This window comes from Balaenoptera acutorostrata, chromosome 12 (genome assembly GCF_949987535.1).
Source record: "Balaenoptera acutorostrata chromosome 12, mBalAcu1.1, whole genome shotgun sequence".
In the NCBI taxonomy this organism is placed as follows: Eukaryota; Metazoa; Chordata; class Mammalia; order Artiodactyla; family Balaenopteridae; genus Balaenoptera; species Balaenoptera acutorostrata.
This window is the reverse complement of record NC_080075.1, coordinates 36,210,927-36,283,015: the sequence shown is the minus strand read 5'-3', so window position 1 is coordinate 36,283,015 and position 72,089 is coordinate 36,210,927. Positions and strand designations below refer to the sequence as shown.

At 35.7% G+C, this 72,089-nt stretch overlaps 1 protein-coding gene and 1 non-coding gene across 8 annotated transcripts; both read left to right on the top strand.

Moving 5' to 3' along the window:
* Positions 1-13,359: 13,359 nt before the first annotated feature.
* TRNAG-UCC (transfer RNA glycine (anticodon UCC)) lies at positions 13,360-13,432 on the top strand. Its single transcript has one exon. It is a non-coding gene; the product is annotated as a tRNA-Gly (tRNA).
* A 14,747-nt stretch (positions 13,433-28,179) lies between these two features.
* Positions 28,180-60,111, top strand: ETAA1 (ETAA1 activator of ATR kinase). Of its 7 annotated transcripts, XR_009009882.1 has the most exons (8): positions 28,180-28,595; positions 29,676-29,804; positions 30,077-30,153; positions 33,250-33,362; positions 33,625-35,675; positions 41,128-41,282; positions 42,373-42,404; positions 43,235-60,111. XR_009009882.1 is itself a non-coding variant. In XM_057557986.1 (7 exons), the coding sequence occupies exons 1-6, from the start codon at positions 28,289-28,291 to the stop codon at positions 41,253-41,255; spliced, it is 2,805 nt and encodes a 934-aa protein (XP_057413969.1). In that variant the 5' UTR covers positions 28,180-28,288; the 3' UTR covers positions 41,256-41,282; positions 43,235-60,111. The 7 variants fall into 7 exon arrangements, 5 of the variants coding, with proteins under 5 accessions (XP_057413969.1, XP_057413971.1, XP_057413970.1 ...); XR_009009881.1 differs by having other exon boundaries at positions 41,128-42,404; XM_057557986.1 differs by lacking the exon at positions 42,373-42,404.
* The last annotated feature ends 11,978 nt before the right edge of the window (positions 60,112-72,089 follow it).

The following is a 72,089-nucleotide window of genomic DNA, read 5'->3' as shown; positions in this document are numbered from 1 at the left end:
TCAGGGTGATGGTGGCCTCATAGAATGAGTTTGGGAGTGTTCCTCCCTCTGCTATATTTTGGAAGAGTTTGAGAAGGATAGGTGTCAGCTCTTCTATAAATGTTTGATAGAATTCGCCAGTGAAGCCATCTGGTCCTGGGTTTTTGTTTGTTGGAAGATTTTTAATCACAGTTTCCATTTCAGTGCTTGTGATTGGTCTGTTCATATTTTCTATTTCTTCCTGGTTCAGTCTCGGAATGTTGTGCATTTCTAAGAATTTGTCCATTTCTTCCAGGTTGTCCATTTTATTGCCATATACTTGCTTGTAGTAATCTCTCATGATCCTTTGTATTTCTGCAGTGTCAGTCGTTACTTCTCCTTTTTCATTTCTAATTCTATTGGTTTGAGTCTTCTCCCTTTTTTTCTTGATGAGTGTGGCTAATGGTTTATCAATTTTGTTTATCTTCTCAAAGAACCAGCTTTTAGTTTTATTGATCTTTGCTATTGTTTCCTTCATTTCTTTTTCATTTATTTCTGCTCTGATCTTTATGATTTCTTTCCTTCTGCTAACTTTGGGGTATTTTTCTTCTGCTTTCTCTAATTGCTTTAGGTGTAAGGTTAGGTTGTTTATTTGAGATGTTTCTTGTTTCTTAAGGTAGGATTGTATTGCTATAAACTTCCCTCTTAGAACTGCTTTTGCTGTATCCCATAGGTTTTGGGTCGTCGTGTTTTCACCGTCATTTGTTTCTAGATATTTTTTGATTTCCTCTTTGATTTCTTCAGTGATATCTTGGTTATTAAGTAGTGTATTGTTTCGCCTCCATGTGTTTGTAATTTTTACTGATTTTTTTCCTGTAATTGATATCTAGTCTCATAGCGTTGTGGTCAGAAAAGATACTTGATATGATTTCAATTTTCTTAAATTTACCAAGGCTTGCTTTGTGTCCCAAGATATGATCTATCCTTGAGAATGTTCCATGAGCACTTGAGAAGAAAGTGTATTCTGTTGGTTTTGGATGGAATGTCCTATAAATATCAATTAAGTCCATCTTGTTTAATGTATCATTTAAAGCTTGTGTTTCCTTATTTATTTTCATTTTGGATGATCTGTCCATTGGTGAAAGTGGGGTGTTAAAGTCCCCTAGTATGATTGTGTTACTGTCGATTTCCCCTTTTATGGCTGTTAGTATTTGCCTTATGTATTGAGGTGCTCCTATGTTGGGTGCATAAATATTTACAATTGTTATATATTCTTCTTGGATTGATCCCTTGATCATTATGTGGTGTCCATCTTTGTCTCTTGTAACAGTCTTTGTTTTAAAGTCTATTTTGTCTGATATGAGAATTGCTACTCCAGCTTTCTTTTGATTTCCATTTGCATGGAATATCTTTTTCCATCCCCTCACTTTCATTTTTTATGTGTCCCTAGGTCTGAAGTGGGTCTCTTGTAGACAGCATATATACGGGTCTTGTTTTTGTATTCATTCAGCCAGTCTATGTCTTTTGGTTGGAGCATTTAATCCATTTACAATTAAGGTGATTATCGATATGTATATTCCTATTAGCATTTTCTTAATTGTTTTGGGTTTGTTATTGTATGTCTTTTCCTTCTCTTGTTTTTCCTGCCAAGAGAAATTCCTTTATCATTTGTTGTAAAGCTGGTTTGGTGGTGCTGAATTCTTTTAGCTTTTGCTTGTCTGTAAAAGTTTTAATTTCTCTGTCAAATCTGAATGAGTTCCTTGCTCGGTAGAGTAATCTTGGTTGTAGGTTTTTCTCCTTCATCACTTTAAATATGTCCTGCCACTCCCTTCTGGCTTGCAGAGTTTCTGCTGAAAGATCAGCTATTAACCTTATGGGGATTCCCTTGTGTGTTATTTGTTGGTTTTCCCTTGCTGTTTTTTTTTTTTTTTTTAAAGTATTATTTCTTTCACTTTTTTTTTTTTTTAAAGTTTTACTTGATTTTATTTATTTATTTATTTATTTTTGGCTGTGTTGGGTCTTCGGTTCGTGCGAGGGCTTTCTCCAGTTGCGGCAAGCGGGGGCCACTCTTCATCGCGGTGCGGGGACCGCTCTTCATCGCGGTGCGCGGGCCTTTCTCTATCGCGGCCCCTCCCGTCGCGGGGCACAGGCTCCAGACGCGTAGGCTCAGCAATTGTGGCTCACGGGCCCAGCTGCTCCGTGGCATGTGGGATCTTCCCAGACCAGGGCTTGAACCCGTGTCCCCTGCATTAGCAGGCAGATTCTCAACCACTGCGCCACCAGGGAAGCCCCTCCCTTGCTGTTTTTAATATTTTTTCTTTGTATTTAATTTTTGATAGTTTGATTAATATGTGTTTTGGCATGTTTCTCCTTGGATTTATCCTGTATGTGACTCTCTGTGCTTCCTGGACTTGATTGACTATTTCCTTTCCCATATTAGGGAAGTTTTCAAATATAATCTCTTCAAATATTTTCTCAGTCTCTTTCTTTTTCTCTTCTTCTTCTGGGACCCCTATATTTCGAATGTTGGTGTGTTTAATGTTGCCCCAGAGGTCTCTGAGATGGCCCTCAATTCTTTTCATTCTGTTTTCTTTATTCTGCTCTGCAGTAGTTATTTCCACTATTTTATCTTCCAGGTCACTTATCCATTCTTCTGCCTCAATTATTTTGCTATTGATCCCTTCTAGTGAAATTTTAATTTCATTTATTGTGTTGTTCTTCACTGTTTGTTTGGTCTTTAGTTCTTCTTTGTCCTTGTTAAAGTTTTTTTTATTTTCTCCATTCTATTTGCAAGATTTTGGATTATCTTTACTATCATAACTCTGAATTCTTGTTCAGGTAGACTGCCTATTTCCTCTTCATTTGTTAGGTCTGGTGGCTTTTTGCCTTGCTCCTTCATCTGCTGTGCGTTTCTCTGTCTTCTCATTTTGCTTAACTTACTGTGTTTGGGGAATTCTTTTCGCAGGCTGCAGGTTCGTAGTTCCCATTGTTTTTCGTGTCTGTCCCCAGTGGCTAAGGTTGGTTCAGTGGGTTGTGTAGGCTTCCTGGTGGAGGGGACTAATGCCTGTGTTCTGGTGGATGAGGCTGGATCGTGTCTTTCTGGTGGGCAGGTCCACGTCTGGTGGTGTGTTTGGGGGTGTCTGTGGCCTTATTATGATTTTATGCAGCCTCTCTGCTAATGGGTGGGTTTGTGTTCCTTTCTTGCTAGTTGTTTGGCATAGGGTGTCCAGCACTGTAACTTGCTGGTCATTGAGTGGAGCTGGGTGTTGGTGTTGGGATGGAGATCTCTGGGAGATTTTCACCATTTGATATTATGTGGAGCTGAGATGTCTCTTGTGGACCCATGTCCTGAACTTGGCTTTCCCAGTTCAGAGGCACAGCCCTGACACCAGGCTGGAGCACCAAGAGCCTGTCATCCACATGGCTCAAAATAAAAGGGAAAAAAGAAAGAAAGAAAGAAGATAAAATAAAATAAAGTAAAATAAAATAAAGTTATTAAAATAAAAACTAAAAAATAATTATTAAAAAAAATTTTTAAGTAATAAAAAATAAACGAAAGAAAGAAAGAAGAGAGCAACTAAACCAAAAAAACAAATCCACCAATGATAACAAGTGCTAAAAACTACACTAAAAAAACAAACAAACAAAAAAAAAACGGGACAGATAGAACCCTAGGACAAATGGTAAAATCAAAGCTATACAGACGAAATCACACACAGAAGCATACACATACACACTCACAAAAAGAGAAAAAGGGAAAAAAATATATATATATCGTTGCTCCCAAAGTCCACCTCCTCAATTTGGGATTCTTCAGTCTATTCAGGTATTCCACAGATGCAGGGTACATCAAGTTGATTGTGGAGCTTTAATCCACTGCTCCTGAGGCTGCTGGGAGAGATTTCCCTTTCTCTTCTTTGTTCGCACAGCTCCCAGGGTTCAGCTTTGGCTTTGGACCCGCCTCTGCATGTAGGTCACCTGAGGGCCTCTGTTCCTGCCCAGACAGAACGGGGTTAAAGGAGCAGCTGCTTCAGGGGCTCTGGCTCACTCGGGTTGGGGGGAGGGAGGGGTACGGATGCGGGGCGAGCCTGCGGCGGCAGAGGCCTGTGTGACGTTGCACCAGCCTGAGGCGCACCGTGCGTTCTCCCGGGGAAGTTGTCCCTGGATCACGGGAGCCTGGCAGTGGTGGCTGCACAGGCTCCCGGGAGGGGCGGTGTGGAGAGTGACCTGGGCTTGCTCACAGGCTTCTTGGTGGCGGCAGCAGCAGCCTTAGCGTCTCATGCCCGTCTCTGGGGTCCGTGCTGGTAGCCGCGGCTCGCACCCGTCTCTGGAGCTCCTTTAAGCGGCGCTCTGAATCCCCTCTCCTTGCGCACCAGAGAACAAAGAGGCAAGAAAAAGTCTCTTGTCTCTTCGGCAGGTCCAGACTTTTTCCCGTACTCCCTCCCGGCTAGCTGTGGTGCACTAGCTCCCTTCAGGCTGTGTTCATGCCTCCAACCCCAGTCCTCTCCCTGGGATCCGACCTCCGAAGCCCAAGCCTCAGCTCCCAGCCCCCGCCCGCCCTGGCGGGTGAGCAGACAAGCCTCTCGGGCTGGTGAGTGCTGGTCAGCACCAATCCTCTGTGCGGGAATCTCTCCGCTTTGCCCTCCGCACCCGTGTGGCTGCGCTCTCCTCCGTGGCTCCAAAGCTCCCCCCCTCCACCACCCGATGTTTCCGCCCACGAAGGGGCTTCCTAGTGTGTGTAAACCTTTCCTCCTTCACAGTTCCCTCCCACTGGCGCAGGTCCTGTCCCTATTCCTTTGTCTCTGTTTTTTCTTTTTTCTTTTGCCCTACCCAGGTACGTGGGGAGTTTCTTGCCTTTTGGAAAGTCTGAGGTCTTCTGCCAGCGTTCAGTAGTTGTTCTGTAGGAGCTGTTCCACATGTAGATGTATTTCTAACGTATTTGTGGGGAGGAATGTGATCTCCACTTCTTACTCTTCTGACATCTTGAAGCTCCCTAGCTCATTTTTTTGATGCTAGCTTTTATGGGCTAGTATGATTAGATTGGGACCACCCAGGTAATCTAGCATAATATCCCTGTATTATAGTCCGTAACCTTAGTTACATCAGCAAAATCCCTTATACCAAGTACTATAACATATTCACAAATTTCAGGGATTGGAGCATGGATATAGTGGGGAGGGGTGTTGCCTAAATCATCCACTTTTAAATGGCTTGTTAGTCTTATTAATGAGTTGTAAAAGTGCTTATATATTCTGGATTCAAGTCTGTTAGCAGAAATTCACAAACTTTTTTTTGTACATGGAAAGATAGTAAATATTTTATGTTTTGTATGTCATATAGGATCGCTTTTGCATATTCTTCTTTTTTAAACAACCCTTTAAAAATATAAAAACCATGCTTAGCTCATGGGTCTTACAAAAACAGGCTGCAGGCCATAGTTTGCCAACCCCCGAGATGTGATTTGCAGATATTTTCTCCAAGTTGGTGGCTTGTCTTTTTAAATTTTCTTACTGTTGTCTTTGGAAGAGTGTAATAGACAGACTTAAAATGGCCCTCATAATCCCTGCCTCCTGTTATTGGTGCTTTGGTTAAATCCCTCCCCTTGAAAATGGTGGGACCTGTGACTTGCTTCTCACCAATGAGATGTGGCAAAGGTGGTTCCATGTACACAATTGAAGAGTATAGCACCTATTGTGCCAGACCTTTCTTTCTCCTGCTAGAGCCCCCCCCCCTCTCTCTCTCCCCACCCCCCCCCCCCCCCCCCCCCCCCGTTCTCTCTCTCCTTCCTGGCTTTGAAGGAGCAAGATGCCATGAATCCTTTAGTCCTCAGGTACTGGATACTGTCAACAGTCCTCCAAGTTGGGAAAGAGACCTTCCCTAGTTGACTTTCAGATGCAACCTCAGCCTTGGCTGACACCTTGATCCCAGTCTTGTAAGACCCTAAGCAAAAGACCCAACTGAACTATGTCCTGATTTCTGACTTAGAGATGTTGTGCCCTAATAAGTATATGTTTTAAGCCACTAATGTTGCAGTAATTTGTTACACAGTATGGAATACTAATACAAAAAATAAATGTCCTTAAGTCTACTGTATCACTTTTTTTCTCTTGATAGCATACCTAAGAGATCTTTGCCTAACTTGAAGTCACAAAGATTTCCTACAGTGTTTTCTTCTAGGTGTTTTAGAGTTTTAGTTCCTACATTTAGATGTATCAACTATTTAGAGTTAACTTATATGTATGCTGTGAGATAAGGGTATAAGATCATTTCTTTAAACATTTGGGTAACTAGTTCTCCAAGCATCATTTGTTGCAAAGAATCTCCTTTCCTTCATTAAACTGCTTTGGAACCCTTGCTGAAAGTCAATTAATTATAAATGTAAGGGTTTATTTCTGAACTCTCATTCTGTTTTGTTGATCCATATGTTTATCCTTACCCAAATACTCCATTGTCTTGATTACCATAGATTTATAGTGGGTTTCATAATCAGGTATTCCAACGCCTCCAAATTTAGTCTTCCTTTTCAAAATTTCATTGGTTAGTTCTTTGTGTTTCCATATAATTTTAGAAGCACCTTGTCAATTTCTACCAAAATAAGTAAATAAATAAAGCCTCGTGGGATTTTTTTTTTTAATTTTATTTATTTATTTATTTATGGCTGTGTTGGGTCTTCGTTTCTGTGCGAGGGCTTTCTCCAGTTGCGGCAATAGGGGGCCACTCTTCATCGTGGTGCGCGGACCCCTCACTGTCGCGGCCTCTCTTGTTGCGGAGCACAGGCTCCAGACACGCAGGCTCAGCAATTGTGGCCCACAGGCCCAGTCGCTCCGCAGCATGTGGGATCCTCCCAGACCAGGGCTCGAACCCGTGTCCCCTGCATTGGCAGGCAGACTCTCAACCACTGCGCCACCAGGGAAGCCCTCGTGGGATTTTGATAAAGATTTTCTTGAATCTAAGAATTGCCATCTTAACAATATTGAGTCATTCAGTCTAGAACATAAAATGTCTCTCAATTTTCATTTCTGTCAGCATTTATTTCAATCTTCATTTCTGTCAGCAGTGCCTTGTGATTTTCTGTGAATAAGACTTGTTCTTTTGTTGCATTTATTCTAAATGTTTTATTCTTTTTGATGTTATCAGGAATGAAATTTCATGTTCCAATTCTTCATTACCAGAATATATTTTAAAAATTCATCTTTGCCTATTTTCTTGTATCCTGTGACCTTGAACTCATTTACTAGTCCTAATATTTTATTTTAATATTCCTTAGGAGTTTCTACATTCAGGATCATGTTGTCTTCAAAAAAGGCAGTTTTACTTCTTCCTTTTGCTTTTCTATATGCTTTCAATTTCTTTGTCTTGTCTTATTGTACTGCCTAGAGTCTGCAGCACAATGTTGTATAGAACAGGTGAGAGTGGATATCTTTGCCTTTGCCCTAATCTTAGAGACAAAGCACTAAGTCTTTCACAATTTAGTATAATGTTAGCCAAAGGTTTTTGTACATGTCTTTTTTCACATTGAGAAAGTTCCCTGCTATTCCCAATTTGTTGAATATAGATGAAAAATTCTCAAAAAACCCCACAAAAACCTAGCAAATGAAATCCAACAACATATAAAAAAGGAATACCATGACTAACTGGGATTTATTTATCACAGAAATAACCTTATATTTTCATCTATATTCAAGTTAGATATTGATCTGTAGTTTTCTTTTCCTGAGATATCTTTATGTGTCTTTGGTATAAGGATAAAACTAGCCTCATAGCATTGGGAAATATCCCTTTTTCCTCTACTTTCTGGATATCTATTTTCTGGCAGAATTTGTGAAGTGTTGGTATTATTTCTTATTTAAATGTTTAACACATTTCACCAGAGAAGATATCTGGGCCTGGGCTTTTCTTTGTGGATTTTTGATTACTAATTCAATTTCTTTACCTGTTGTTCTGTTCAGATTTTCTACAACTTCTTAAGTTTGTTTCAGTAGTTTGTGTCTTTCTAGGAAATTATCTGCTTCATCTAAGTTTCCTTACAATTCTTTTAATTTGTGTGATCTCTATTTATCTTGGTCAAACTGGCTCAGGGGTCAACATAGTATGTATAGCTTAGTGGTCAGCCAGTGATTGGCCTCAAACACCTTGAGTCAATCAGGCTCACACCCTGCTCAGTGACCTGTTTTTGGGTTAGGAGGAAATCCACATTTCAGGCAGTTGGAATCTTTGATCTTGACATTACACTCTGTCATTCACTTTCAGGTCTTCTCTGTATAGGCACATGGCCTCAGAGTCAGCCATTGATGTCTGAGGACCTTCACTAGCTCTTCTAGAGCTGTCTAATTTTTTGGAATCCACCTGCTAAATTTCTGGTTAGATTATAGGTCTGCCACTCACTCCAACCAGGATTACAACCTCAGGCTTACATTGCAGGGTTGTGGCCCACATCATTCTCTTCCTATCAAGGTTGCTACTATTGCTGGCAATACTACTTTGTGTGAGTCTTTTTGCCCTCCCCTCCAAATCAAGTCAGCCCCTTTAGCAGTCCCTTCTGGTTTTATAGCTAGCCTCACCCTGTACAAATACCATGCCAAATGAGCTGAAGGACTGGATCGAATAGCTCCAGGAAAGGATGGCACAGACTTCTACTGCTCTTACCTGAAATTCAGCAATTTTTTTTTTACTAATAAATATTATACTTCTCAATTTATTGTTTGCCTTTGTTTGATTCCCAGAGCCCTGAATTTTTTTTTTTTTTGAAAAAAAAAAATTTGTAAGTTTTATACTTATTTTGGGGAAGATAGGATTTACCAACCTTATTATTTTGCCATAATTGGACATTCCTGCCCAGGCCACCTGGCATCCCAGATACCTCTCTGTTTTCATTTCTTTAGTTTTTCCTTATATATATTGCTAATTGTCCATACATTGCCAATAGTTGGAATAATTTTTCACCAGAAAGCAATCTCTCTCTTTTAATGTTTTATTTTTGGAGTCTTCCATTCTGAGCATTTCCATTCTACTTTTATCTACAGAAAAAATTAATTGCACCATTAATATCACTTTTTAATTATCTTAGGAATTCCCTATACTCATCTCCTGATTTAGATTGCTCCTGAACCTTAAGACTTTCTCTTTTTTGGTTTATTCTCTTGTTTTGGTGGAACACAATGTCCAATAGAGCTTTTTTTTTTTCCTGTTAAAAATAAATGGTGATGACAATCCTCAACATGCCATCTTTTGTAATCACTCTGCTCTAAGCTATGACTTCCTCAGACTGTTGTTTGGCTGGGTGGAATTTTTGTTGCTGTTTTGCTAAGTGGGCAATGCAATTTGAAATAAATAGCCTAACTGTTAGTGAAAATAGAGTGAGGAGAGAGAAGAAAAAGACCCAGAAATAAAGTCTTTCTTTGTCAGTGATTTTTAAAATTAGAGTTGCATTCTTTTGTATATATATTTTTTAAAAATTGCTGATTCCGGCCTCGAGTGGTTTCAAGACCAAAGCACAGAGTACCCAAGGAAACACATACATTCTCATTAGAGAAACGTGAGGATTATAAGATTGAAGCAAAAATTTACAACAGTCCATCATAACAACACATCAGTATATCTTTGCCTAAAAAGGAAGTTCAAGATACCAAGAGTAGAACGTTACCAAGACTTAGATTAGTTCTAACACATCATGCTTGTCAGCAGCATTCTCCAAATTTGCCTAACTCAAATCCAGACAAAGGAAAAGAAGATTCTCATAGCTATGGAGGCCATAAGTAGAGCCATGTGCCCTGAAAATGATGGGACTGGTTATGTCTTGGAGAAGGGGGAAAAGATGAGACAGTGCCTTTGGCAAATAATTTTATCCACTCCAGAATTGCTGGAGAATGCTTCAGAATTGCTTCTAACATTTCAAAGCAGGACAGGGATGAATTGACAGTTATTCTCTTTATATTCAGGATGTAATTTGAACCTGAAATGTCTCGGCAGCCATCTCCTGGTTTTTATCCAGAATATCCACACTGATGTCACTCAAGAAAAATTCCTAGTTTATGAACATCTTTTGAAAACTCTAACAGCTACCAGCAGCTTTGAAATGGTAAAAGAGTTTATTTGCTGAACAAAACTTCAATTGGATGGACCATCTGGGTACCTAAGGTGCAGATGGAGTTCCTGCAATGATTAACCACACATTTATTTTTACTTCTACAGTGAAGATGGAAGTTGTACACACAGTACTGAGGATCATTATGTGCTCCGCTGGACTACATTGGCACCAAGGTGCTGTCTACATCCTATATGAAGATTGTCTTCTGCAATGAAAATCATTTTATCAGTGCCAGGGATAAATTTACTACCTTTTCAAGAGGTTTAGTCAAGAACTGAAGGTATAATATTAAGTTCTTAATTACACAAAAGTTCATTAGATTTCACAGAAAAGTCTTAAAATGCTTTCTTTGAAGTCTGGACACATTTTTGGTGTTGATAATGGAGTATCTGCCTTTGTTTACATTTTAATTTATTTTATTTATTTTATTTATTTATTTATTTTTGGCTGTGCTGGGTCTTCGGTTCATGCGAGGGCTTTCTCTAGTTGCGGCAAGTGGGGGCCACTCTTAATCGCGGTGCGGGGACCGCTCTTCATCGCGGTGCGCGGGCCTTTCACTATTGCGGCCCCTCCCGTTGCGGGGCACAGGCTCCAGACGCGCAGGCTCAGCAGCTGTGGCTCACGGGCCCAGCTGCTCCGTGGCATGTGGGATCTTCCCAGACCAGGGCTCGAACCCGTGTCTCCTGCATTAGCAGGCAGATTCTCAACCACTGCGCCACCAGGGAAGCCCTTTGTTTACATTTTAAGGCAAAGAACATTCTCAGAACCATCTAAAGGGAGATTTATTTTGGCCTGGCTCACTTCAAAGATGACTTGGGTCCATATAAATGAGGTAAACCCTTCCCTTTAAGACAGTTGTCAGCATGTTCAGCTATAAAGTCTTAACCAACCTGCAAAGTCAACAGGGCCCATAACACCCAAATGTTTACAAAGTCTTGGACTAAGCAACAAGATAGACAATGAAGGGGCCAAGGCCTACTTGGTCTCCATGTGTAAGTCAACTTTTTCCATTTTATTCACTCTTTTAATACTATGTGCCTCTTCTTCATAATACTTGCCATGATTGTAACTTTACATTTTTAATGGTCCTTTTGATGGGCCAACTTAGCTATAGTCTCCAGTTATTCAATGTCAGTGCTGTTGTGGATATATTTTGTAGATGTGATTCAAGTTCATAATCAGTTGACTTGAAGTAGGGAGATTATCCTAGATGATCTGGGTGGATCTGATTCACGGAGCTGAAAGGCCTGAAAAGCAAAGCTGAGGTTTCCCTAAAGAAGAAAAAATTTCTGTGTGTGGATAGCAGCTTCAGCCCATGCCTGAGACTGTCCAGCCTGTCCTTTCTGATAGCCTGCCCTATAAATTTCAGACTCGCCTAACTAGCCCACACAATCAAGTAAGCCAACTCCTTGCAAGAAACTTCTTAATATATATCTTCTACTGGTTCTCTCTCTCTGGTCAAACCCTGACTCTTACAACACTGTTGTGTGATTCTTTGGTAAATACATGTTTTACTTTCTGGACTGTAAAATTCAAGAAGGCAGAGACAGTACTATTTTTATTTACGTATTTATTATTTGCCAACTATGGTATTCCATGGTATGGAATAATGCCCAAGTTACAAAATTCACTCAAAAAAAAATGTTTGCTGAATGAGTAATTACAGATTGATAGATTTCTGTATTTTTAACTAAACTATAACCCTTAAATAGAACTGAAAACAGGATTATATCTTCCAAATCTCTGGAACAAATACAAATGAAAAAGTACATAGTTCATCCAGTAAAAGGTAGATAATAAGAAAAAGAACAAGAAGCATAACCTTAGAAAAATATAAAAATTTCAAAAGTAAATAAAAAAAGATTAATTATAACAATTAATGGATATTGATTTAAAAATCCTTATTAAGAAAAAGGAAATGCTGGGACTTCCCTGGTGGCACAGTGGTTAAGAATCCTCCTGCCAATGCAGGTGACACAGGTTTGATCCCTGGTCTGGGAAGATCCCACATGCCACAGAGCAACTAAGCCCGCGAGCCACAACTACTGAGCCTGCATGCCACAACTACTGAAGCCCGCGTGCCTAGAGCCCGTGCTCCACAAGAGAAGCCACTGCAATGAGAAGCCCGCACAATGCAACAAAGAGTAGCCCTCATTTGCTGCAGCTAGAGAAAGCCTGTATGCAGCAACGAAGACCAAACACAGCCAAAAATAAATAAATTTTTAATAAAAAGAGAAAGAAAAAAATGCTTAGATTTAGTTTTATAAAAATCCAACTGTTGCTTGTAAGAAAGATATCTAAAACCAAAATTTTAAGAGTTTTAAAAGAACGAGATGGTCAGCAATATTTCCAAAAAAATGTTAAAAAAGCAGAAGCAGTGATATTAATATTGACAAGGAAATACCCAGAAAGAAAAAGAAAAGCATATATGGGATAAAGAGAATGCATTTATAAGATTAAAAAGAGATATAAGAATTAGGAATTATGTGTCAGTTTATAAAAATATTAAAAGTTCATATTGATAAAAATAGAAGACATAGACAGAAATATGACTTTAGTTGAGATCCTTTATAAACCATTATTATAAGTTTATAAAACATCAAATAAATTTAATGATGAAAAATTAATTAAGAAAGATAGATTATATGACATATATTTTGATCTATGACAAACATACAATACTTTCTTTAAAGTGTCTGAAAAATATAATTTCTTCATTTTCTAGAAATAAAGAATATCTCAGTAAACTTCAAAAAATGGATACTTTACTGGCCACTTTCTTTGATCATAATGAAATAAAATAAAGCATAACAAAAAAAACCACTAAAAATTAATAGTAAAAAATCAGACAAATATTTCTAATCCTTTGGGAATTAAAATAATTTCTCCCAAATAACCACTGGCTAAAAATAAAGTGAAATGCAAAATGAAATAGCATATAAAAAGGTAAGGCATTAAACCAAAATCTATATTTAAAAATAGAATCAAAAGTTTGCATTAATTTTTTCAATTAGCAAAATAAATAGAGAAAATGCACTAATCATTGACCTTAAGATATTAGAAAAGGAACAACTACAATAATATTCTGAGGAAAATAGAGGGTAGAAAGTAATGATGGCTATGTTAAGATAGTAAATTAGAAAACAGGAAAAACAAGATAGATAAAGCCATGGTCTACTTCTCTGAGAAAAAACTAATGCAATTATAATTCTTTAATAAATCTAATAAAAAGAGATTGTGAAGAATATGGAGATAATTTTCATCTGTGTAATTGTGTTCAATTCTACATAAATAAAATTAACGATCTTGGGACTTCCCTGGTGGTCCAGTGGTTAAGACTCTGCACTTCCAATGCAGGGGGCCCAGGTTCAATCCCTGGTCGGGGAACTAGATCCCACATGCCGCAACTAAGAGTTCGCCTGCTGCAACTAAAGATCTCGCATGCTGCAATGAAGATCCTGCATGCCCCCGCAACTAAGACCCGATGCAGCCAAATAAATAAATAAATATATTTTTTAAAATAAATAAATAAATAAAATTAGCAATCTCGATGACAAGGAGGAAATCGAAAATCTAAGCTTTAAGGAAAATTTTAAGTTATCATTAAATAACTTCCCCCAAAGACTATAGACTCAGATAATGGAAATCTCAGTTTACTTTATGGATAAATTCTTTTAATCTTCTAAGAAATTAATAATTCCCACACAATGTAAATTATTCTACAACATAACAAAATATGGAAGGATTCCCCGTGTACCAAATAAATTAGGAATTAGTCTGGGGAATAAGAGGCTTAGAATTTCCTAGATAGGTGACATTTGATGACGCTCTCAAACCCAGGCTCCTATAAAATGAGAACAGTAACAGTACAAACTTCATAAAATGTCTGTGCAATTTAAATTGGATAATTCTTGTAAACCACAACTTAGTAGATTCCCAGGGACACAGTGTAAACTCTATAATGTTTTTTCAGCTAGAATAACCCTGATATAAAAACTTGTTAAATATAATGCTGAAGTCAACAACACACCAATTTAGTTAATGAGAAATGATGGACAAATCTAAATAAAATATACGCAATCAAATTTAATAGCCTATTAGAGAATAATCAAGCATAAATGCAATGACAATTTAGTATTAGGCCATGTGCTCATGCAATGAGTTCAGCTACATTGATGTACCAAATAAGGAAACCATTATCACATAAAGAGCCTATGCCTGATAGCATCTTATAAGTGAGGAAGGAAAGTAAGATATCTCTCTAATATGATAAGTCAACAACTTCTTAATGATGAAACACTAGAAACATGGCCACTGAAATTACAAGGAACACACTAATGGCTGCCATATCCAGTTTCATTCAGGATAAAAGTGTAGCTAGTCAAAAAAAATCTACATGTCCAAATTGCTATTACAGGTAAAGGTGGCCACGTGACACAGTTCTAGCTGGTAACCTGTAAACAGAAATCCCTAGGTGAAGCTTGAGGGAAGGGGGTGAAGAGCGAGTAGTGGAGGGGAGATATAGGTGGAGCCTATTCCTCCTCCTCCCAGGGAACATGGAACAGTCATAGGAATATGAAGCCCCAGTCTAAGGACTGAGGAGCAAAAAAATTCAAGGAGCCTGAGTTCCCAAGGTATTACACAACCAAGGTGCTAGGCCTGGGTGGTTTAGCTCTAGACAGGCCTTCAGTTCCTTATCCATCAATATTCATCAAACCTTTACTCCTTTAAACCAGTCATTCTGAGTGTGGTTCCTAGACCAGCAGCATCAGTATCATCTGTGAACCTGTTAGAAATCCAAATTCTTGGACACTACCCCAGACCTACTGAATCAAAAACTCTGGAGGAGAAGCCCAACAATCTAGGTTTTAATAAGCCCTCCAGGGGATTTAAGCCACTATCCTTCAGGGCTCTCCAAAAGCCAAATTCAATTCTACCTAAAAATATATTCTGCTGATGAACATGATGAGAAAATTCACTAGTCTCTCAGGAAAAAAAAAATTAAGTTAGATATTTACTTTATACAGAAAATTGAATTTCACATGGATTCAAGATTATATACATATGCAGATATGTGTATATACACATTATATATATATATATATATACCTGAAAGGTAATTTTTGTGGTTCTTTTTTTGTCTTTGAGTTGTGGAAAGATTTTATAAGCATAAAGGAAAGAAAGCAAATCTGAATAAAAGTATCAATAAATTTAACCAACTAAACTTTTAGAATAAATTTTAAAGCAAGAACACACATTCATACACAGCTTTTGGCAGGAAAGAGCTCTCTGCAGGAGGCCCTTTTTTCTAGACACTAACCTTAAATCAGGCACCCCCATGATCTACTTTTCTCTGCCCCAAGCACACCCTTCAAATCTTCTAATCACACAATACCTTGCCTAATGTGTTGGTTCTTTCCATAGATCAAAGTAGTAGAAATGAAGAGTAAGTAATTAACAGACGACCAGATCTCTTCCCTAGCTTCCCCTTCAGTAATCTCCTGAACAAACTGTGTGAACAAGATAACATCTAAAGAAAAATCAGAAGTCCACAAGCCTGCACACAGTGGCAGATGGCGACAACTCTGACCCCCTTATCTCAGAGATTAACTGAGATTACTTCCCTTTTTCCCTTTAAAAGCTTTCATGGCTGAGCAGAATCTTCAGAGATGGTTTTTGGGGGACCCTGAGTCCATTATCTCCCCAGATTGCTGGCATTCTGATGAAAAGCAACTTTCCTTTCTACCAACATTTCTCTCTCTCTCTCATTTATTTTTGAGCAGAAAGCAGTGGGACCTAAGTTCAGTAACGCAAACACAGTCATCTTTAAAAGGCAACTGGCACACATAAATTTTTTTAGAAAATACAACAAAGGACTGCCATTCTTTCTATACAAACAATAACATAAACAAGTAAAAAATTTAAGAATAAATGAAAAGGCCCATAATGTAGTATCAAATGAAAGCAATCCATATATGCTAATATATACTATGCACATATGTGAGTATATGTATTTATATCAGTATATCTATTACACATATACACCTATATCCACAAGGAAATAGTCCAATATTAACAGTAGTTATCTCTGAATTATGACATTAACTAAATTTTTAGTTTTTCTATAACTTCCAAGTTTTCTACAATGAACATGAATTGCCTTTAATATCAGAAAAATATATGCATGAAACATTGTATGTCATGAATGTGAACAACAGGCTTGAGAATAGATAGCATGTTAGGACTGAAGGGCCTAATTGCTAAGAATGGGTCTCCAAGACATCTTACATAAAATTGCAGAATGGAATAAGAGATTTGCTATGTTTTTAATAATTACTGTACTTAAAAAATTACATCCTGAAATGGCAATTTTTTCTCCCCAATTTCCTCGAGTTGGAAGCTTACCTAACCAAATTTCACTCTTGACCTCACCAAAGCTCCTAAACTCACTGGCCCCTCCTCCACTGTGTAGCTTGGTACCTTTAGGAATGTATCCAGAACAATGAGTAGTCTGGGGTCTCCTTTTCTGAGTGAAATCAGGAACGATCTCATCCCTTATCTCATTCTCTCTGGCTGTCGAGTTTCCCATCCTGCCTTGTTCTCTGTCCCTTTTCAAGTGTCTGCCACCTGTTTAAGTCACTGTTCATTCTACCCCCTTGTCTTTCAGTCTTCAAGCTTCACTTCTCTGGCTTTAATCCCTACTGATTTGGCATTTCCATGGACTAACAGTGCAACAGTGGCCAAGCCCTGAACTTTCCATGCAAGTGGTGTTCTGGTAAATGGTTAACAACTAGCTCCCTCTGAAAAAAAAAAGAAAAATTGATACAGATACAGCCAGAAGGCACACACACACATTTATTATAAATTACTACTGATATGAAGGATACTTCATATCACATAATTTCCAAATAATAATAAAATATACAATACTCTTTATCATGAATTCAATATAGTTAATTAAATCTCACAGAATGCTTTTGTAGATTTTTGTTAAACTCTTGTATTCATAGCCAGCCTAAGGCTTTGATTGAGGAGCAAGAGGGTAGTTCTGCCATGAATAATGGTTGATATATTCCTTTAAGTTAATGAGAAAATAGAACACTGAAGATCTATGTAGGAAGTTCAATAGTTTCTCAATGATCTGAGTGACTTATTTACTCAATCAGAGAATTTTCTTTGAATTCTGGGAGAATATTCCCTCAATTTTTTGTGCTATTCACACCTTACTTGTTATTGTCAAAGCATGCTTTGAAGTGTAATCTGCGTTTTTCTCCATCACTTTCTAAGATCTAGACAATCAACAAACAGTAAATCAAGCCTTGATCTGTAGTGTTTTATCAGTTTCTATGGGGTGAGTTTTCCCATCATGGCTGATTTCATGCTGCTGAGGCAGCATCACTGAATGCGGAGTTGAAAAGAGAGGAGTAATGACAGTAATGACCATGGTGTTTCCACCGTATAGACACAATGGGTACAGATAAGCTCAAAAGCATAGATTATAGCTAAATAATTACCGATGGTGAGTTCTGAATATTTATTAACTTTGTTTTTAATATAATTTAGTAGATGTTTACATAAATTAATTTTTAATAATGGCTTTCAAAATTCCTGAAATGTTGTTTTCAACATTTCAGGGCCCCAGCTCCCCTGTGTTTCCCCAGAAAAGTGCTTTTCATCATTTGTATATTAATAAAGGGGACTGTGGAATATATACATTCATAAGTAGCCTGAATATCTTCCATCTTGCTAATGTGTTCTTCCAAGAAGAAGACAAATACTGCAGAGCATCTGGGAAACGTATTGGAAATTTGGATCATTGGCTGCATAAGCCTTAATCTATTCAAGCAGTAGGCTCATTTGAGAAGCTCAGGCCCTGGCCCTCATATTCAGCCTACACATTTGTAAGAGGATAGCGCTCATGAAGGGGGTCCATGGCAGGAGGTTACTGAAGGGTCACTGAAATTCAAGCTGGGTTGTCTTGGAAAGCCAATGGATGTGTGGAGTAAGAAGCCAAAAAGACTCCTTTCTACTTTGACTGTGGCTGTACTGTTATTCTTACACATAGGTTTAGATTCTGGTCAAGTAGGGACAATAAGAAAGAATAAAAATTATTTAGAGAGTACTTGTTCTGTGCTAAACACCATGCTAAATGCTATACATACATCATTTTTATAGTTCTTAAAATGACCTTGGATGGTAAGGATTATTATTCCCACTTACAGCCAGAAAACTGAGAGACAGAGCAATTAGGGGATTTGCCCAGGATCTGCCCAGGATCACCCATAGAGCAAGCAATAAACTAGGATGTGAAACTGCTGGGTACCTCCAAAGCCAATGCTTTGCTATACCACCTCCTTCTCAGTCTGGAGATGCAGGGCTTTTGAGGCCCATTAATAAAAACGTGGATGGTGTCCATTCATTCTTCAACATTCGTCATTAATCCATTAACCAAATATCCTTAGTATACGCCTGTTTTCAGCTGAAATTGTTCATAGTATCCCTTTTCACTATCAGAGGTGTCGTAGTTTGAGTGTTAAATTAAACGGTCCCTCTATATTTAGAAGGACATGTTCTGTGTGTAAGCAGAAACAGAGGCAAGTTGTGTCTCTGCCGTGATTGCAGTGGGTCCAAGATGGCAGCAGCACAAAACCAGCCTCTGCTCTGTTCTTCTCCACCTTACTAGATCAAGTCTGCACAGCTTGCAAGTCTGCACCTCTCCAGGGGCCCTACACTTTCATGTGCATGGGTAAAGGGGAAGAACGAAATGTTCCAAACACAATTTCAGTAGTAATTAGAATGTGTGGGTATGACCTTTGACCTCTGAGATCACCTTCACTGAATCCCACTACCTACTACTACATCATCCTACTACTACATCATCCTACTACTACTTCCTCAACTTGAATGAGTGATTCCTCCCCACCCCACCTGACTTCCTGTGGAGATCTAGTCCTGACAGTCACAAGCAACTTTCTCTATGTCACACTGGAAAAGCACAAGTTTTCCCTCCTACAAAACCCAGGGGATACCTGTAAAAGGGGAAGCCCCTCAAAAAGATCAAGATTATCTAATGCTTCTGAGATATGAAGTCAACCATGCTCATTTTACAGTAGTATTCTTAGATTATTAAATATAACTCCAGAGAAGAGAAAAGATGAAGTAAAATTTGCAAAACTTTCCATGGAAACATTAAAAAAAAAATATTGTGGAGAACTAGAAAAAAATAAAGGTGCCTTAACTGATTATTTGTAGATTAGCTGTTAGCTATTCTTAAAGCCTGTGTAAATTGAAGGCTTTCTTCTTGTGACTGTATCAAGTGAACCCTAAGCTTAAAAAGATATCAACACAAATAATCCACTTTTAAATCTTGAAAATTATACAATCTCTTTCTCTGTAGATGAACATTATATTAAGAAAAATTATTTATCATATTAATAGCAAATGTTTTCACAACTTGAAATATGTTCTGTGTAGTCTTAATTAAATTAAGATTTTCAAACACAGCCTAGTTCTTTTGATTTGAATGAAAGAAACAATCTATGGGCTATATACAGTAATAATTTTTTGGCCTTTACCACCAGGAAAACATCTGGTTTTCTGGTCTTAAAATAAACTTATTACTGCTTTTCTTATAAGGGTCAAAAAAAATCCAGAAAACATCAGCCTAAACAGAAAAACCATCTCTCCCGACATTGCCTAGAGCAGTAACACAAGTAAACATGCGTGTGCATGCACGTGTGTGTAATATATGTGTGATGTTGCTGCTTTTCCTGGAATGTTTTCTCATTCCTCTCTTGCTAATACAGTTTTAATTCTTAAATATTAATGCAATCAAGGAACTAATCCCTATGGATTATACCTTAAACACAAGGGATGGCTCATAGTGATATTAAGTTGAAATCTAACACTTAGAGACTAAAGAATAATACTGTGGTCAAGTCACAAAATAGATATTGCCATAAAAATGTTTAAACTAACTACCATGGCATATTACATTTATTCTTTTCTGCTATTGATAGCTACTTGTATTGGGCTGGAATAAATGACCACATTTCTTTACCAGTATGGTCTTAATGAAAAATTATAGATTATGATTATATTCTTTTGCCAAGTGAGGACTCATGGTTTACTTTTTATGTCTTGACATCAATAAGAAAAGAAAAACTAGGTTTTTCAAACAAAAAGGTTTATTTGAAATCTCCTATTCTTATTAATAGCTTCTTTCTAAAGTATGAAATATATCTTTTTATTGATATTAGGATAATTCTTCATAACTTTTCCTAAACCTTACCTCAAAATGTTTTAGAACATGAGGCAGACTGGAATATGAAATAACTTTAACAAATCGCTGAATAATAGAGACTGATTGCAAAACACCATAAGAGTTAGCACCGTACCAAGAGCCCAGGATACAATTCTGGCTCTGCCATCTAGGACAGAGGTGGGCAAGCTGCTGTCCATGGACCAAATACAGCCTGGGGCTTGTTTTTGCAGGGCTCTCTACCTAGAATGGTTTTCAAAGAGTAAACAAGTCCCAAAAGAATATACAACTAAGATAGTATACGGCCTGCAAAGCCTAAAATATTTACCATGTGACCTTTTACAGGATTTCCCCTGGTCTAGAAGGTCACAATTTTGTCAGGGAAATGATATTTGCCTATGTCCAATAATTAGTGAGAAACAGAAATTATATAGAATAAACTGAAGGTAAGGTGGGAATTTAGAGAAGAGACATTAATCATTGTGGACCAAAATTACTAGGGAAATTACTAGGTGCAGAGAGTCACCTCTCAAACTTTCTTGTGATCATGAATGACCTGGGGATCTTGTAACCATGCAGATTCTGATTCAGCAAGTCTGGGACAGATTCTGCATTTCTAACAAGCTCCCTGGTGATACCCCGGTTGCTCTTCCACATACTACATTTTAAATAATGAGCATTTAGAGGACAGTGAGGGTTTGGAAATGCCAAGAGTAGCAGGTAAAAGGTCCTGCCTGTTGCTGCACTTAGAAGCCATGGTAACAGCCTTAAGAAAATAGTTCAACAGCAGAATAAATGTACCTGTGTTTTCCATATGTTTCTTGCCAATGAGATGACAACCTCCAGGGCCCACTTTTCCCCAACACTGTTACCCGGATTATTGATACTAGACCAAAGCCACATTCATATGAAATATACCAATCATTTTTTCCAGAAGTCTGAAAGACAGGAAAAACCCTGTTGAAAGGAAAAATTTCTTACCCTGGGAACTGAATTGACATGAGTAGAGTTAGTTTTGTAATATAGACTTTGCAATTTAACTACCTTCTTGTCTATCCTTTTACATTCAAACTGATCTAAAATGTTATTTATAACTTTAATATGTTTTCAATGCTGTAATTTCATTCCTAAACAATCAAAAGCCATTTTCGGCTCTGACCAGAAGATTCTGTATAAATAACCATTCACAAAAGGAAACATTTGCATGTAGGACACTTCAAGCACCCCTAAGCATGCATTTGGCTAGGCTAACTAAAACACTATTAACAGTAGTAAAAATATTAAGAAGACTTTATTTTTACAGTAAATAAAGAAATTTGTAATAGTCTCAGATACAGTTTAGGAGTGTTTTAAAATTATGGTGGCAGAGTGAATGATGTGAATCCTGTTGCTTGAAGAAGAGTCAAGGGCAGTCTTTAAAATCAGGCCATCTTCCTGGTGTTCATAACCGCAAAGACACATGGATGATGACCGAATTCCATTACAGCCAGGGAAAAGAAAGTTATTAACTTTGAATAAGACATTTTGGAGCTGTTCAGATTATTTTCCCCCAAGGTTTCACTTAAAGCAGTAGAGAAAAGTATCTTTTTAAATTACCTCCATGACACCCACAGACATTATTCCTGGGTAGATACAGGCCCAATGGGGGTTGGTGCCTGAAATGATCAGTGGGGTTGAATTCAGTTAGTGGCACTGCTAAGTGGTGCTTGCGGAAACCACAGTGTGCAAAATATATGCCCCACTCCAGAATCTGAGTAACTTGCTCTGCTTTCTCCTAACAACATCCCCAGACTGAACTCCCGATTGTCACTCAGTTAGAAAGGGTCCCTTCCTCCAGTGAAGCTCCCTTTCCCAGAAACTTTCTGATTTCTCAGCCTTAGTAAGTTGCCCCAGGCTTTCTTTTCTTGTAACATTTACAGCTTGGCTTCATTTTTAAACCTGTAACCTGTATATAGTGTAGGACACTCTGAGTCCAATTCTGAGTGCAATCACTGAATTGGGAGGCTTAAAATTGATGAAAGGTTTGAAAAATAGGTAAGATGAGGAAATGCTGAAGGATATGAGGTTACTTAAACTGGAGAAAGGAGCATGAGACATAAGAAAATCAGTGGTATGCTATAGCCAACTCATCCTAGCTATTGAATTTTTAGGAATTTTCTGAGCTGATTGTTAAACACAACCATTAATCACAGGTAAATTATATAAACATATATTACAAACAAAAGTAATACAAAGGAGCACAGGAAATTTTGGGGGGTGATGGTTATGTGTATTATCTTGATTGTGGTGAAGATTTCAGGAAGTATGTTGAGTACTGTAGAGTGATTGCTAGAATGTTGTAAATCTTATTTATTCCATTGTAAAATTTTATGTAAGATTTATCATAAGCCCATTGTTAGTAATTAAACCCTCCATTTCTCTTATGGTATCTATTCTTTCATAGAAAGTGGTAGAAATTTGGAATCTCTATTTTGGAGTGGGGAAGCATGCATTCTCCTAATCAAGGAGATTTGTCACTTTATCATGTGACATTGAAAGCTCCTGGCGACCACAGGTTCATGGTGGCACAGATGGGAACCTCTTCAACAAACTCAATAACTCAGGGGTAGGAGCTAAGAAAGTTAGTGGCATGACTGATCCAAAGTTTGAGGCCAGCAAGGAAAACGTACTGGCAGGTTGAGAGGTGAGGAAATTGAGGAAACATAAAACAGGTTATTCTGGAGAACGGGCTGGAAAGACAAACAAATACGGTCCATAGTTTCTAAACTTTTAGGTATTTATAAAATAGTGAGCTGTAAAAAAATAAATAAATAAAATAAAATACAATAGTGAGCCAAGAAAAGTTTTTAAAAAATGATTTGAAACAACAGCTGGTGCCCACTATAATTTGTCTCAGGTTCAAATGAATCACTAAAATATTTTAGCTCCCAACTCCATCTTTCAATGGGATTCTGTTACATTCTATTTTGAACTTTTTGAAATAATATTCCTTTAACTTATTATTTTTAAAAAACTGCTCAAATCATTTATAATTAAGCATGATTTTGCCACAGTTCATAGCAACCTTCTTGTCCTTAAGAATGGTTTTGGTATCACGCTTTGCAAACAGCAATTAAAATAAAAGCATTCTGCAGCGGGTATTTCTCTGTTCCCAATTTGTGCCTTCTAATAAAAATTGAGAAACAATTAGACCATAACCCTTAAGGCAAAGCTTTGTTTTAGTTCAGCTTTTGTGGCTATAAGGAATACAGACTCACTGGCATTAGCTAGTTCAAGGAAAGGAAGTTTACTGTAAGGGCTCTCATTGAAGAAGAAAAGGAAATGATTGGAATTACAATAGCACCTGGTCTTAGGGACCCTGGAGCTGAATGGTTGTTCAGTTTCCAGTATCTGAAATCTACAAATATTCATCCCAATGATCCTGACACTGCTTCTTTTGGTTCCACTACTAGAAGGTTTCCTCAGAATTTCTGCCTCCCCCCACCCTCCATGTTTTTGCGCAGGGCCCTCTAGCAAATTCTTACTTCAAACCTCCGAGAGGAAATATGATTGTCTCAGTGTATCTTTTTGTAACAGTCAGAGGTGGAGAGTCAACCTATGGATTGGCTCCCAAAGTCAAGAGCCCATCTCTACTCCAATCAGGGATCACCTGGGCAGCAGAGGCTCTCCATGGAGTAGCTCCCCCAGAAGAGGGATAGACATGGTAGGTGATTTTAATTACAATTGCCAGCAGCAAGGAACTACCATATAGCACAGGGAGCTATATTCAATATCTTGTGATAACCTATAATGGAAAAGAATCTAAAAACTGAAACTAACACATTGTAAATCAACTATACTTCAATGAAAAAATTAACTAGTTAGTTAATTAATTTTAAAAAGTTGCCAGTAGGTCAGGGCTGAGGAAAAATGGGCCCAGTGCTTACCCAAGTGCATTCTGGGGTATATTTAAGAAACACAGTAACAACACTATTAAAAAAATTCTCTAGTCATTTTGTTGCCTATTCAGATTCTGTCAATTGTATTCTGATAGATTTGGAGCTGGGGTAGAGCTCTGTATACAAAGTGTGCTATGTAATAGGACATTATGATTTTAATTATTTTTTTCTTGAAACAAAGACCTCTTACAATTGGCTATTGATCCGGAAGATAATATCATTATAATATAAGTGACAAGGCAATCACTCCCCAAAAAGCTCCTTAGAAAGGCTCTCAATGTCTCAAATTTTTGCTTAATAATCACTGTTAAACTTATGGATAATTTCTGCAGGTAAAACAAGTCAGAGTTTAACTCTGGTTTATTAAAAAGTTTTTAGTTGTACTAAAACTTACTTATATGTACATGTTGTTCAAATGCCTAGAGACGTTATTTTGGCATTTTGAATCATATTGCATTCAGATGTCTACAAGACTTATCTTTTGTTTATTAAAACATTTTATCCAGAAGTTAAGTGTACTGTATTCATTTCAGGAGTTATATTCAGGAAGCACATTTAATTTGAACTATGTTTAGAACTGTAACAGATTGTGTGAATTCAGTAACTTTAAAACTAAAACTTATGATAGTTTCCTACCACATAATTATTATAGATTACAGCCACCCTGGGGGTGCTAAGGTAACAACACGTCTGTTTTTTGAGCTCGAGTTGTTCCTTTTTACAAGGGTTACCTGAGCACTATAGAATTTGGACAGTTAGGGGAAATTATTCATTGCTATTTTATTTGCAATATTAATATGCTTTAAAGGATTACTACACGGTTATTACTCCTATAAGCATTATTAAATTCTTCAAACTCTTTAACTATTTTATAAGTGTGAGTTAGATGTTTTTAGGATAAATTCGGTCTTAGATAGCTATGATGCCATTTATTTAAGAAAGTGTTGTAGTAGACATTTGAGGTTTTTTATTCTGCTTCTGGAATTCTCGGTCAGTTGAGAGGTAGGAGAGATCCCAGAGAAAAATTACAGTATTCCTATTAATTTAGACAATTAGAGGCTCAAGAAGTTAATTTGAATTTTAAGAGATGTGACCTCCCAAGCAGTCATATCCAGTTATAAATGTATAAAACCAAATAATGGTTTTAAAATATGTAGATTAAAAACAATCAGACAGAAAGGAAGGGGATAGGGCACAACCATTAAAAGAATGACATAGGATACTACAAAAACTGGTTAGACCCAACTAGGCCCAAGGTGGCAGAAGATTTGACTTCCTGTAGACCTTGAACCTCACTGTAATACATTAGTTAAAGGACACACCCACCAGCACCATGACAGGTGCCATGACAGTTCCAAGGCCGACCATAAAAGGCCAAAAAGTGGGCTGTGGCCCAATTCCTGGAAATCCCTGCTCCTTCCCCAAAATAGTTAGAATATTCTTCCCATTCATTAGCCTGTGAAATTACCTAGCCCATAAAAACTAACCACCTCCACACCTTGGGGCACTCCCACTTTCTGAGATAGTCTGCATTCTGCCTAGGGAATATGTATCTCTCTAAATAAACTTGCTTTCATTTTACTTTGGCTCTTGAATGTTTTCCTGCGCAAAGGACCCTCAGTTGGTGGCCCAACCCAGGAACTTGCTTGAGACCTGAGACATGACCTTTCTCTCCCTCCCTCTTCTCCTGCAACAATGGCAAGAGAAATATTAGTAGAAAGTCAAGTGCTGAGGAAAAAGAAAATAATTATTTGATCATGATGTTTTACATAATTGCTAGAACCTCAAATTTAGGTCTAGGATTCCTGTCAGCCAGACTAAAGAATAAAAACAGAGTAAATTACAAAAAAGCAATATAAATCAGTTCTTCAGTAGAAACAAAGATTTTTCCTTACATTAAAATTTTAAAACATTTTTATTGATAAATATAACATGTATACAGGAAAGTAAACAAAATGACATGTTCAGCTCAATAAATTATCACAAAACCAGCAACTAAAACAAGACAAGGAACAAAACCAACACATCAAATACTTCCCCTCCCTCTTGGCTTCTAATCATTGCCTCTTCTCCCTTCCCCAAAGTAACCATTATCCTGACTTTTATGTTAATCACTTTCTTGATTGTTCTTTATAATTTTATCATTTAAGCTTACATCCCTATACAATATAGCTTAATTTTGCCTATTGGAATTTATGTAAATGGAGTTATATAGTATTCTTGCAGAGGAAGGAGTAGGGGAGTCTGGCTTCTTTTGCTTAAGTTTATGTTTATGAGATTTTTTTCCTTATTGTTGAAAGGAGCTGTAGTTTTTCATTTTCATTACTATGTAGCATTTTGTTGAGCAAATATAGCTCAATATATTTACCCACTCTACTGCTGAAGGGTATTGGGTTGGCTTCCAGTTTAGGGTAATTTTGAATTTACCTGCTAAAACCATTTTTATAAAATGTATCTTTATGCACAAGTCCATGAATTTCCATTGGTTATAGCCCTAGGAATGGAACTGCTAGATCAAAACCCGTTTTCCAAATTGTTGGACCAAGTCATACCCTCACCAGCAGTTCCGTGACAGTTCCCATTGATTGGGGCCTCTGGCTCTGTGTTAGCTGTGGCTGTGCTTTCATCACTGTTTTACTTACTTGATACCCACCCCTATTGTCAGTCTTCTTAATTTTAGCTACTCTGATGGGTGTAAAAGAGTATCATATTGTGGTTTTAATTTTCATTTTCCTCATTACAAATGAGGTTGAGCAAGTTTTGAGCAAACAAACTTTAGACAAGTTTGTTGATCACTTTGATTTTCTTTTGCAGAAACTGCTAAAGCATTATATCTGACCCATTTTTATTAACAGTGGTCAACCATTTCCTTAGTGATTTACATCTGTTCTTCATATATTTTATATATGGGCCCTTAATTTTGCATATTGTAAATATCTTCTCCCAATTTGTGCCTTGCCTTTCATTCTCTTTAATGTCTTTGGACAGACAGAAGTTCTTAAGTTATGAATTTAATGTAGTCACATTTATAATTATTTTCCTTATAGTTGGTGACTTTTTGTTCCATTTAAAATTCATTTTCTGTAATGAAGACAATTTATGCCACACTGTCTTAACTAACTGGTAGAGATCCAACTTTATTGTTTTTCAGGAGATCTTCAAGAGTTCCTTGGATATTTTTAGCCTTTTGCATTTCCATGTTCATTTTAAAATAAACTTGCCATATTACACACATAGATACACACACCTACTGCCATTTTGAATGGATTTGCATTGAATCTATAAATAAATTTGGGAAGAACATCATAACAATATTGAGTTTGCAACCTATGAACATAGTATAATTCTCCATTTATCAGGTCTTCAATTTCTTTCAAAAATATTTCATAATTCTCTCTGTAGGGGTGTTGCAATCTGGTTAAATCTATTCCTAGTTAATTGATACCTTGTATGCTACTATGTCATATTTTTTTAAAAAGTCAATGTTACATTTATTATTAATCTATTGAAACATGATTGATCTTCGAATACTGACTTCATATCAGCAACTCTGTTAATGTATGAATTTAATAACTTTTCCTACATGTTTTGATTTTCTATGCACATATCCTCCATGAAAGAAGTTTCATGCCTTCCTTCCTAATCTATACCTTGTATTTCCTCTCCTTCGAAATATTAAACCCCACAAGAACCTGAATCCGAGTAAACTCAATACAAAGATGCCAGTGGATTCTTTCCACATCGCATGCTCTCACTCTCAGCTATGGTGGCCAGACGGCTGTCCCTTAACAACCAGTTCCTATCCTGACGAATCCGAGCAGAGTAGAGCAGGTTCGCGATGCGGGCTTCCGAAGCGCCCGCTCGCACCCTGGCCGCCCCGCCCCTCGTCCGGACGCAGCCAATCAGAACCCGCCTCTTACGAGCGTCCCACCGGCCAAAATGGCGGCGGCCGTTGGTGCGGGGTGTCGCTTGTAGTTCCGTTGCTCTACTCCTCCCGTTGCAAAATGTGAAAGGAGAAGCGGCTGGTGGAGGGCGTCCTACGCAATGAGTCGGCGAAGGAAATATGGGGACAGCCCTGGCTTGAAGAACACGCCGCGCAAAGCGGCGGCGACTGAGGAATGCAGCTCGGTGGTCGAAACGGGGAAGAGGCGGCTGAGGTCGGCCCGCGGTTCAGGGCCCTGTGGCGCTGGAGAGAGGCCTCCCCGGCCCCTGCCGCAGCAACAGCAGCCTCCAGTAGCCGCTTCGTGCAGTAAAAGTAACCCCGAGGGTGAGACGTGGGCAGCGGGGCCTCCCTGGGCTTCGGCGCCGCAGCTTCAGAAGCCAGCTCGTGACCGGGAAACCCCGGGTGCAGGTGGGAGTGGAGTCTGAAGTTGTGTTTTCTTTCCCTGGGCTTCTCCCTCGTGAGTCCAAACTTAACGCGACACCACTCCCCCAGGGCTTTCATCCCCGAGTGTGAGCACTGCCCCGTTAGGCGTGACAACCCACTTGTCGCTCCTGCCACAGGAATAGATTGGGGGGTTTACCTGTTGGAGGGAGGAAGGCTAATTCGTAGGCTCTCCTCCAGGCATCAACAGTGGCAGAGCGAGGAGATATAATATCTTGTGCCTTCTGCTTATTCCTACGGCACTTATTTCCCCTTAAACTTTTTGCCCTGATCTGACTTAGAGAAGGGGCCGTGTGGAATATATAGCTGTCTCTATCCTCAAAGCCTTGGTGATGTCTCAACTCGTTATAAATAAACCGGAAGTTCCTTTGTATAATGTCCCTCATAGTAGGAAACCCAGGGCCCCTGAGTATTTCATTCTGATCACTTTTTGGTGTTCAATTTTTTTCTAATAAATCCTGGTAGGAATTGAAACGCATATAAGAGCTCTTTCCTAGAGCATGTTCTTAAAATACAGCTTTTTTTACCTTGTTTTTAGTTTGACAAAGCAGTTGCAGAATAAACAAAAACAAAAAGTGATACTAGGCAAAACTTAACCAAGAAATGGCTTACTGAAGCTTTTTAAAGTAATTAGTGTAGTTGGATAGAGTTGGCAAAAGGAAGCTAAACATAGACTTTTTCTGAAGTTTCTGTTGAAATGCTTTTGATTTTTGAACTGTGTCTGTAAATTACGGGTGGTTCCCAAAACCTCCTAGTTCCAGGGGTAATGAATGGAATGACTAAGTTATACAGTATTGTACATTTATAGAGCTATTAGATTGTCTTAAAATACTTGCTATTTACAATGTCAAACTTATGAAGTACTACAGGGATTTTATGTGAAACATTTCAATTCTGGCTAACGTAATATAATCATCTCTGAGAAAGAAATTTATAATTGGACTCCAAAAAAAATTTAGTCTAAGCTGGTATTTAACATCAGGGTATTATGAAGTAAAGTAATGCTTTAAAATGCAACAATTGTTATTTTAATCTTTTTTTATGTAGAAATGTATGAAACACCAAAGAGAATGCTGCAAATGGATTTATTGTCATCTACCTTCAGTTCTCCTAATGATCCAGATGGACAGAATGATATCTTTTGGGATCAGAATTCTCCAATGACAAAACAGTTAGGTAAGTTGTTAAAACATTTTTATCTGGGTGAATATTTGATTAATGATTAGGATTTAACTGTAGAATCTCAGTCGGGTATCCACATAAGAAACTTTTATACAGCAAATGTTTTTCGAGAATATTAAGTGATCATGTTGCTGTGATATGCGTGTGATGTCAGAATGCATAGTGATCTAAGCCATGCTAATTAAAATTGTGTTCTAAGACGTGACCACTATTTTTAAAAATTAGTTTTTTGTTTTTAATTTATAGAAATGTCTTTGTTTCTTTAGGTAAAGGAAGAAAAAAGCAGATTTACACCACAGATAGTGATGAAATCTCACATATTGTTAAGCGTATTGCTCCTCAGGTAAATATCAGTATTTTATAGTTTATTTTAAAACAGTGAAAATATGCCACTAAGTTTTTTTTTATAGTTCATTTATGTGAAAAATATTTCATCTTGTTCAATTCTCTTTTCTAAAAACAGAGCAGCAAAGATTATTTTTACCTTTTCTACCACTGGAATGCATGTTTTGAAAAAAGGACCATAATTTAAAATTGGTAATATATATTTTCCTAAGCATATATATATATATACTTTCTTAGAATGATGATTTTTAACTAGAGCTTTGTGTTTATTTTGTTTTTAATGTTATTTAACAATATATGGTATCATTTTTCAAGTTACTAAAAGAGTAGAATCACACAATAAAAGTTTAAACTTCTAAGTTTTTTGTGATGGGTATTTTTTTTCTCCGTCTATAGCACACCTTTTCCTCATTGAAACTGCTTTTCTTAATACTTGTTGGCTTATAATATCATCAAGAAACATAAAAATGGAAAAAACATTGGATTTGGAGTTAGTTCTCAGTCTGCCTCCTATGCTGGATGACCCTAAGCAAGTCGCTTAAACTCTCAGAACTTTAGTTCATTCAGCCATTAAAATAGAATTATTACTTGTATTGCTCTCTTTCTTGGATTATTATGATGACTGAATTGGATAAAAATTCTATGTAAACTACAGAGCACTACAAATGCTAGGTTAAAGTTAATTATGATAGTTGAATTATTTGCTATAACAGAACTGTATTCAAAAATTTCTTCTTTATTTCAGCTCTTGTAATGCTTGAGTGTAAGAGAAGTATAAGTTTAGGTCAACCTCTGTTCTGGACCTCTTTCCTTTCTCTTTTTCTTATTTAGCAACATTTAAATCCAGAAAACATCCAGTTTTTGCTTAGTGTCTTCTCCATAGGAAGTTTAGTATTTTTCCTTGACATGCCCTTGGATAGTGACTATATGTTGACCATAAACAAGAGATGACACTGGCCCAAACTGTGGTTGCAAGGATCACCATCATCCAGGTGGAGGAGACAGGAAATAAAGTTTTTCTTAGCAACTATAAAACATCCAGAATTACAACTAACACAGTCAAAACAACTCTTGCTACTAGCTCTACATTCCACGTTTGGCATGTCATAGAAATGCATTTTACATACAGTTCATTAGTTAAATAGCCTTTATACCATACACTGCTTGCTTCATAAGTTAACAATAGATCTTCATTAATTGTGGGTTTCACATGAAAGAAGCATAATAAAATGTGTTTGGGCTGGCCAGCCTCAATAGTGATAAAAAGAGAGTTGAGTAAATTATTGGACTCTTTACCTAAGTGGGCTGGAAATAATAGCTCACATAAAGAAATGGCAACATTATGCAAGTGGTAACTTGTGTATAAGAAAAAGTACAGTGAAATTAGTTGCTTTTAAATATTACCATTTTCACCTGAGCACTTTTAAAGCACATAAATCTTTGGTAATATCAAGGTCTTTTTAAGAACTTGTCATTTTCTTAGAATGACATATTCATGTTGTTTATTTTTAGGTGAGTTACCCTCCTCAAATAATTATTTAAGTCACCTTAATAGTTCCAGAGATGACATTTTTTAAAATTTGTACTTTTAATTGGTCAGTCATTTTGCTTTCTTCAGGGATACTTTTTGTACAATGTTGTTCTTTGAAGATGGTGTATATTTTTCCATCATTTTTACAGCTCTGCACAGTATACTCTAGGATGTGTGCTTAGATACCTTTTACAGTACCTGGATTGTAATTATTGTAATTATGTAAGTATTGATGTGGAAATTTTAAAAATATTTACAAATACTATAAAAAATACATAGGACCCATGTATATATATAACTAGATGTATAAAGTTATCGTACTTTTATATTCTAAAAATGGAATGAATTTAAAATTACTTGGTAAATGGACCAAAAAAAATCCATAATTAAATCATTAAGAATGTTATTTTTCCCTAAATTCAAGATTGTTGAAACAAAAGGGAAAATATGTATTGCGTCTAAAATCAAAATTATTGCTTTCCTTGGGTATTTTGCAAAGCTAAAATCTACTAGGTTCAACTGAACATCTAAGAAAACTGCTTGTTGATTGAGGATTTTGAAGTACCAAGTTGTAGGTATCTTTTCACCTAACTTTCTAGTGAATAAACATGAACTGGCATCTTTATGCTCAGCATTTTGCTAGATGCTGAACTATCAGGAATAGTCCTTGCCTTCAAGTAATCTATAATCTAGTGATAAGATTATTTTAATTTGTGTGATAGTTGCTTGTTTATGCTCATTCTAGGTACTATAAAAATAGAGTAGAAAATGATTAACTTGTTTAATTTATTGGTTTAGTTTGTAACTAATACACAAATTTATTATCTAATTTTATGCATGATCAAGTGACTGAAGGGTATAGCAGAAAGATCCAGGACTAAAATGGCTTTTTTCTAGCCTTAATACTGGTTAAACTTCTTTACCTGCTTTCTCTACTTGCTTTTTGTTCTTATCCCTCATTCACAGCATCAGTTCTAACCTTGCACTTATCTCTAACTTGGTCCTGATTTAATTCTAAGTTGTCTTAATTCTACCTAAGTGTTGTCAGTTAAGGTCAACATGGATTGTCCCAACTTTAGATAAGCATTATAATGGGGATAGGGAAAATTTGGAGAATCAGGTGATACAGAAAATACTCCATATGGATCTCTCTTTATTCAAAATTCTAATGATTCCTGCTACATGGTTTATTTCTGATGCTAATGTTTATTTTATGAATATCTTATGACAACTGAAATAAGTTGTTCAGTTTTCTTTTGATAAAAACGTGCTTTTACTATTGAATATGCATTTCCTAATTAATTAAATTCTTAAAAACAAAATTTTTTTGAAAATAAGGAATTCCCAATTCTGAGTGTTTTCATTCCCAGAAACATAAATAGATCACTTCTTGCAGCTTGTTAGTGCTGTCCTCCATCTTCTCATTGTTTTGGAGTTTGTTTAGTAGCTATCACCTTACCAGAAATTATTGCTTTAAGAAAATAATTCAGCATAATTAAAGTGGATTTTTGTTTGGTTGGTTTTGGTACTTTTACACCTCTTTTTTTTCCCCTTCTGCCAAAGGATGAGAAACCAACAACAGACTCCATGCTGGGCGTGTGGATTGGTGCAACTGCTATTCCTTGCACTCCTAGTGTAGCAAAAGGAAAATCAAGAGCAAAACTCAGCTGTGCAAAGTAAGTTCAAACGTTGCAGTTTTTCTAACATTCAGTGAAGTAAATATTTTTAATATTCTGTTTTGGTTTTGTGAATATGTCAAAATGGTTATAAATTATTTTCCTAAATTTTGACATGTAAAATTTTGACTTAAAATAATTATAATATCAGTATGTGTTAAAACTTTTGAGTTTTAACATTAAAATATGTTAAATAACAACTGAATATTTATGACTTTTAGAACTTTACTTAGTTGTAATTTTTAAAATGTTTGTTTAATAGGTTAAAATCACAAAATCAGGAGGAGGAACTTATGAAATTGGCTAAGCAATTTGATAAAAATATGGAAGAGCTAGATGTGATTCAAGAGCAAAACAAGAGAAATCATGATCTTATCCAGATGATTTCAGAAGCAGAGACTTTAAATAATTACAGAGATAGTGTACAGACGCAGTTGCTACATGATATAGTTCCTGAAATCGATAATGCTATGATAAAGAAGCCAGTGAAAGAAAACAGGATATTTGTAGTAAATGATCAAAATAGCAGTCAGAAGCCATTTGACCAAAACGCTGAAGCAGCCTTTATCGCCATTTTTGATGGTTCTACTCAGAAATGTAGTGGACGGTTAAGCCAAGATCTGTCAGATGCTTTCTTGAACACCAGTAATACTACCTTTGGAAAGAAAAACGCTTTGAAAGAGGAGAACATCATTACTAATGAAACTCTGGTCACTGAAAAACTGCCAAATAAAACCAAAGGATCACTTTCTCGTCAAGTAGATAATCCTGGAATGACAAAATCACATGTGACTGCCTGTACTAAGGAACCAGGAGCTTTTAATAAGCACATTGATACATTTACTACCAGTGACTTTGAGGATGATTGGGAAAACTTACTAAATAATGAACCTTTTGTTATGCAAAATATTGAAATGTCTGAACTTTTCGCTGCCCCTGAAACAGCCCAGATTACTGATCAAAAGGAAATTTGTACCTTTAACAGTAAAAATGGTAAAAGTAAGTCAGGAATGAATACAAGTCTAGATACCAGGTTAAGAGATTCAAAAATTTTACAAGATCTTCCTTCAAAGACATGGAACAGTGAATTAACGGATGCTGCAAAATACAGATTTTCACCACAGCCGAATGATAAACCAAATAAATTATCATCCACTGGAAATAAAATGAAATTGGAGAAATCTTTTAATACAATTGTTGTTCAAGACAAAATTCAAGACTGTGCAGTTGCATCTAATCTGGCAAAAGTAAATGAAGATACCCATATTAAATTTACTTCTAATGTAAATGCTTCTGAAAAAAAGTCTACTTTGAACCCAGGATGTTCTAATGAACAAAAAAATAAGTCCATTTTTAATCAGTCTTTGAAGGCACCTACTAATGTTGAGCCTTTAGGCTCTGCAACTTTGGGCAATAAAACTAGTGTTTGTAACCCAAATCAGACTAATGCATCAAAGCTTAGTTCTTTCTTTGATGATTGGAATGATACATCATTTACCAATGAAATTGTTAAAGCCTGTCATCACTTAGAGAATACCTGGGAAGCAGATGATGTAGATGATGATTTATTATACCAAGCATGTGATGATATTGAAAGACTAACTCAGGAACAAGACATTAGAGTGGACAGCAAGACATCAGAAAGTGTACTTGGGATCAATAATAGTTCTAAACATGGAGCCAAAAATGTGTTTACTACACCTAAACAAGGAAGTCAGTTGGTGCAATCAAAGCATTTGAATCTGAACAGCGATTCAGTGCAAACATCTTCATTGACAGATAGCTTACAAATAAATAAATCAATGAAGATGGAGAAAAGGGAAATTTGTGGAAATTCTCCCGGGTTTTTAGGTGCCACGACAAATTTGACTATATATTCTAAGAACTCAAATTGTCAGATCAATAATCTGCATGTCTCTTGGAATAACACTGATGTTCCAAAACAAGTGAATAGTTCCAAATCGGTTCTTACAGGAAGTTCAAGTTTGAATGTGAGTTCAGATCATATGAGTACAGAAATTGCTGCTAATAAGAAGAAATTGAGTACTCCACATCTATCGCATAGCACCGTAACAGATGAAGCTCAGAGTGACCTTAACAGAACAGTGAGATTTTCTAAGTACACGTTTATAAAGATGAAAAATTCTCAAATTCTTTCTCAGTTTAATAACAATTGTATAACAGGAAGTATTTCTGGTACCAAAATCACACAGGGTTTGCAGAAAAATAAAACTGTCAACCCATTATGTGGGAAGGCTGTTCAACAGCAGTCTTTGGTGAAATTTTCTGAATCTTTGAAACAAACTTCAAAAGGTATGTATGAAATAATTTTCTTTGAAAAGTAACCAAACTAGTTATTTGTTGTATTGAATTTGCATAACATACAAGTTAAAAACTATGATGTTTAACTAGAAGTCTTAAAGTGATTCTTAAAAATAATGCTGGAAAAAAAATAATGCTGGAATATACAAACACTGGGTGATTTATGTTTTTAAAAGACTGCATCGAATTCTTTGCCAACATTTAATACAGTGAGTAGTGTATAGTAGGCACTCGATAAGTATGTGTTGAATGTTTTCTGAATCATTTCCTGGAAAATTTTACCTATAGATTCTTGTATTATTGTGTGAAGATTCCTTGTGTTCACTAAATATCTCATTGTTTTAAAATTTGAATAATCTTACTCCTATGTTTAGCAGAATATTGAGGTGAACAATATTTGAAGATTTAGAGCATTCTAATTAAATGCCTTTGCTAGAATACCATCTTATATAAAACTGTTAGTTATGATGGTTAGAATTGTTATTTACTTACTCAGTACATCCTGTGATCTTTGATTCTTAACAGTTCTTTTCCCCAGTTCTCCTTTCTATCAAGTTCCATTGTTTCTACCTCAAAAAATATATCTGAAAACTGTACACTTTTCTCACTGTCTCCTGCTACCACCCTTATCCAAGCCAACGTTTCCTGACTGGACTACTACAGTTCTTTTACCTGTTCCCTGTCAATTCTAGTCTCCAAACAGCAGAATCATCTTTTAAAACAAGATAAAAAATAAAAACAAATATGGCATTTGTCTGCTTAAAGACAACCTTCAGCCACTGTCCATCCTATTTCAAATAAATCCAGACTTTACCCTGTGATCTACAAGGCCCTGGATTATCTCTCCTTAACCTTCCTGTCCTCTTTTTTTGCCTTACCTATTAGGCATCAGCTATGTCAGCTGTATTTCAGTTCCTCAAACAGAATAGGTTCTTTTCTAGTTTAGGAGCTTTGACTGCTAGGCCCAGCTAACACTGCTTCCCAGCATGTGACCCCCACCCCTCCTTTGGCTGGTGCTTTTTTTAAAAAAATAAATTTATTTATTTATTTATTTGTGGCTGTGTTGGGTCTTCATTGTTGCACGTGGTCTTTCTCCAGTTGCGGCGAGCAGGGGCTACTTTTTGTTGCGGAGCATGGGCTTCTCATTGTGGTGGCTTCTCTTGTTGCAGAGCATGGGCTCTAGGCACATGAGCTTCAGTAGTTGTGGTGTGTGGGCTCAGTAGTTGTGGCTTGCGGGCTCTAGAGCGCAGGCTCAGTAGTTGTGGTGCGTGGGCTTAGTTGCTCCGTGGCATGTGGAATCTTCCCGGACCAGGGCTTGAACCCATGTCCCCTGCACTGGCAGGTGGATTCTTAACCACTGCACCACTAGGGAAGTCCAGTTGGTGCTTTTTTATCCTTAGGTCTCAGTTTCAGTATTGATATTACTATCTCACAGAAGCCTTCCTTCAACAGTCTATAAATGCTTTCCTTGTTATTTTCAGTCATCTCTCTTATTTCCTTCATTTCTTTTATCACAGTTTGCAATCAAATATTGATAACTGTCTGTCTCATCAGTGAATACCTAGGCCTACCACAGCAGCTGCCAGTTAGATGTTTAATAAATATTTGAATGAACATCATGCAATATAATGTGAAAAGTCTGTCATTCACTGATACTGTAGTAGTTTTTAAAAGGGAATATTTCTGGCATAACTACATGTGCTTCTTAATGCCCAGGGCTCTTCACCAGAAACCTAGTGCCCCCACATGCATACGCCAAATCTGCTGGCTCTTTTCTGTTTATCCTTTAAAACCCAGTGCATTTCTAACCATGCAGAGTGATTAAGATTCGCTTTCTCTGGGTTTCTCCAATACCCAGTGCTAACTTCTGTTACAGCATTTACTATGCTAGCTTGTAATGATAGATTTCCTTAATCAGTCTCCCTCACTTGGGGCTAAACATTAGGATTCTTACCTATTATGTAGATCAAAGCTACTATGGTAAGGGAGTTTTTAGTTTCTTTTAACATGATTGTTGTCTGTTTAGATGATGCTTTTGTTGGCATTATTGCTACAACTTTCCTATTTAAGTGATCCTTCCCTTTAAAAAAAATTGTAACAGTAATATGTAGTTTTATAAAAATAAAGAAAACAGTATAGATTAATTTGAAGTAAAAAGGTAAGTCCTCTATTTCTCCTTTCCTCCAGTTATTCCTCAGGGAAGTTATATAGTATACACTATCTGGCAACTTGGTTTTGCTTTCACTTAATACATTGTAACTATCTTTTCCTGTTAGTACATATAGATTTGCTTTAGTCCTTTGAGTGACTACATAGTATGTCATTATATGGATGTACCATAATTTATTTAACTGTTTCTCTGTTGATGGAGGTTTAGTTTGATTGCAGTTTTTTGCATTATAAACAACAGTACAGTCCTCCAGTGAATATTCTTCTACATAAATTTACACACACTTGTGTGATTGTATGTTAATTACTGAAAATTTATGTAAGGTTCAGAATGTTTTAAATTTTGATGGATATCTCCAAATCGTCCCCCCAATCGCATCAATTTATATTCTTATCAACACTGACAATGAATACTTCTCTACATTGTCACCGAAACTAGATACGTTGAAGCTTTAAAATTGTTGTCAGTCTATAATAGTTTAAACATTTAAGTTTATGTTTAAATAAGTGTAATTAATTGAAGCATGCTTCCAACATGAATTTATTTACTTATAGTTGTAATTCCATTAAAAACTAAATCTCTCTGGAATATTTGAATTTTTCCAAAACTCCTGTCTTATCTGCATTTTTTTATGGATGGATAATCTGCCTTTCAGTTTACTTTACAATTTTTCTGTTAAGTTTATTGATAGTGCCTGATATTCTAATTAATATTAACGTTGTTGATATTTTCTGTTGTTTCTATTTCCTCTTACTTTGGTATAGCAAGCTGCTCTCCAGGAAATATCTTTGAAACAAAACCCTTCTAACTACCTCATTGCTTTAAGCTAGGTTTGGCTAACTGTGGCCTGTCCAAATCCAGCCTGTATAGCCTGTTTTTGTACAGCCAGCATACTAAGATGAGTTTCACATTTTATTTGTTTATTTATTTTTGGCCGCATTGGTTCTTCATTGCTGCGAGCGGGCTTTCTCTAGTTGTGGCGAGCAGGGGCTACTCTAAGTTGCGGTGCGTGGGCTTCTCATTGCGATTGGCTTCTGTTATTGCAGAGCGCGGGCTCTAGACGTGCGGGCTTCAGTAGTTGCAGGACGCAGGCTCAGTAGTTGTGGCACACGGGCTCTAGGGCGCGTGGGCTTCAGTACTTGTGGCGCGTGGGCTCAGTAGTCGGGGCTCGCAGGTTCTAGAGCATAGTCTCAGTAGTTGTGGCGCACGGGCTTAGTTGCTCCGCAGCATGTGGGATCTTCCCGGACCAGGGATCGAACCCATGTTCGTTGCATTGGCAAGCGGATTCTTAACCACTGCACCACCAGGGAAGTCCCACTTTCACATTTTAAGTGGTTGAAAAAAATCAAAAGAAGCATAATACTTCATGACTTTTGAAAACTATATGGAATTCATACTTCATTGTCCGTAAACAAAGTTTTATTTGAACACAGCCACATCATTTACTTACATGTATCGTCCATTGCTGTTTTCATGCTACAAGGACAGAACTGAACAGTTGCAACAAGAAATCACATGCCTCTTAAAGGTTAACATACTTTCTGGCCTTTTACAGAAGAAAAAAGTTTCCTGACCCCTGCTTTGGGATTAAGATTAAAAAGAGCCACTCTTGCTTTGTACCTCGCAATAGTTTGAGACCTTGCTATGTGTTTTTATTGCAGATTGTGTTAAAGGAAGTGCTGATGGGAGAAATGAATGACTCTGTTGAAATCAAATTTGCCTAATGAGACTTTATTAATATCACAAAACCAGCTGTAAGGCCAGTTTTAGGGAGCTATGTTCTTTTCTGCCATCATGGATTATTAACCTATTTTCCTTCCAAATTTATGGTCAACTGAATGTAAATTGTGTGTGTGTATTCTGAGTTTCTTGTGTTTCTCAGCTTTCAGGCTAGAATAATAGATAAATTAGTCAAGCAAATTTTAAAGTACATTTGAGTATTATTCTCTAAGAAAAAATAGGTACAGTCTGTGAGATAATTGATTTAGAAAATAAAAGGCAACAGAATCATCCAGGGAGTTTGAGATATATGTCTCTTACCCTGAACACCTTCTCTCATTTCTGATTATACTGAGGAAGGAAGGGGAGACAGATGGTATATTTTGAGTAAATATATACCTTAGTTAACAAGAGAAATGTCATAACAACTAAATTCTGAACCTCTGTCTAGATGTCAGTGTAAATAATATTTCTCTGCTGACAGTGCTGCAAATTCTTATTTACTTCTCTGAAAGGTAGATTTTACAACATAAACAGTTTTACCAATACACGGTCACTTAAATATGTATTAGGATGATGGGCTTGATTTTAAAACATTATTTAAATGAGAAAATAGGTTTGATAATTTTAAAGTTTGATTTTTATAGCATTACATAGATAATCTAATATTTTAGCCCAGAGTGACTTAACTGTGGAATTAATTTTATTAGAACTCAGAATTTTGGTAGAGGCAGAATTGGATGTGTTATTAAAATAGAACTTTCTCATTTTCATTTATCTAATTTAAAACATTGTTTATTTTATAGTAGGCTTATCTGAAGTATACACTAAAGTGTGTTGCATAAGAATATATCAGAATGATTCATATTTTATATATTAAAAGACATTCATATTGAAAATTTTATTCAGATATCCTGCTTCTTGAAATAGTTTTCCAATGTTTGTAGAAAATATATCTTCCAAATAAAAATATAATATCTGACAGTGAGTTACATGTTTATTGACATGATAGATTTCACTCTATTACTCCAAAATATTTTTCCTGGATAGCTGAAATGAAAATCTTGGAGTTCTATAGAGGAAAAAAAGTAGGAGTAGGAATATTAACATAGGATATCTTATAGTAAAAATATACTCTTTGAGGTGTTGGTATCTAATTTAATGCATTATATTTTGACTACTTTTCTATTACAATTTATATAACATTTAAAATTCCAATTTTTAAAATATATTAATTTATTGGTTATATAAATTAGATGTCATTGTTTACAAAAATTATTTGCTGGGTAATCAAAATGTACAGGTTTTAATCAAATGGATTTTATCTCACTGTGAAAAGAGTGCATCAAACAGATTGATCAGTGCTTGATTTTATTTTGGCCTAGAGCCTTGTACTGTACTGTATCTGTACTTGTAGTCTTATATTTAGTAAAGTATAGTTTAATAACGAAACCAATGTAGCAAATCTGGGTAATAAAAAAGTAAAAATTAAAACTTATTCAGAACAACTATATAGTCTGTAAAGCTAATATCTATATTTGGTTTCATTTTTAGAGGAAGAAGAGAAAAATAGAAAGTATTCTCCTGAAGAAATTCAGAGAAAAAGACAAGAAGCACTGGTTCGAAGAATGGCCAAAGCACAGGCATCATCTGTAAAGAAAGACAGCTCCCACTTAACTTGATTTCTTTAATGAAATGTTACTTCGGAGGTAACAAAGACAGTTGATAACTATCTATGATAGGAAATATTTTTTCTTGATTTCTCTATGAGAAATTTAATGCTGAGTTATAAAGCATGGACTTCTACTTTATTTAATAAATCAGTGTTTACAATGGTCAATGAAACCTTTCCTTGGAGATGTATGTGAAAGTAATTGCATGTAAGTTTTGGAAATTCAGGAAAGTTAGCAATTATATAGTAGAATCATACAGAGGAAACTAGTTTTATTTTTAAATACTGTGATTGCAGAGGATCATCAAAAAATAGATAATCCACTTAATTTTTATTGTAATAAGTCTTTTCCTAATACAAAGCTTCAACTTACTAATAGAGACTATTTCTTCATAGCTTTATTTTCAATAACTGTTCCTTAAGGTTTTTATACGTTTCTGAATTTTAATTAATACTTCCATATTCTTAGGAACATGTTTGGTAGGAAATAAAGGACTTCATAAGAAAATTACTATTTTCAATTCCTAGTTTGTAATAGATGTGAATTTAAAATTTTCTAAAATGTAGTACCTTTTGGAAACTTCCCACCATTTTTAGGGAAAATGCTGATTTAAGAAGTTTAGTTTTGAAAGAAGAATGTGGATTAGCTATATAAGTAGTGTACCATCAGTAACATTTAGAACTGTCGGAAACTTTAGATATCATCTGGTCCAGCTTCTTCACTGTATAGGTGAGAAATGAATACTGTTATTCCAAAAGTCAGAAGGCAAGTTGGAGCTGTGCTAGGATTAGAATGATGTCTTTCATTCTAGTGGATACCTAGGCAAATGGTACCATTTGCTTCAGAGTATTAATTAGTACCTAAAATAACTTGTTTGTGGGCGCATTAATTATTTTATAGTATAAAACTTAAAAAAAGTAACTAAAATACATTAAGCGACTGATAATAATGCTTATTGTTTCTTGTATTAAAGAATTAACCATTCCAGGATATAAAAAATGAGAATCTTTTTTCAGTTTTCCTATAACTATGTAATTTTCCCTTGATTAATTTACTGACTTTGCTAATTTCTTCTTCTCTGTTACTCTCTTTTTAATTTTTGCTTGTTTGGAATTTGCGAAGCCAGAAGTAAAAATCTTAGCTGAGGGCATAAGGACGGTAAGAATGCTTTATTTATCCCAAATGGCTTTAGGAGACCTGACGAAACTTATAAATGTGAAACACCTATGAGGGTGTTCACCACTATTCAGGTATCTTAGAGCTATGATAGTATCAAAGTAATTAAATGCATTTTAAGGTATTGCTCTATAGAGATACATAATTTTGAAAATTGTATTTTCATATAAACAGTGGAGTAACACATTCTAGGTAATGTTTATTATTTGCCTAAGAATATATAAAAAAGTATCTAAATAAATATAGGTAGTTTTTCTATGTAAGAAAATGAAGAGCTGAGAATCTATTTATCTTTTTCTAAACTGGCTTCACTGTGTTCTTACTACTCTTTGGATATCTCTACTTTTGCTTAAGCTCCCCCCTGCCTACCACTTGATCTCTCTAGAATGGCTTTAGCCTATTCTGTCCAATCATTAAGACTCAGCCCAATAAATTTCAGTTGCTGTGACAATTGTACCCGACCATCCTTACTGGAATTGATTTCTTTTCTCTTATCACTGTGGTACTTATGTCTTATATCTTTTGTTGGACAATTCTATAATGCCTTATATGTTATTCAGTTGTATATGTATTCTAGTAATATTTCTAAAAGTTCTTTGTTTGAATCTCTTCCATAATTTTGTCATATTCTCAATACAGCCTATGCTACTATTTACTTAACAGTTTTCTTTAAAGTGACCCCTTTTCTCTTTAAAGGCTGACTTATAGTACTTAGGGATGGGGGTGGAAGAGTGGCCCAGCAAATCTGAGCCTGAACACGCTCTTCACAGTTGCCTTTTCTATCCTGATTCCTTTTCTTTTTTTTTTTTTAGATTCTCAGAATTTATTCATAACTGAAAGTATGTACCTTTTGACCAACATCGGTGGGTTGATTTTAATTGACACCTAGGACAACAAGTTGTTCTAACTGAGAATTCCCACGGCAAGGACAGTGAGCTAGCATTTGTTCGGAAAGGCCTCACTCTGGCTGTTCATCTATATTATCTCTGATCTACACTTGAGGCTTTGCTAATTTGTATAATGAACATTTAAAATGTCTTTTCAGTTGCAAAATTAGTGCTTGTTATTAGCTTGTGAATGTTAAAAGTGGGCTTTCAATGGTCAGATTACTGGGGTTCAGGATATATACACCAACTGAACTATTTAGGGAAATCCCTGCACTGGCATGGATTAAACTGCAGCCAGCCTATCCTGAGGGATGGCTCAGACAGACATGTATTTACACCTCTGTGTCATAGAGTAAGTACATATCCTTAATGTCATTAGATAATGCCAAGCTGTTTCCTATAAATGTGCACCTTTTACAGTTCCATCACACTTTAAACTGCTTGACAATCTGTTGGCTGTGTACTAACATCTTATTGTGGTTTTAATTGGCAATTTCCCTACTACTAGTAAAATAGAGCCCTTTTTCATATGTTTATATACCATCTGAATTTGCTCAATTATGAGTTGCTTGTATAGACACTTTTCTGTTGGGTTGCCCGTTTTTGTTTTTTGTTTTTTGTTTTTTTCACACACACACACTGTATTTTTACAAGAAATAAATAAACTGACACCAAGCATTGTAAATGGATGACCACAACAAAAGCACCAATGATTGCAATTACCAAACACTAAACACACTCATACTATGTCATAATATTGACATTCAGTCCAGTAATCCACCACTGTAACAGCTCCTTTACTTTGCAGTGAAAATTGATTTGTATATTTTTTGCCTCTGAGTCCTTGTGGAATTTTTTATTTTTATTATTTTTTTATTCAAACAGAAAGTCACAAAAATTATAATCATCCTCATCAGGTCACTCAGTCCCATGTGATTAATTTTTTTTCATCTTGATCTTTTGTTAGCACTTTTATGAATTCATCAGTTTTCCATTAGAGTTCTGAAAATGCTTATTCATTCAGTTCAGCAGTATAGTCAGTTACCAGAAACCTGTACTTGTCAGAGTCTTTTCCATGAATTCCTTGAAGATGAAACCCTTTTATAGGAACATTTTTGCAAAAGCATCAGAGTACACCCAGAACTGTCTGTAAATGACAAAAGACTTAAAAACGACCACGGCTAAAGGTTTGATGCAAGTTCATAATAATGCAATTGACAAGGAAATATAGTTATTTCTGGGATATACATTTTAAAGTAATAACTAGAATTATGACTTATAACATTATACCAGAACATATAAGATTTTTAGAAATTTCATGTAATGTCTGAAACATTTATATTAACATATTTCCATACAAATAACCCAAAGAAAGTTTAGTATTAGTTGTTTCTTTTGTTTGTTTGTGTTTTTTATACTGCAGGTTCTTATTAGTCATCAATTTTATACACATCAGTGTATACATGTCAATCCCAATCGCCCAATTCAGCACACTACCATCCCCACCCCACCGCAGTTTTCCCCCCTTGGTGGCCATACATTTGTTCTCTACATCTGTGTCTCAACTTCTGCCCTGCAAACCGGTTCATCTGTACCATTTTTCTAGGTTCCACATACATGCGTTAATATACGATATTTGTTTTTCTCTTTCTGACTTAATTCACTCTGTATGACAGTCTCTAGATCCATCCACATCTCAACGAATGACTCAGTTTCGTTCCTTTTTATGGCTGAGTAATATTCCATTGTATATATGTACCACATCTTCTTTATCCATTCATCTGTCGATGGGCATTTAGGTTGCTTCCATGACCTGGCTATTGTAAATAGTGCTGCAGTGAACATCGGGGTGCATGTGTCTTTTTTTTTAAAGATTTATTGATTTATCGATTGATTGATTGCTATGTTGGGTCTTCGTTTCTGTGCTAGGGCTTTCTCTAGTTGCGGCAAGCGGGGGCCACTCTTCATCGCGGTGCGCGGGCCTCTCACTATCGCGGCCTCTCTTGTTGCGGAGCACAGGCTCCAGACGCGCAGGCTCAGTAGTTGTGGCTCACGGGCCTAGTTGCTCTGCGGCATGTGGGATCTTCCCAGACCAGGGCGCGAACCCGTGTCCCCTGCATTAGCAGGCAGATTCTCAACCACTGGGCCACCAGGGAAGCCCCACATGTGTCTTTTTGAATTATGGTTTTCTCTGGGTATATGCCCAGCAGTGGGATTGCTGGATCATATGGTAATTCTATTTTTAGTTTTTTAAGGAACCTCTGTACTGTTCTCCATAGTGGCTGTATCAGTTTACATTCCCACCAACAGTGCAAGAGGGTTCCCTTTTCTCCACACCCTCTCCAGCAATTTGTTGTTTGTAGATTTTCTGATGATGCCCATTCTAACTGGTGTGAGGTGATACCTCATTGTAGTTTTGATTTACATTTCTCTAATAATTAGTGATGTTGAGCAGCTTTTCATGTGCTTCTTGGCCATCTGTATGTCTTCTTTGGAGAAATGTCTATTTAGGTCTTCTGCCCATTTTTGGATTGGGTTGTTTGTTTCTTTAATATTGAGCTGCATGAGCTGTTTATATATTTTGGAGATTAATCCTTTGTCTGTTGCTTTGTTTGCAAATATTTTCTCCCATTCTGAGGGTTGTCTTTTCGTCTTGTTTATGGTTTCTTTTGCTGTGGAAAAGCTTTGAAGTTTCATTAGGTCCCATTTGTTTATTTTTGTTTTTGTTTCCATTACTCTAGGAGGTGGATCAAAAGAGATATTGCTGTGACTTATGTCAAAGAGTGTTCTTCCTATGTTTTCCTCTAAGAGTTTTATAGTGTCCAGTCTGATATTTAGCTCTCGAATCCATTTTGAGTTTATTTTGGTGTATGGTGTTAGGGAGTGTTCTAATTTCATTCTTTTACGTGGCGCTGTCCAGTTTTCCCAGCACCACTTATTGAGGAGACAGTCTTTTCTCCATTGTATATCTTTGCCTCCTTTGTCATAGATTAGTTGACCATAGGTGCCTGGGTTTATCTCTGGGCTTTCTATCTTGTTCCATTGATCTATGTTTCTGTTTTTGTGCCAGTACCATATTGTCTTGATTACTGTAGCTTTGTAGTATAGTGTAAAGTCAGGGAGTCTGATTCCTCCAGCTCCGTTTTTTTCCCTCAAGACTGCTCTTGCTATTCGGGGTCTTTTGTGTCTCCATACAAATTTTAAGATGATTTGTGATAGTTCTGTAAAAAATGCCATTGGTAATTTGATAGGGATTGCATTGAATCTGTAGATTGCTTTGGGTAGTATGGTCATTTTCACAATATTGATTCTTCCAATCTAAGAACCTGGTATATCTCTCCATCTGTTAGTATCATCTTTAATTTCTTTCATCAGTGTCTTATAGTTTTCTGCATACAGGTCTTTTGTCTCCCTAGGTAGGTTTATTCCTTGGTATTTTATTCTTTTTGTTGCAGTGGTAAATGGGAGTGTTTCCATAATTTCTCTTTCAGATTTTTCATCATTAGTGTATAGGAATGCAAGAAATTTCTGTGCATTAATTTTGTATCCTGCAACTTAACCAAATTCATTGATTAGCTCTAGTAGTTTTCTGGTGGCATTTTTAGGATTCTCGATGTATAGTATCATGTCATCTGCAAACAGTGACAGCTTTACTTCTTCTTTTCTGATTTGTATTCCTTTTATTTCTTTTTCTTCTCTGATTGCCATGGCTAGGACTTCCAAAACTATGTTGAATAATAGTGGTGAGAGTGGACATCCTTGTCTCGTTCCTAATCTTAGAGGAAATGCTTTCAGTTTTTCACCATTGAGAATGATGTTTGCTGTGGGTTTGTCGTATATGGCCTTTATTATGTTGAGGTAGGTTCCCTCTATGCCCACTTTCTGGAGAGTTTTTATCATAAATGGGTGTTGAATTTTGTCAAAGGAGTTTTCTGCATCTATTGAGAATGATCATATGGTTTCTCTTCTTCAGTTTGTTAATATGGTGTATCACATTGATTGATTTGCGTATATTGAAGAATCCTTGCATCCCTGGGATAAATCCCACTTGATCATGGTGTATGATCCTTTTAATGTGTTGTTGGGTTCTGTTTGTTACTATTTTGTTGAGGATTTTTGCATCTATTTTCATCAGTGATATTGGTCTGTAATTTTCTTTTTTTGTAGTATCTTTGTCTGGTTTTGGTATCAGGGTGATGGTGGCCACATAGAATGAGTTTGGGAGTGTTCCTTCCTCTGCAATTTTTTGGAAGAGTTTGAGAAGGATAGGTTTTAGCTCTTCTCTAAATGTTTGGTAGAATTCACCTGTGAAGCCATCTGGTCCTGGACTTCTGTTTGTTGGAAGATTTTTAATCACAATTTCTTTTTTATACTTTATTTATTTATTTTATTTATTTATTTATGACTGTGTTGGGTCTCTTAGTTTTCGTGTGAGGGCTTTCTCTAGTTGCGGCAAGTGGGGGCCACTCTTCATCGCGGTGCGGGGGCCGCTCTTCATCGCGGTGCGCGGGCCTTTCACTATCGCGGCCCCTCCCGTTGCGGGGCACAGGCTCCAGACGCGCAGGCTCAGTAGTTGTGGCTCACAGGCCCAGTTGCTCCGCGGCATGTGGGATCTTCCCAGACCAGGGCTCGAACCCGCGTCCCCTGCATTGGCAGGCAGATTCTCAGCCACTGCGCCACCAGGGAAGCCCAATCACAATTTCAATTTCATTACTTGTGATTGGTCTGTTCATATTTTCCGTTTCTTCCTGGTTCCATCTTGGAAGGTTATACCTTTCTAAGAATTTGTCCATTTCCTCCAGGTTGTCCATTTTGTTGGCATAGAGTTGCTTGTAGTAGTCTCCTAGGATGCTTTGTATTTCTGTGGTGTCTGTTGTAACTTCTCCTTTTTCATTTTAATTTTATTGATTTGAGTCCTCTCCCTCTTTTTCTTGATGAGTCCTGCTAATGGTTTATCAATTTTGTTTATCTTCTCAAAGAACCAGCTTTTAGTTTTACTGATCTTTGCTATTGTTTTCTTTGTTTCCATTTCATTTATTTCTGCTCTGATCTTTATGGTTTCTTTCCTTCTGCTAACTTTGGGTTTTGTTTGTTCTTCTTTCTCTAGTTCCTTTAGGTGTAAGGTTAGATTGTTTACTTGAGATTTTTCTTGTTTCTTGAGGTAGGCTTGTATAGTTATAAACTTCCCTCTTAGAACTGCTTTTGCTATATCCCATAGGTTGTGGATTGTCATGTTTTCATTGTCATTTGTCTAGGTATTTTTTGATTTCCTCTTTGATTTCTTCAGTGATCTCTTGGTTGTTTAGTAACGTATTGTTTAGCTTCCATGTGTTTGTGTTTTTTACGTTTTTTCCCCTGTAATTCATTTTTAATCTCATAGCGTTGTGGTCAGAAAAGATGCTTGATATGATTTCAATTTTCTTAAATTTACTGAGGCTTGATTTGTGACCCAAGATGTGATCCATCCTGGAGAATGTTCCGTACGCACTTGAGAAGAAAGTGTAATCTGCTGTTTTTGGATGGAATGTCCTGTAGATATCAATTAAATCTATCTGGTCTATTGTGTCATTTAGAGCTTCTGTTTCCTTATTTATTTTCATTTTGGATGATCTGTCCATTGGTGTAAGTGAGGTGTTAAAGTCCCCCACTATTACTGTGTTACTGTCGATTTCCTCTTTATAGCTGTTAGCAGTTGCCTTATGTATTGAGGTGCTCCTATGTTGGGTGCATATGTATTTAAAATTGTTATACCTTCTTCTTGGATTGATCCCCTGATCATTATGTAGTGTCCTTCCTTGTCTCTTGTAACATTCTTTATTTTAAAGTCTATTTTATCTGATATGAGTATAGCTACTCCAGCTTTCTTTTGATTTCCATTTGCATGGAATATCTTTTTCCATCCCCTCACTTTCAGTCTGTATGTGTCCCTAGGTCTGAAGTGGGTCTCTTGCAGACAGCATATATATTGGTCTTGTTTTTGTATCCATTCAGCAAGCCTGTGTCTTTTCATTGGCGCATTTAATCCATTCACGTTTAAGGTAATTATCGATATGTATGTTCTTATGACCATTTTCTTAATTGTTTTGTGTTTGTTGTTGTAGATCCTTTTCTTCTCTTGTGTTTCCCACTTAGAGAAGTTCCTTTAGCATTTGTTATGGAGGTGGTTTGGTGGTGCTGATTACTCTTAGCTTTTGCTTGTCTGTAAAGCTTTTGATTTCTCCATCGAATCTGAACAAGATCCTTGCCAGGTAATCTTGGTTGTAGGTTCTTCCCTTTCATCACTTTAAGTATATCATGCCACTCCCTTCTGGCTTGTAGAGTTTCTGCTGAGAAATCAGCTGTTAACCTTATGGGAGTTCACTTGTATGTTATTATTCGTTTTTCCCTTGTTGCTTTCAGTAATTTTTCTTTGTCTTTAATTTTTGCCAATTTGATTACTATGTGTCTCGGCGTGTTTCTCCTTGGATCTATCCTGTATGGGACTCGCTGCGCTTACTGGACTTGGGTGGCTATTTCCTTTCCCATGTTAGGGAAGTTTTCGACTATAATCTCTTCAAATATTTTCTCTGCTCCTTTCTCTCTCCCTTCTCCTTCTGGTACCCCTATAATGCGAATGTTGTTGTGTTCATTGTTGTCCCAGAGGTCTCTTAGGCTGTCTTCATTTCTTTTCATTCTTTTTCTTTTTATTCTGTTCCGCAGCAGTGAATTCCACCATTCTGTCTTCCAGGTCACTTGTCTGTTCTTCTGCCTCAGTTATTCTGCTGTTGATTCCTTCTAGTGTAGTTTTCATTTCAGTTATATTGTTCATCTATGTTTGTTCTTTAATTCTTCTAGGTCTTTGTTAAACATTTCTTGCATCTTCTCTATCTTTGCCTCTATTCTTTTTCCGAGGTCTTGGATCATCTTCACTATCATTATTCTGAATTCTTTTTCTGGAAGGTTGCCTATCTCCACTTCATTTAGTTGTTTTTCTGGGGTTTTATCTTGTTCCTTCATCTGGTACATAGCGCTCTGCTTTTTCATCTTGTCTATCTTTCTGTGAATGTGGTTTTTGTTCCACAGGCTGCAGGATCGTAATTCTTCTTGCTTCTGCTGTCTGCCCTCTGGTGGATGAGGCTATCTAAGAGGCTTATGCAAGTTTCCTGATGGGAGGGACTGGTGGCGGGTAGAGCTGACTGTTGAGCTGGTGGGCGGAGCTCAGTAAAACTTTAATCCACTTGACTGCTGATGGGTGGGGCTGGGTTCCCTCCCTGTTGGTTGTTTTGCCTGAGGCAATCCAACACTGGAGCCTACCTGGGCTCTTTGGTGGGGCTAATGACAGACTCTGGGAGGGCTCATGCCAAGGAGTACTTCCCAGAACTTCTGCTGTCAGTGTCCTTCTCCCCACGGTGAGCCACAGCCACCCCCCGCCTCCACAGGAGACCCTCCAACACTAGCAGGTAGGTCTGGTTCCGTTTCCCCTGGGGTCACTGCTCCTTCCCCTTGGTTCCGATGTGCACACTACTTTGCGTGTGCCCTCCAAGAGTGGAGTCTCTTTTTCCCCCAGTCCTGTCAAAGTCCTGCACTCAATTCCCCCTAGGCTTCAAAGTCTGATTCTCTAGGAATTCCTTTTCCTGTTGCCGGACCCCCAGGTTGGGAAGCCTGACATGGGTCTCAGAACCTTCACTGCAGTGGGTGGACTTCTGTGGTATAAGTGCTCGCCAGTCTGTGAGTCACCCACCCAACAGTTATGGGATTTGATTTTACTGTGATTGAGCCCCTCCTATCGTCTCATTGTGGCTTCTCCTTTGTCTTTGGATGTGGGGTATCTTTTTTGGTGAGTTCCAGTGTCTTCCTGTTGATAATTGTGCAGCAGCTAGTTGTGATTCTGGTGTTCTCGCAAGAGGGAGTGACAGCACATCCTTCTACTCCACCATCTTGTTTCCTCGGGTTGCCCGTCTGATTCCTCTTTTTTAGCTCTTGTTGGAAACAGTAGGGGTTGAGTAGCCCATTAATGAACACAGAGGACTGCTTAGATAGTGTGTCTAGCTTGGCTTTTTCCAATCTCTAGGGAATCTGTTTTCAAACAGGAAGGGACAGCAGCTGGTAGGTCTGGCAGTTCTATTCCTTCTCAAGCTCTGCTGCTGTTCATGCATCTAAAGGTTGGCTGCAGATAAACTGATGATAATAATGCCATTATTGCAGGAAAGCCTACAGAATAGAGCCTATCATTACTCTTTCTTGCTGCAAACAGTCAATTCTGATCCCAGGAAAACTTGGATTGCTTATTACAGACAGTGGTATGCATGCATGTACCACGCCTTGTGAAACACTGCTTATATCATTATACTGTGTTATCACTAATTTTTAAGTTCCTGAGAACAGAGGCTTACTCATCTCTGTCTAGCCTTACTTCAGTGGTTACTTATTAAATGTCAGATGAATTTAAATAGATTCTGGTGGCAGAGAGTCTGCCTTGCCTGACTTGAAGCATTTTGAGTCTGATTCCCTGAACTTTAGAGTTGGAAAATATTTCTAGAAACAATTTAACACTGATTCTTATAAGTGATAATTTATGTAGAATATGAGCATGGTTTTCATTTTTTGCTGGGGTGTAGTGATCAGAATCACTTGTGGGACTCAAGAACAAAACAACAAACTTATGTCTTTATGCTTTCCCTTAGACTTCATAAATGAGTACATTAGGGGTAGATTTCTGTGTGTATATTTTTAAAGTCCATTGGCTAAAGCCAACAGGGTTGAGAAGAAATTATAATTACTAAACTTACATAACAGTTGCTAAATGTTTTATTTACCATGCATAGTTTTAAGAAATTCACATTTAACTAAAGACCATGTAAATAACACTTTTACCACCATTTGACAAATAGAGAAACTGAAGTAAGCACATTAAGTGACTTTCTCAAGGTCACACAATTAGAAAGATGTTGGAGCTGGAGTTTGCATTCAAGCAATGTTATTCCAAATATTATCTTAACCACTGTCATTCATGGAAACTATTCATAAAAACCAGTGGTTTGTGGAAATTATCTGTATGCACAGAAAGAATTGTAGCATTTCAAGCATGTGTGCCAAAAAACTCACTAGAATTCTATAGCTTAATTTTATAGCACAGGAGAATTTTCTTCCAATCTCGATTGCTATTACAGATGACTCCGGTACTTTATGTGTATGCGAGCGGGTGGGTTGGTATTGATTATATGAATACACAGAGGTCACTTTTTTTTTTCCACGCAACTATTAAACAAAAGAATAGAGAAATTCATAAAATGTATAGCTATTTTAAATGTCTTCATTTTACTTCACTATTTTAGTAACTTCTGGGTGTTCTGGCTTTAAATCTACTGGGGAAAACTTAATTGCCAAGATGTAATGGCATACTCCAAGCTTCTAGTAAAACTCTGATCCAGGTAGTAAAATTAAGGTTTCTGGTTAGGTACACACTATATAGAATAGTGGTATTCTGCATTTAATTTGTTATAATACGTTGTTATGGTTGAAGTATATGAACAAAGTCCCATATCACACAAATATGTAGTTGGGCAAAGAAGCACTGAAATAATCTTTTCATGTCATTGTAGATACTGTCTTTTGATATTACACAAAAACTTGAGAAGTGGTAGTTTCTTAAAAGTTAGGTATAATTTCTGTTTCTAGCCATGATGGAGAACAAGGCCTGCATGTTCCTTCCTGCTGAAACAACCAAATAAAAAACAGAGAAACTACATGGAAAAGTGAACTTCAAGACACTAGGCCTCAGACAGTGAGGAAAATTGGCAAACAAACAAATGGAGCCTTACAATTTTCCCAGCTTACTGACTTGAGGGAACTTCCAGGTCATGAGGCAAGGAAGCAGAATGGAGGAAGAGCCAAGTAGACTCCTTGAGTTGAGGAAATGGAGCTAAGAGTCTAGGAAGACCAAGATAGCTAGAGTTCACAGGGCAGAGAACCAGTGAGGAGAGAACACAGATCTCCAGATATCTGTAGATGGTCCCTTTGAGAATTAAATGCAGTCCAGATCAGCATGTGTATGTGAGGAAGCAGGCTGGAGAAAGAGCCATCTGAAAGGGTTAGAGGGCTCATGTCAGTCTAGTAACAAAGCCCATTCTTAGCAGCCACTGTTTACTGGGTAGTACTTGCCTCAGTAGTAGGGAATAATTAGCCCTAGACTGCACTGCTCTGGCTCCACCCCAACAAATCATAAAACTAAGATTCAAAAGGATCAAACTATTCTCAAGTAACAACTGTGTCCCAGAACAAAGTTCAAAAGTATTTATAGCAGTACTTTTATAGAAATACAAAAATGCCCAACATCTATGAGATAAAATTCACAATGGCTATCATCTATTAAAGATCAGTAGGCATGCAAAGAAGCAAGAAAACACAACCCATAAGAAGGAGAATAATCAATTGAAACTAGCCTAGGTCTTATACAGATGTTAGAATTAGCAGGTAAGGATATTAAAAAGTTAAAATTGTTATGTACAAAAAGTTTAGAAATTTTGGAGGGTATTAAAAAGACCGAAATCAAACTTCTAGAGTTGAAAACTATAATTTCCGAGGTGAAAAATACACTAGATGGGATGAATGGCAAATTAGACATTGCAGAAGAAAAGATTAGTGAACTTGACATATCAATAGGAACTATCCAAAATGAAATGGAAGAAAAAAAAAACATGAGTGAATTGTGGAACAACTTCAAGTAGCCTGGTATATGGTTGATTAAAGTCCCTGCAGGAGGGAGGGGTGGAGAGTATAAAAAATATTTGAGTAAATCATGCCCTAAAAAATTTCAAACCTTTTGAAAACTATTAACCCACAAATCTAAGAATTCAGTGAACCCCAAGCACAAGAAATATGAAGAAAACTATACCAAACTACATAACCAGTGTAAAATCATAAAAGCAGCTAAAGGAAGAAAAAGAGCAGAGGACCAAAGATGAGTATAACATCAGAATTCTCATCAGAAACAATCTGAGAACAATGGAGAAACACGTTTAAAGTACTAACATTTTTTTAAAGTGAATATAGAATTATATAACTAGCAAAATGTCTTTCAAAAGCAAAGATGAGACTAAGTTTTCAGACATAAAAAGCCTGAAAGAATGCATCACTGCATTCACTACAAGAAATACTGAAGTCTTTCAGGCAGACAAAATTATATTAGATGAAAATGTGGATTTACATGAAGGAATGATGAACACTGGAAGTGATAAACACATGGGTTAATATATAAGAATTTTTAAAATTTATTTAAATCTCTTTAAAAGATAATTACTTAAAAATAACAGTGTTGAGGGTTTTTTAATGTGTAAAAATTAAAATATGACAATAGTATAAAGGCCAGGAGAAAAAAGAAAGATTAGGCAGCCCTAGTTTTGCACATTTTTGACATATATGGGGTTCAGTTAGATGACACCAATTCCCTAACAACACAGTTCAAATTTTTGTGAACACAGTATATTTGCTGTGAATACTTTCATAAAAGTCCAAACTTCACAGTTAGCTTAGTCCACATATCACTACTTAAATAGCAGATGTGGATCATGATGCGTGACCTATCTTTCAAAGTATGTTAGTGATTTGTCACCACACACGGGATTCGGTTCATATGCGATCAGCAATGCTTGTAGTTTTGCCTCCTTGTGTCCTAGTGATAGCCCATGTGACATTTTACAAAAATGGGTAATTGAAAGAAATTAACCAACAAAGATGAAAATGCAGCAAATAAAAAATAATATTGGAAGTGAAATTCAAATCAAATGTAAATTGAGTTATAGAATAAATATGTGTTCATGGGAATGTTGGCACTACCACCTTTCAGGAGTTCCTAAATATGCAGCCAGAAACACAGAATGAAGGCAAGCTTAACATAAATTAAGAGAAATTAACATGATTAAAAGAATGAAGATGTCCCTGAGGAAGTGATGCTGGCCAAAAAACAAAAAAAAAACCAACTTTGTATTATGGGAACTCTCAGGGCCATCTTATAACATTAAAAGTACAAAGTTTAAAACGTCAGAAGTTAATCATTCAAATTTAGAAGCAGTAAGATAATTCACCAAGACATAGAAAAGATCCTCATAAGCTATGCGAGAGGAAGAAAACAAACACATTTTCTATGCTTTTAATTATAGTGTACTAAAAACAATTTTTTTCTATTTTTAAAATTTTCGTAGATGTTTACAACTAACACTGAGATCTTTTAGTTTTTTAATAAACATTTTTGAAGGTCATGAGACAATTGTAAATTTTCCCATTGATTATTAAGATTGCTTTCCATGGGTTTCAACATTCACAGTCATTGTTATGGTCCTGCATTATGTGCAAAGCATCAACTGCCTATATACTGTGGTATAGTTCTTATACCGTACGTGAAGTGGTATAGTATCACATGAAGGTAAACTGTGATAAAGATGTATACTATAAACCTTAAAGCAGTTATTAAAATAACAAAGTGAAGTCAACACAAGATAAAATGGAATAGTTAAAAAAAAAAACTAAAGGCAGAAAAAGTAGAAAAGACATGGAACAATACATAATGTAATAGCATTATGACAAACTGAAATCTAACCATATTAATAATCATGTAAAATGTAAATTGCCTAAACACTAATTAAAAGGCAGAGATGGTCAGATTGGATTAAAAAAAAAAAGACACAAATCTATGCTCCCTATAAGAAATACATTTAAATGAATATAGTGACACAAATAGGTTAAATGTAAAAAAGATGGCACATTTTTATTATGCTAACACTAGTCAAAAGAAATCTTGGGCTTCTCTGGTGGCGCAGTGGTTGAGAATCTCCCTGCCAATGCAGGGGACACAGGTTCGAGCCCTGGTCTTGGAATATCCCACATGCCACGGAGCAACTGGGTCCGTGAGCCACAATTACTGAGCCTGCGCGTCTGGAGCCTGTGCTCTGCAACAAGAGAGGCCACAATAGTGAGAGGCCCGCACACCCTGATGAAGAGTGGCCCCCGCTTGCCACAACTAGAGAAAGCCCTCGCACAGAAACAAAGACCCAACACAGCCAAAAATAAATTTTTAAAAATTAAATAATAATAATAAAAATAGTGAAAATAAACAAGTGATGTAATAATGTAAAAAAAGAAATCTTGACTAGCTATATTAATATCAAAGAAAATTTTATAACAAAGAACATTACCATTGATGAAGGTCATGTCATAATAAAAAGTGATCAATCAAGAGGACATACCTATCCCAAATGTTTGTGGACCTAGTAACAGCTTTAAAACTCATGGAATAGAAACTGATAGAACTGCAAGGAGAAATGGATAAATCCACAATTACTGTCTGAGATTTGAATACCCCCTCATTAACTGACAGAATCAATAGAAAAATGGGCAAGAATGGAATAGACTTAAGCAAAACTATCAACCAAGTTGACCTGATTAATGTTTATGGAACACTCCACACCCAATAGTAGTAGAATACACATTCTCATGAACACATGCACAACGTGTCAGGATATGACATATTCTGGACCATATAAGTCTCAGTTTAAAAGTATTCTAGTCAAAGTATTAGTATCTCTGATATTAATAGAATTAAATTAGAAGTAAATTACAAAAGGATCCCTAGAAAATCCTCAAATATTTGGAAACAACATGTCTCTAAATCACCCAATAACTTAAAAAAGGGGGGTAGATTATAAAACATTTTGAAATGAATGAAAATGAAAACACAACATACAATATGATATGCTGCTAAAGAAGTACTTAGGGATGCTAAACATGTTAAAAAACAAGAAAGGTTTCAAATCAATTACCTCAGCCTCCTGCCTAAGAGACTAGAAAAAGAAAAGCAAATTAAAACCAAAATAAGCAGAATAAAGGAAATAAAGACCAAAGCAGATTCAATAAAATATTTTAAAAAAGCTAGAAAAAATGAAATAAAAAAATCAGTTCTTTGAGAAGATCAATAAAATTGATAGATTTTTAGTAAAACTGATCAGAGAAAAGAGAGAACACAAATTACCAATATCAGGAATGAGAGGTGATGTAACTACAGATTCTACTGGTAGTAAAAGGATGATAAGGGAATATTAACAACTTTATGCCAATAGATTTGACAGCATAGATGAAATGGACAAATTCCTTAGAAGTCACAAATTACCAAAGCTCATTTAAGAAGAAATAGATAACCCAACAGCTCTATATTTATTAAATTGATATTGTAGTTTAAAACCTTAGAGAAAGGTTTCTTTCTTTAAGAAAACTCCAGGCCAGTTGGCTTCACTACTATATTTTACCAAACATTCAGGACAAAAATAAGACCAATTCTACACAAACTCTTCCAGAGAACTGAAGAGGATGGACTGTTTCCCAACTCATTCTATGAGGTGAGCATTATCCAAATATTAAAACTTGAAGAAGACAATAATAGAAAACTAAAGACCAATATATTTAATGAACATAATTACAAAAATTCTAAACAAAATTTTAGCAAAGCAAATCCAACATTATGTAAAAAGAATGATGCATCATGACCAAATGGCATTTACCCCAAGAATGCAGGGTTGGTTCAGCATTTGAAAGCAAACAATGAAATTCACTATATTAACAACTGTAAAAGAAAAATAATATGATGAATAGATTGGAAGGAAGTTTACTCAACCTGATTAAGGGCATCTACAAAAAAGTACAAGTAACATGATAATGGTGAAAATCTGAATGTTTTTCTGCTAAGATTGGGAATAAAAAATGTCTCCTTTTACCATGTCTATTCAGTGTTGTACTGGAGGTTCTTATTAAGGCAAGAAAAAGAAATGAAAATCACCAAGATTGAGAAGAAGATATATAACTTTTTATTTGCAGAAAATATGATCATCTATTCAGAAAGTCAATGTAATCTACAAAAAAAAAAAATGCTGCTAGAAATAATGTTTACCAAACATTATATAGGATATATATATATCCTATATAACAGGATATAACATCAATATGCAAAAGTAGATTACATTTCTATATACTAGCAACAAATGAAATTGAAAGTTAAAAATATTATTCACAAATGCTTTTAAAAATGTGAAGTACTTAGGGATAAATCTAACAAAAGATACGAAAGACCTGTACACTGAAAACTATAAAAAAAATGGCTAAAAGAAATTAAAGACCTAAATAAATGAAGAGATAGATGTACCATGTTCATGATTCAGAAGACAGTTCTCCCCAAAGTAAGCTATAGATTAATCCCAATCATAATATTATGATATCAACACAAACCCAATCATATCAACAGCCAATTTTTTTGTAGAAACTGACTTTAAAATTCATATGGAAATGCAAAGGACCTAGAATTGCCAAAAGCGACCTTGTAAAAGAATAAAATTGGAACACTCGCATTACCTGATTTCAAGATTTGTAAATAAAGCTACAGAAATCAAGACAGTGTGGTAGTGGCCTAAAGATAGACAAATAGACCAATAAAATAGAATAGATAGTTTGTAAGTAGACTCACACTTATGTGGAAAATTGAATTTTGACAAAGGTACAAAAGCAACTCAGTAGAGAAAGAATAATCTTCAATAAATTATGCTGTAACAATTGAACATATGCCAAAAAAAAACCCCACTTTCAATTCATACCTCATGCTATACAAAAATTAGTTTAAAATGCATCATAAACCTAAATATAAAACTTAGAACTCTAAACCTCCTATAAGAAAACAGAAGAAACTGTGTGACCTTGGATTACCCAAAGTTGTTTTAGATATGACACCAAAAACAATCCATAAAATAACAAATTGATAAATAGGAATTTATCAAAATTAAGGTACTTCTGCTCTTCAAAAGACACTGTTAATATTTTCATCAAGGGGGAAAATACTATTTAATGGGGAAAGAATAATCAGATGATGCTAGGACAACTGAATATTGACATGCAAAAGAATTAAATTTGACTACTACCTCACACCATATAAAAAAATTACTCAGAATGGATCACCAACCTAAATGTAAGAGCTAAAACTATAAAACTTTTAGAAGAAAACATAGGAGTGAATCTTAAGGTAATAGTTTCTTAGATATGGCACAAAAATCACATGACAAAGAAAAAATAGATAATTTACATCAAAATTTTAAAATTTTGTGCTTCAAAAAATACCATCAAAAAAGAAAAAGAAAAAAGGACAACCCACGACTAGGAGAAAAATCTTTGCAAATCACATACTGATTAAGGACTTGTATCCAGAATATATAAATTACTCTAAGAACTCAACCTTAAAAAAAAACTCAATAAAAAAGAGAAGGGAGAGCAAAGATTTGAACACCTAATTCATCAAGATATACAGATGGCATATAAGCACATGAAAAGATCTTTATCATCAACAGTCATTAGGGAAATGAAAATTAAAACTTTAGTGAGATACCACCATACACATATCAGAATGATTAAAATTAAAAACACTATGTCAAGTATTGGTAACATCTGGAGAGACTGGAACTCTCATATGCTTCTGATGGCAATGTAAACTGATAAAAACCATTTAGAAAACAGTTTTATGATTTATATGAAACTCTAGTAAAAGAAAACTACCATATTGTGGCAGAAAGCAGATAGTAATTGCTTGGGGATGAGATCAGAGAAGAATGGATGGAAGGGATTAAAAAGAGAATTTTGGGGGATGATGAATATGTTTACTATTTGATTTTGGTGACCTTGTCATGACTGTATATGTATTATACTTCAAAACTGGTTAAATTATACAATTTAAGTATGTGCAGTTTACTGTATGCCAATTATACCTCAAAGCTGTTTATTAAAAATAAAATTAGTTGTATCTGTACACTCATGTTCGTAGCAGTATTATTCACAATAGCTAAAACATGGAAGCAACCCAGGTGTCCATCATTGGGTGAATGGATAAGCAAAATGTGCTATATACATACAATGGAGTATTATCCAGCCTCAAAAAGGAAGGAAATTCTGACATATGCTTCAACATGAATGATCCTGAAGATCATTATGCTAAGTGAAACAAGTCACAAAAAGACAAATACTGTATGATTCCGTTTATATGAAATACTTAGATTAGTCAAAATCATTGAGACAGCCCTGATTGCAAACTATACTATGAAGCTACAGTAATCAAAACAGTATGTTACTGACACAGAAACAGACACAAAGATCATTGGAACAGAACAGAGAACCCCAAAATAAACCCACACTTATATGGTCAATCTACAACAAAGGAGGTAAGAATAGACAATGAGGAAAAGACAATGTCTTTAATAAATGGTATTGGGAAAACTGGACAGCTACATGCAAAAGAATCAAACTGGATTACTTCCTCTCGCCGTATACAAAAATAAACTCAAAATGGATTAAAGACTTAAATGTAAGGCCTGAAATAATAGAACTCCTAAAAGAAAACATAGGCAGTACACCCTTTGACATTAGTCTTAGCAATATTTTTTTGATATGTCTCTGCAAACAAAGGAAACAAAACCAAAGTAAACAAATGGGACTACATCAAACTAAAAAGCTTTTGCACAGTGAAGGAAACTGTCAACATAATGAAAAGTCAGCCTACTGAAGGAGAGAAGATATTTGTAAACAATATATCTGATAAGGGATTAATATCCAAAATATATAAAGAACTCATACATTCAACATCAGAAAAACAAAGGACCTGATTTTAAAAATGGGTGGAGGACCTGAATAGACATTTTTCCAAAGAAGATGTATAGATGGCCAAGGGACACATGAAAAGATGCTCAACATCATTAATCATCAGAGAAATGCAAATCAAAACCACAATGAGATATCACCTCATACCTGTCAGAATGGCAGACATCAAAAAGACCACAAATAACAAATGTTGGCAAGGATGTGGAGAAAAGGGAACCCTCATGCACTATGGGTGAGAATGTAAATTGGTGTAGCCACTATGGAAAACAGTATGGAGACTCCCCAAAAAATTAAAACTAGAACTACCACACAATTTGGCAATTTCACTCCTGGGTGTTTATTGGAAGAAAATAAAAACACTAATTCAAAAAGGTATATGCACTCCAATGTTCATTGCAGTATTTTTTTACAATAGCCTAGATATGGGAGCAACCTAAGTGCCCATCAATACATGAACGGGTAAAGACAATGTGGTATCTCTATAGATATAGAATATTATATATATATTCTACTGTGTGTATATGTGTGTATACACACATATATATGCACACACACACACAATGGAATATTAGCCCACAAAAATGAAATCTTGCCATTTGTGACAACATGTATGGATCTGTGGGATATTGTGCTAAGTAAAATAAGTCAGACAGAGAAAAATATATTGAACTTTCACTCATGTGTGATTCCACATCCAATATAAAACCCAAAACAAACAAAAACAGACACATAGATACAGAAAACAAACAGGTGTTTGCCAGAAGAAAGAAGGGTGAAGGGGTGGGTGAAATAGGTGAAGGGGATTAGGAGGTAGAAACTTCCAGTTATGTAATAAATAAGTCACGGGGATGTAATACACAGCATAAGGAATATGGTCACTAATATTGTAGTAAGTTTGTATGGGGACACATGGTTACTAGACTTATCATTGTGATCATAATGTATGCAGATGTCAAATCATTATGTAACTAACGTAACTGAAACTAACATAATATGGTCCGTCAACTATATTTCAATTTTTAACAAAACAATAGAGACAGAAAGTAGAATGGTGGTTGCCAAGGACTGGGAGTAGGAAGGAATGGATATTTATTGTTTAATGGGTTTAGAGTTGCAGTTTTACAAGATGATAAAAGTTCTGGAGATGGCTGGTAGTTGTGATGAGAGAACAGCTATTTTGAGTTGTTGCCTGGTCATTTAACGGTATGACAACTCTGCTCACATCCAGAGTCTGGATATTTAGATAAGGACCTGAGCTTAGAATTCTTACCACAAGTTCCCAGTTTGCTTTGCCCTGGGCACCTTTTAAAATAACCACTTAGAGTTGATCCAGCAAAAAGTTAGTGACCTCCACCCCCACCACCTTATAGTAATGGTGCTTGCTACCCTGCTCTCTTATCTCCTGCTCACTCGTAACTGGGGACAGAGGACTTCCCTTCCCCTGGCTCTTTGCACCCAGCTGCCCTTTTTCTGGGATCTGTAAGTAATAAATCTTGTGACCTTACTTCCTTTGTGTGAATGTATTCAAACTGAGCCTTCAGTCAAAGGACCCTGGGGTTTTTACTTCCCCAAAGTGGGAGCTGGGATGCTGAGTGAGCCACCTGCCAACCCTGTGTGGGTGGCTTGTGTCTTCTTCATTCAGGTCATAATCTGCATATCCTTAATTGGCTGCACAATGTTACGAATGCATTTTATACCACTGAACTTACCACTTAAAATGGTTAAGATGATAGATTTTAAGTTATGTATAATTTACTGCAATAAAAAAGTGGAAATAAGTAAATAAAATTAGTTGCGATGTAGAATCTGAAGCCAGATCAATTAATTTTCTATACTCTGGTATGTTAAAATCAATTGGTCTATATTGTACTTTAAAGAGATCTTTTATACATGTGTAGTATATCATCACACAATGGTCACTTGGAAAACACTGGTTCACTGAGGTATGCCGATCATCAAAATGCTGACATGTCATATACAACCACCTTTCTGTACTATTGCCACTAATCTCAGGAAATGTCTTCCATGTGTCAAAAAGCTGTCAAACTCATGGTGACTGATACAAGTTTTCCAAGATTCTAAATTTTGCTTGAAAGCTTGAATTTTATCATTGACAACAAAAATAATGTCCATTGTTTTCCTTGAAGTAACAGGCTACCTTTTTCTTTTTTGAGACAGTGTCTGCTAAATACCTAAATCTGAATAACCATACTGTGTCATTCATCCAAGTGAAAATGGTATTCCTTGTAAAAAAATAAGCTCATCCAGCTTGTACCACTGATTGAGGCAACATTACACACCGGTATGCGGCCACAAGGCTTCCTGTATACTTCCCATTTGGTCTCCCAGAATGTTAAAAAGGCATACACTCAAGGGTTGAAATTTGTTAAAATTGATAATTATTGCTTCATTGCAGGCATTAAGTGAAATGCCTTTTGTTTTGTCTTTAACTGCAAGTGTATGGCAGTGACAAATACAATGAGTACTAGTACACTTTATGGCTCCTCTTTTGATATTTTTACTACAGTGCTAGTAGTTTTACCCACCTTTGCTTTCAAACCCCTAGTGTAAACACAAACACAGTGAAAAAGGAAATAATGTCTTACTACTATTATGAAAACAGTTTTGACTTCACATACACTCTGAAAAAATCTCTTGAGGACTCCATGGGATCCGAAGACCACATTTTGAGAACCATTGCTACAGAGTATACCATGCCAAAATTAGAAGCAACAGACCAGAATTCCATTCGGCAATATGAATAAGCATTAATGGTTCTAGGAGTTGGGGGGAGTAGATAAATATCTATTGTATGATACTATATGGAAACATTAAAAATATATACACATAATACATGTTTAAAAGAACATTAAAGGATACATATCAAACACATTAGGCTACTGTGGGGTTGAGAAACATTGTTTTCAGCAACAGCAATTGCTAGGTCAATTTTTATGTTTTTTAACATCTCAGGCCAAGTTTGGGTTTTTGCATTACTGTCTAAGGAGTATTGAAATAGTTGCAGTAGTTCCTAAATATTGATGAAAATCTGGCAATGGAAAGGAACACTTAAGAACAAAAAAAAGGAAGAGTTAAGAAATGAGCTATGGGAATATGAGTCAAAAATGCAAAATCCTAACTACATACTTATTTTCTTCCTCTCCTCTTGGGTAGTACCAGTAATGAAATCTAATGGTTTTTATTCTTTTTGTTGTTGATGTTACATGTTTTCAAATATGAGAGGCATTTGTGCTCAGTTCATTCTTTTGAGTACAGCCCCAGAGTCTATTGCTTTATAGCACCCACCCAAACTTCCTTTTCTGAGGAGAAATTTTTTTGTCTATTGACAGCTTATCTGAACTGTGATTCTTTGTCACATAATGAGAGCCTGAGTGGCAGAACTCTAGAACTCTTTACTTGATAACGTAGCTTATATTTGGACCAAACTGATTGATGGTGAGTGAAGGATTATTTCTTTTTCTCACTACTGTCATCAATCTGCATTTAGAGAAAGGGAATGCTCAGAGATCCTGGAGGTTCCTAACAGCTAATACAAAGCTTTCAAAGAAGATGCTCTTTATAACTACCTGATGATTGAGGGAATCCTTACCTCTAATCCTTTCTCTAGTAAGAAGTCTTACTCCATAATTGTTTTACCCATACGTAGTTGCATTTTCTAATATTTTTGCATCTATTTTACTTCCCTGAACCCTCTTGCAATGTTAAGTCCTTCCAGATGGGAGCACACCAGGTGGAACTAGCATCAATCACAAATATTAATGTACGAGGTACAGAAGGCAGACTTAGTACACTGGCAGGAGTGGGGAACATTTGAGTCATTACTGGTTTTCAGATACTTTTGCTATGTGCTTTGCAAGTTTAATGTCATTTAATTGTCACAACTGCACAGTGGCATTATTCCCAGGTCAGAGATGAAACAATAGGGACTCAATTTTACTTCCTGAGCTATACTCAGTTTTAAGACCAGTTCAGGTTGACTCCAGATCTCATGCTCCATCCACAGTAATTATTTTCTACTTCATATTTTCCAGTCACCATTATTATTCTTTTAATATTCATCCATTCTTTTGCTGTGATTTGTTTATGGTGTTGGACAGGCCTTCTACTTTTTTTCAATACAACTAGACTATTATATTAAAAGGATGAACATTTTAAATGTTTAATAGAAAACATTTCCTTCTTTGGTATGAAAAAGTTAGTAGTATCTTCTAAATGCAAATATAGACAACATTGTTTAAGTGCTAAAGATATCCTGGACCATTTATTACATCTCCAAGTCTGGGAATACTCTCTGTAGGACAGAGTGAAACAGATGGACAAAACTCCTTGACACTGTTTAGTTACCTCAGATTTCTTTGTGGTTTAGTGTAATTTTAGCTCCCAAAAGACATGCAAAGAATACAAAATTCTAAGGAAGGAATAATTAAAATGAGGTTTAAAATAGGCTGTTTTCATTTGACAAGACATTTAAGAATATTTAAAAATAAAATTTACTCTTAAAAATACCACCTAATTACTTGCCTGACTCCCTAGCATTATAGTTGTTTTTGTTTTCATTAAGCAGTATTTAAAATACATTCAGGGAAAGGAAATAAGGGACCTAGTAAATATGTGAAGTATTTGAGTAAAGTATATTAAATTTAGAGAAAAATATGCATTTTAATATGCATTTTACAGCTTTAAGATATGAGACATGCAAATCATTGTCTCTATATCCCAATACACAGAGAAGGAAATTTAAGCCCTGGGGCCACTAGTGCTTTAAACTCCTGGGAAGAGAAACTCCACATCTCTAAGCAGTAATTATTACCAAAACTGTTGAAATGTCATTTCTAGTAGTTGGCAATGGTTTGTTCAGAAAGAGAACCATAGTTCTAGGCTCTCTAGACAGTTTCAGCACTTGTGAGTATATCCTTTACTGATAAGCTTGTTCAAATAATTCATCAAGCTGTTAATCCTCTGCTTTGAATTTCAGTTGGCAATGATATTTTTCCACAATGTGTGGTAGTGCACTTAAAAACACAAAAGATTTATGTTAATAATTACATCTTTTAATTAGTTCTGCCATTGCACTTTTTGTGTTATCAGTGGCATAGGAAAAAAAAATACATTTTTGAGGGGTGGAACGCTGAGACAGTATAGCTTACTTTTATTTATAACAAGATGTTTGTAGAGAAAAAAAATTTCAGGTAGAAGCACTCGACTAGTTATTTAACTATTTCCAAGTAGTATTTTAAAATCAAAATTAAGTAAATAGATAAAATATTAACTGATTTTTTAATGTCTTAAATTTTATTTTTGTGAATTGTCACCTATACATGAAACAAAATCTATTTTTTTATTATTTCTGCTTCCATTACTGACTTATTCTGTTTTCTTAGGCATACCCTTAGTATTTTCCTGCCTCAGAGTTCTGATATACACAAAGGGAATTACATTTATTATTTTTTAATATATTTATTATATTTATTATTCACTTTCATTTGTGCCTCACATTGCAGGGTCATTTTTTAAAACAGCTAATTGCTAACACTATTTGGGCACTGGCATATGCATTTTACATGTATTATTTCATTTAAGTCAGTGAAGAAGATATTGTCGCATTTTTTAGATAAGGAAATACATAAACATAAGGAAACATGAAGTGGTTAACTAGTTCAAGGTCACATAGCTTACACATGAGAGAGCCAGAATTCGAACGAGTCTGGCACAAGTGTTCACTCTCTTAACCACTACTCTATTATTTACAATGGAAAATGTGATGTCCACATCTTATATATGAGAAAATTGAGACTCAAATGAGGTTTAGTGACTCAGTCAAGGTTATATTCAAGGCTAGAACCAGTACTAGAACCCAGACCTTCCCAATATCATCTTACTTAATTTTGTACTAGATCATGCTGTTGGTCTGAACCTCTTTTCTGTTTAGAGTTAAGAAATTTAAAAATTGCTTATACATCTATAATATTCTCAAATCTTCACCTGCTCAAGAGTCTATTTTTAAAATATATTTGATTAAAATATGCAATAAATAATATAAATAATTTGGTTATATTCAAAAGCCTGAAATATAACTTCCATGTTCCAAAACGCTATCTAAAATAATATTTTATGGATTTATTTTTACTCTTGATTTTATATTTTAAAAAATTATGTTACTTTTAGTAAACCCATGACTAAAATTTTTTCCTCAGTTTTTCACAGCAATTCTATTGGCATACTTTTTTCAATAAAGTTTCCTATCAATACCTAAAATTGTTCATAAATATGTAATAAAAACTCAAGACAACAAAATGTTTTCAGAATTATATTTTCAGCATTATTTTTAAAATCAACAAACATTTATTAAGAACTTTGTGTTCTTATTTGGGGTGTTTTGACTTTGATCTTCAGCAGTTTGACTATGATATCTGTAGGCTTGATTTTATTCATATTTATCTTGTTTCAGATTCACTGAGGTGCTTGGATAGTAAATTTTTGTCTTTCAGCAAATTTGGAAAGTTTTCGCTCATTACTTCTTTATATGTTTTTCTTCTTTATTTTCTTTCTCTCTTTTTCTTCTGGAACTCCAATTACCCTTTTGATACTGCACTACAAGTACTTGAGGCTCTTTATACTTTATTTCCACCTTTTTTCCTCTCTCTTCTTCAGATTGAATATTTTTTATCGATCTTCAAGTTAACTGAATATTTTTACTGTTATCTTCATGTAGCTATTTAATCCATCATACAAATTTTTAAAATTGCACTTCTTAGTTCTAAAATTTCCATTTGTTTCTTTTTTTTATAATTTCTTTGCTAATTTTCCTATCATTTTATTCACTACAAGCACATTTTCATTTATATATTTGAGCATGGTTTTAATAGCCACTTTAAAATCCTTGTTTGATTATGGTAATGTACTGACCATCTTACAATTGGCCCCTGTGGATTATCTTTTTTCTGGAGATTAAGATACATTTCCTGGCTCTTCATATGTCAAATAATTTTGGATTGTATCCTAGAAAGTGTGTTGGTTATGTTGCAGAGACTGAATTTGGTTATATTCCTCTGAATAGTCTTGATGTTTTTGTTTTAGCAGGCAGTTAGTTTGGTTAGACTCAGACAGCAACCTCTGCCTTGCCTGTGGTGGGTTGCAGCTCAGGTCTGTCTCAATTTACACTCCTTTCAATCAGCTCAGCACATGTGTGGTTCTAGGGACAGCCAGAGATTTGGGCAGAGTTTATACACAGAATTTTGGATTTGCCCTATCTGGCTCCCTCCTTTCTGATATTCTCTTTCTGGCAACTATGCTTACCTTGTCTCCTTCCCTTGGTTCCTCTCTACAGGAAAATGGCAGACATTTTCTCAGGATTTTAGCCACTTTTCACTGTGCCACAACTGTGTTTGACCTCAGAGTGAAGTCTCAAATAGAGAAAATTCATCTTCTGAAGATTATTGCCTCCAATTCTTATTTTCCCTCTAAAATCTGTCTGCTTTTGTCAACTCAAATCTTTAGAACCTTTAGGTGGTTGAACTTTTAATTTTGTCCACAGTTTTTAGTTGTTACCTAATGGGGAGCAAGGAGAGGATCTGTTTGATAGAAGCTTTCTTTATATTAGTGGAAGAACTGCCAATTTTATTTATTTTGAATAGAAAGCAATAGTATATAGATTTTGCTCATGAGAAGCTCTCAATCTGGGCATAAATTTGTCATATTTCACAAGACCCAAAACAACACCAAACATCTAGATACAGAAATCCATATTTTAACATCTAAACTAGCTAGGAGACGCAAGTTCTGCTCCTAATCTTGTCATTACCTAATTGCCTAAATAAATTTCTGTGGACATCTGTTTATTCACTATGAAAACAAAGAGTTTATATTAGATATCTAAGATATGCTCAAGGTTCTATGATTCTAAAAGAAGTAGGCTCATTTGAGGCCTTATGTTTATGTGTTACTATTTCTAATATATTTTGAAAATTATAATGCTTCAATTCAATACCAAAATTTTAATTAGAAGGTTTTAATTGTATAACTTCATATAATAGATGGTTCCTGGAAAGATTATATAAATTAATATCAAATAATATTACCAGTACATAATGGATGACTGTCATTTATAGGAATTGTATGGATTATTTTTTTGTAAAGATCATTTTTGTTAAAATAATCACTTCCTAATTTAGCTTTTGTTTAAATGTAAATTCCCACAAAAAGACTGGTTACTGACACCTGCTTTATGTTAGAAATTTCCTTATAATTTATTGCCATGATTTGAGGTACCAATAACCTGTAAGCTTTGTTGGATAGAATTATTGGCTTTTACCAACAGATTATTTTTGCTGAATAAAGTACCTGTATAATATTAATTAATACATATATTAAAAAAACTTTAAAATTTTAGAAACATTTTCAGTCTTTTACTTAGCTAAAAATAGTTTATATAGACATTGCTAATCATTTAAAATACATTTTAAATTAAATTATGACTTATTTCATTATTGCTTAATTTATTAATATTTTGTTATGCTCTCATTTTCAAATCTATGCTGACTTTACAATTTCTTGCTATGAGCAAAGTAGTCACTGATTTACTTCAACGTAATATAAATTCCCTCTTTATACAAATTCAGTCCATTTCAATATGTAGATTTTTATTTATCTCACAGTGGAGATTTTTGTTTTATTTTTGTTGCTGTCAACTACTCCAATATGTTATCAAATTTGGCTTCTTTTCTTTTTTCAGTGAGTAAATAAAAAGTTCTTTTAGTGTCAAGATAGTTGTAGCAGGGTATGGTAGCTGATAGAAATTTTTTTATGTGTCTTTTTTGTAATTTATTTGTTATATATAATCTTGTTTGGTTTATATTCATTGTTTTAACACCACCTATGATTAGTCCCTTAGTTTTTTTTTCTCATAAATCATCTAAGAAATACATGTGAAAGCTGAAGTCCTAAAAATTTAACAATCAACTTTAAAAGAGGTTTTGTTTCCAAACTTTAGAATTATCTAAACCTACTAAGATTAACACATTCATTATTCAGTTTTCCACTCAATTTTGTAAAATATGGGCACAATATTTTAAAATATCCAAATAACTGCACAAACGCCAATTTGTAAGGATGGTAATGCTAAGAAAACAGAACAGTAGGCTTTTATAAGGTGCATAAATTTAATTCTAATGAATGTGGCATACAAAAAGCGGTATAAGGACTATTGATATGTGATATTTCAAATTTTAGGTTTATAGCTGTATTCTGCAAATAGGTTTGTTTCCAAAATAGTTGAAAATAGTTTAATGAAATTAACCATTTTACCCTATTATGTAAACTCTCTTAGTCTTTTCATGCTTTAGGTATAGCTTGATCCAAGTGCTTAAATGTTGTCTTGTGGTCAGTCTGTCACTCTGTCTCTATCTCTGTGTTCCTCTCTGTGTTCCTGTCTGTTGACTTCATCTTCAGCCAAGCTCTCTCTACATAGTAAGAAAAATGGATCCTAACATTTCTACTTTTACATGCCTTTTCATCTCAACCTCTAGGAGGAGACCCCACACACACAATTTCCATCTCAATCACAGAACTGGAGCTCTGGTTATCCCTGCTTGGTCACATGCATACTTTGGGGTAGGAAAGTGGCCCCTTATTGACAACCCTACCAGAATCATGTGACATACAAGAGGGGCAATTTCCAAAAAGGAGAAATGTGGGGCAGACAGAAAAGTAACAAATTTTTCTTGAGTTGGCCCTTGTCCATCCCCCTAAAATGTTGTTTATCGTTATTGTGGACTTACTGTCCTTTGTTTTCTGAGATAGCAAGAAATAATACAGTTCCTTTCAACACTAGGCAACTATATTATGTTGCAAGCACATTTGCCTCTTTTTAAAACATTGGATGTAGTATTTATATTTGAGAGAAGACAGAATGCTGCTGATGAAAGGGGTGGATTACTTTAGGAAAGTACTATTGAAATCTCACATAACTCTCATATTTTTTATTCCAAGTTGGGTATATTCCACATCAAAGAGCCAAATACTTTAAGCAAGTTATGGGATATAACATAGGAACAGTAATATGTGTCTGGAAAAAGCTCTAAAATTGATGAGTTAAGCTTAAAATAACAATGAATAATCAATTCAAATGGTATCATATGACATACAGAAAATATTTAAATGTGCCCACAAATTTCCCAATGAATGTTTACATATAGAACATATAAATTTTTCCTGCCATGTCAACCTTGGTTATCCATCTATATACCATTTTCATTTCTCTGATGCTGGGCTCCTGATCAAGCTTCTACTCCTGCACTGTGTCTGGAACTATAAATGCATGAGTCATAATACTACTTTGTGATACAAGTTGAAAAAGTCAATCTAAAAGCTTAACCACAGAAATCATGAGTTTGAAACATATCCATCAATTAGGTAAACAGGACAAACTAAATATTGTTCTTCTTTAGGTAACCATGTTAAAGAGGGAATTTGTGAGCAAAATTCTCCAAAGACCTACAGATAAGGTTTACCCAATATTGAAAATGTTTCTCCAAATAATTAAAGATTACTTAATATTAGAATCTTAAACTAGAATTGTTAACTAAGTGATTTAAAGTAGACTTTTAATTACTCTAGAGAGTAAAAAGCTGCCTAATCAACCCATATAGTCATGAGAGATGATAAATGTTTTTATTTCAAGTCCATAATTTTTAGGTGTGTGTTGTATACATCAATAGATAACCAAAACAATTGATAAGTTCTTTTCATCTTTACAAATTTGATTTCTCTCATTTATGTATTTTTATTTGTAATGTCTAGTAACTGCAAGAGAACTGTTGAATAACTGTGGTCATTGTGAGTATCCTATCTTGTGTTTTTTGCTGAATATGTCTCAGGGCTTTAGAATGAGCTACATATCCTGCTAATAGTTTTTATTATATTTATCCTATTATTTACCTCATTTTTTAAAAAAAATCAAGGATTTCTGGGTTTTTAAAAAATGTTTTATAATCATCATTAATGGAGATGACTGTGGTGGACACTACTTGATATCCTCCAATATCTATTCTCCCTTTCTTTGTTTATTAATGAAATTTCTAATTTTAGTTAGAAAATTGGGGTCCAT

Coding starts and splice junctions, on each gene's coding strand:
- ETAA1 (XM_057557986.1), top strand. CDS start 28,289: ATGAGTCGGCGAAGGAAATATGGGGACAGCCCTGGCTTGAAGAACACG. Junction 30,154..33,249: donor TTAAGCGTATTGCTCCTCAG/GTAAATATCAGT, acceptor CTTCTGCCAAAG/GATGAGAAACCAACAACAGA. Junction 33,363..33,624: donor GCAAAACTCAGCTGTGCAAA/GTAAGTTCAAAC, acceptor TTTGTTTAATAG/GTTAAAATCACAAAATCAGG.